Here is a 72089-nt window from a genome sequence, read left to right on the forward strand (position 1 = left end):
TTAGGTTTTATACACAAATGTAACTGAAGAATGCGTTATGATTGGCTCTTTAAGTGTTTTCATAAACCACGTTACCGTACACACACATACACACACACCAGACAAACAATAATAAATAGACAATAATAAATATTAAAATCCCTCTGGGTTAAGAATAAAAAGCCAATAGACAATAGCCACAGTAAAATCACACTGATTTATTTGAGACACATATGACAGCCAGGACAAATGAACATTTAAATTTGCTTGTCCAGCATAGACTGAAGAAGTGTCCATGTGAAAAATTTGCCCAGAAAGACATTCTTGACTTTGCTTATGATGCGATGCTCGGCTGCCTGTTGTCAACCTGGGCAACCACATGTAAGCTGGCATTTGGTTCCACAAACTGAGCTTCACTATAGACCAGGGGTGTCCAAACTACGGCCCGCTACCTATTTCTCATTGGCCCACTTCAAATTCCAAAAACATATTGGAATATGGCCCACACGTGAAAATTGACTGATATACTTCTATATTTTAACACTAGATGGTGCTGTTTTAATCAAGACAGCTTATACACCGGGGGTCTCAAACTGCAGTCCTGGGGGGCCTGGAGCCCTACACATTTTTGAATTACCCCTCATTTAACACACCGGATTCAACTCCTTGTGCTAATTACCACACAGCTCTTGATCTGAATCATTTGTGGTGGAAGGAGGAAAGATCTAAGCTACATGGGGCTCGGGCCCCCCAGGTCCAGAGTTTGAGATGCCTATTGTACACCAAACGAGCGAAGAAAAATTTGGACAATCCCACATTACCTGATTCCACGGTTCCCTGCGCGTTGCGTGACAGAATGGGGAAACAAGAGCAGGGAGCCGTGCAGTCTGTAATGTGGGATTTATTCAGGTTGAACACACTCAGAGACATGAAACGACGCCACACAACGTTAATGACCGGACTGGGGAAAACATACCTAAAGCAGAATTAAACACATTGGACTAATTGTGAGAAATAGCTGGTAATCATGGGGATTAATCATGAGGGGGCGTGGCACACGGGAGGAGCGGACGAGCGGGGCATGATATAAACACATTAAATTATTAAGCATAATTATGATTTTTTGACCAGATTTGATTGATTGAACTTAAATACAAAAGAGATGAGCCCATATACCTGACATCTAGCAAGTTTGCCCAGCCCTCGGAATATTTTTCCGTATGTGGCCCTCACTAAAAAAAGTTAGGACACCCCTGCTATAGACGAAAGGGCCGCTGTTCTCTCTGCTGGTTTTCATTTTCAATTCACAGTGGGGCATATCTGCAAGAACACATGGGAAAATCAGGTATCTGAGCCTGATGAACTGAGAGATACTGGACTAGCAAGGTTTGTGTTGAAGGAGCTTACTTACCTTTGGGTCTCCTTTGTCCAAATATGCGGCGGAACAGCCTGACGAAGAAGTGCTTTACGCGTTTAACTGATCTGAATGTTGGCACCTTGTGGTAGCTGTTCGATGGAATTTCCTCAGGAGTGAAGCCCTAGGGTTGTAGTTTAAGATGTTTCGGTTGAGCAAAGCAATTCCTCAGGACGCATGAATACTATTGAACTCAGCAGACCAGCAGTTTGCATGTACCTTAGTGAAGAACTTATGGTTCAGGATTTGCTCCAATGTGGGCCGATCCTGTGGATTCTTCTGTAGGATCCAAGAAATCAATTTCTTGGCTGATGAGGAGAGGGACTTGGGTAGAGTGTACTCTGTTTGAGTGACACGCAGCTTGATTTCTTCAGCGTCACCATCAAAGGGGTATGCACCAACAAGCATCGCATACCTGTATTGAGAAAGTCAGCAACGGCATTTGAGCTTCATTTGCATATAACAACATTCTGCATTGGTGCATTTCAGATATCATTCTTGACTCTGGCTCTGACTGTGAGGACGATTGAGAAGGTATACATACATGATACACCCCAGCGCCCAGACATCTGACTCTGGCCCGTGTCCCTCCATCTTCCACACTTCAGGAGCCGCATACTCTCTCGTCCCACAAAAGCCTCTACAACACACACAAAAGGAAAACAGTATACATGTGCTTCAGCCTGCCGCATGAGCAATTTGAAAGATTTGCTGGAGAATCTAAGAAAAAGAACCCACTTCTGCCTGCTTTCCAGTGGCTCCAACTTGGTGGCCAGTCCAAAGTCGGCCACTTTTAATCCCAAGGCCTCCGTTAATAATAAGTTCTCTGAAAGACCAATGACTCAAATATTTCACCTAATAACACCAGACATTAAACAGTTGTAGAATACAACAGCAGGCAGCAATCATATAAACCACACTGGAAATGCCATGTAAAATGCCAACACTAACATGTGAAGAATTAAACAAATCACGTGTGCAGGCACACATACCTAATTTGAGGTCCCTGTGGACAATGCCTTTGCCATGGATGTGTTGTAATGCCCCAATGAGCTGTCTCAAGTAAAAGCGCACCTCAGGCTTGCTCAGGATTTCTCATTCTTGAAGGAGGTCTAGCATCGACTGGAATGGGAAAAGAAAGGATGGCGTGAGTCGACATAGAGTCTTAACCTTAACAAACTGTCTGCAAAGGCCAGAAACAGCTGGGCTCACCCCCCTACTGCACAGCTCCATGAAGATGTACATGAATTTATCATCTTCTACATGATGGGAGAAGTTTACAACTTGCTGGTGTTGCAGCGTCTTCAGCATCACCACTTCTAGGAGACTCTGAAATGTCAGACGTGTTACCACAATGAGCATAAGGGAAATGCAATTTAACTATGGAGGGGGCTGACTTCAAGCAGGATTCAGACCACATACCTCTTTTATTCCAGCAGAGTCCTCTATCGGAATTACCTTCACTGCAAATATCTCTCCACTCAAAATGTCCACCATCTTAAAGCATTTTGCAAAACCTCCCTAAAAACACAAGTGCATTAAGAATTTAAGAATTTCTGCCATACAGTATGTAATTGATTGTCCATTTTCCAGAGTCTACTCTACAGTAGAGGTCTGCGCGGGACTGATTTTTCATCCCGCTCCCGCACGCTCCCACAAGTTTCTGTCCCGCTCCGGCAGAAATGTGTAATATTTCGAGCCGCTCCCGCCCGCATTTGTTATGGTTTGTCCAGCTCCCACCTGCTGAATCCCGCAAGCAAGGCTGCTGGAATATAGGGTGTGCCAAAAATACCGGACACATTTTAAATGCTATAATATCTTAGCTTATAAAAATTAAATAAGGTACCAAATTTATTTATCTAACTAGGCTACAGACCTGAATTACAAAATATCTAAACCCAGTCTCAATAGAAACATTTCACAGTCAAAATGAGAGAAATATAGGGAAACATTGAAATTTGTGGCGCGGCTCTGTGTTTATTTCAACTAGAGGTCTGCGCAGGACTGATTTTACATCCCGCTCCGGCACAAGAAACTCTCAAATGTAGACCCGCGCCGCGTCCCACGGGCGTCCCGCCCCGTTGCAGACCTCTACTCCAGTCCCGGATTGGCTAATCGGGAGGACCGGGATAATTCCCGGTGGGCCGGTCCGTTTTTTGGCCGCCAGGGCCGGTGTCCCTATAGCTGCCTGCACTCACAGCAGTCGCACTTTTTTCATTATTTATTTATTTGTTTGTTTGTTTGTTTGTTTATGTATTTATTTATTTAACCATAGCCTCACTCTTTTTATTCATTATTTTACCGCAGCTCCACTCTTTTTATTTATTTTCTCGCAGCCCCATGAGCAGAATACAGCCTGCATTTTTGAAATGGCCTATCCCCCCCAAGGTTAAAGAAATGCAATTTAAAATAATCAATGGTTATTACCCAGCAGCAGAAATGCTTAAAAAAAGATTTGGTTTTGAGGTGGAGCCATGTGGATTTTGTTTACGTGAGGAAGAAAGTATTGAGCATTTGTTTTTTTCCTGTTCAGTAACAACTAAATTCTGGCAGGATCTGGTAAACTGGATGAGTGTAGGAATAGATGGGATGACCCCACTGACCATAACACAGGTTTTATACAATACTGATATTCTGTCTAAGGAGCTTGCCATGCTTTACAATGTGGTAATAATTATGGGCAAATACCACATCCATAAGTGTAAATGGCAAAACAAAAGACCTTCCCTAAGTGGGTTGAAGATTGAACTGAAGTCTTTTCTTTCATCCCTAGAATTACTGAAGGAGTCATGTAATGCTGCAGTATTGATACAGTATGTGAGAATGTAACCCAGTTTCTATCCCTTAAATGATTGTGTTTCATTTGGTGTACCAAGTAAGCCGCATGTATATTAACGTGTTGTCAGAAAGGGAAAGGTTAGATGTCAAAGAATGGCCTTCACATTTCTATATTGTTTTATTTTTATTTATTTATGTATTTATTTTTCCTTTTTCCCTATTCTTCCAATTTTTTTTCTCATGATGTTGTTGCACTAATGTTAACTCCTGATGAGAGTTTGTAAATGTGTGCAAAGACTTAATAAAAAAAAAATAAAAATAAAATAAAAAAAAAAAAGTTTCACTTCTGATGTTAAAAAAAAAAAAAAAAAAAAAAGAATACAGCCTGCAGGTTAATGATGACGTAATTAGCATTCGACTTCCCCAACAGCGGCACTTTGCTCAACAGATCAAAATCAGTTGTTAAGAGATACACGAGAGATGAAAAATGGATAATAAAAAGCGAAAACGTGGCGCTGAAAAGGCCAGAATTAAAAAAAAGAAAGCTCTAGAAACTGACGCGGCCAAATGTACTAAGCTGAGTACATTTCTCGTTAAAACCAGCGGCAGCGAGAGTACAACAACACATGAAGACGATGAAACGGCCGGTAAGTTAACGTTAAGCTAGTTAGGAGCAGTGCAAAACAACGATGTCTGCAAACCACCGTTCATGCTTATGTATCGAACTTTTTCTTGTACTGTAGCTCTTCGGCAGCAGCAGCCTCTAGTCCAGTTAGCTGCTAACAGTGAAGAGCCAGGCAACGTAACGTTACCAAGCACCAGTCATGAGCCCAACACACTAGAATGGGCAGGTAGGATTGTCATTGAGTGAATATAAGAATTCGAATAATTAATATTAATATTAATGAATATTACACCTGCTCAATGAAAAATGCCCTGAGATAATTAATGACATCAGATGATTCACTACATTAATAAATCTGACTTAACTTGATCAGAAAGCTAAAAAGGGGAAATTTGTGGTGAGAAATATTACCATTTTTAAAATTTCATTTAGTGTCAGACGCAGAGCCAGGACCCAGTTGTACCATGAAGAGACTCTCAATGTGGAAAACACAGGCAAGCTGTTGTACCACAGGTTAAAAAAAGTATTGCAGATAATAGTGCAATACTTGTTTTATTCTTTATTTGTGTTTAAGGACTGGATATCTGTGAACAATTTTGCACAGAATATATATTCAGATATTGCAGAAAAGGACATTGTGATGTTTTAAAGAATAGTGTTGGAGATTTACCCTTTAATGTTCTCATATTTATGAAAAATATTTGTGTTGTTATAAAGCAGCTGTTTCCTTGAAAAAGACATGATAGTGTCATTAGAAAGTTTAATACATTTTATTTTAATCTTTATTTTATACATATACACTTAGGCTACTGTATTTGCACTGAATTGGAAATGACGTTATTTTAATATAGTCAGTCGTGAACTAAAGTGGGCCGGTGTAAGGCTTGAAAATCCAGGGCTGAAAAGGAGTCCCACTCCGGCCCTGCTCTACTCTACAAGACAATTTGCAACTTAATTATCTACGGTATCTTTATAGTACATACTTCTCCCAACAGTTCGAGTCTGCGGTAAAATCGCTCATTTCTGTGATCAAAGATGATCTCAGGAACTTCGTGTCTCCGCTGAGGACAAGCCATGTTGCAGTAAGACAGAAACCGACGAAGTAGCATCCAGTAACTAGGCAACGGAACAAGGTACGTTCCATAATTACGTAACGCATCGGATATTTGAACGAAAACATGAAATAACTTTTTTTTCCCCTCCAAGAAATTACAGGTATTACATAAAACGTTTCTGCAAACACACCCATTGGCATTAGTTCGACCAAAAAAAAACGACACGCTTTTACTGTCAGGTACCCAAACCCAAGGGAGGGAAACAAACACCACGCGCAGCGGCTGTAAATGGCGCGCGGAGCGCTGCGCGGAGAGGAAGCTGGCAATTAGCCAATGTAGCTATTGCCATGGTATTTTTTTATAAAGGGGAATCAAAGTTGCATTTAGTTAAGTATATTTATAATTTAATTTAGTAATCGCACGGATGTGGTCAGCAGCACCATGCACACCACTGCTGACCACAGTCTCCTCACAAGCAGCCACAAGGAGGACCGACAGAGCAGGCTGGCAGCTTCACCTGCAAAGCCTGAGGCTCCTGAGAGCGACAAGGTGGATGGATTGATTACAGGGGGACGGCCGAAGAATGGGGCTGCTGTTTCCAAAGAAAGAGCTGGTATATTTTTTCCCTTTTCCTTAATTAAACTTGTCTTCAATGGATGTTTTTCCTGCATCTCTTGAGCCTCGTTAACCGCTACATGTTTGCATGTATGTTCAGATTGGCTGTATATATTTTGTACATACACTGTATATACATTTTCGGTTCTTCATGTCTATCCAGAAGCCAAACCAGCAAAACAATGTTGTTTTACATACTTTCCTAAAAGCCTGAGGATGGACCTCATAGTTAAGTATGAGGAGACCAGAGGAGACTGTCCTAAACCTGGAATTATGTAAGTATTTACTCTTTTCATGCATTGTTTTGAACTATTACTGGTTCTTGGTTTAAAGTTTGTTGGATGCAAACTGTCTATAACAGAACTGACTTGTAGTTCAGAATCAGATGTATATGGAGAAGGATTCTAACAAGTGACAAGCAGACCCATGTCATTTTATTTTTCATTTTCAGAATTTACACCAAAAAGGGCATTAAAGTGTGTGTCGATCCCAGAGCTCGCTGGGTTCAGGAGGCCAAAAAGAATCTGGATCAGCGCTTCTTCCTGTTCACCCCATTTATTCTTCTGTAACATTATTTCCTGTCATCTTCCAAATCATGTACAATTTAACTGAATTTTATAGTTTAATATCTAAAGTTTTATTTAGCCATTAGTTAAATTTGAATTGCACACATGCTGCTTTGCAAGCATATTACTAAATAAAGACTATTGAAAGGTTATGGTTCAGGTTTTTTATTTAAATAATTTCATTTGTAAAACAATGTTTTTTTGGTTGGTTAGCATATGAAAAATACAATTAGAGAAACATACAATCACCCAACCTTGGATCAAGCGAGAGATAATGGATGGATGGATGGTTCAGGTTTTTCATTTAAATCATTTCATCTGTAAAACAATGTTTTTTTGGTTGGTTAGCTAACTTCAGTCACAGTGTCCATGCTAACCCCAGTCAGAGCACCCATGCTAACCTCAGTCAGAGCGTCCATGCTAACCTCAGTCAGAGCGTCCATGCTAACCCTAGTCAGAGCACCCATGCTAACCTCAGTCAGAGTGTCCATGCTAATCCTAGTGAGGAGCATCCATGCTAACCCCCGTCAGAGTGTACATGTTAACTTCAGTCAGAATGTCCATGTTAACCCCAGTCAGTGTGTCCATGCTAACCCCAGTCAGAGTGTCCATGCTAACCCCAGTTAGTGTCCATGCTAACTTCAGTCAGAATGTCCATGTTAACCCCAGTCAGTGTGCCCATGCTAACCCCAGTCAGTGCGCCCATGCTAACCCAGGTCAGAGCGTCCATGCTAACCCCAGTCAGAGCGTCCATGCTAACCCCAGTCAGAGCGTCTACTGTATGCTAACCCCAGTTAGTGTCCATGCTAACTTCAGTCAGAATGTCCATGTTAACCCCAGTCAGTGCGCCCATGCTAACCCCAGTCAGAGCGTCTATGCTAACCCCAGTCAGAGCGTCCATGCTAACCCCAGTCAGAGCGTCCATGCTAACTTCAGTCAGAATGTCCATGTTAACCCCAGTCAGTGCGCCCATGCTAACCCCAGTCAGAGCGTCCATGCTAACCGCAGTCAGTGCGCCCATGCTAACCGCAGTCAGAGCGTCCATGCTAACCGCAGTCAGAGCGTCCATGCTAACCCCAGTCAGAGCGTCCATGCTAACCCCAGTCAGAGTGTCCATGCTAACCCCAGTCAGAGCGTCCATGCTAACTTCAGTCAGAGTGTCCATGCTAACCCCAGTCAGAGCGTCTATGCTAACCCCAGTCAGAGTGTCCATGCTAACCCCAGTCAGAGCATCCATGCTAACCCCAGTCAGAGCGTCTATGCTAAGCCCAGTCACAGCGTCTATGCTAACCCCAGTCAGTGCGCCCATGCTAACCCCAGTCAGAGCGTCCATGCTAACCGCAGTCAGAGCGTCCATGCTAACCCCAGTCAGAGCGTCCATGCTAACCCCAGTCAGAGCGTCCATGCTAACCCCAGTCAGAGTGTCCATGCTAACCCCAGTCAGAGCATCCATGCTAACCCCAGTCAGAGCATCCATGCTAACCCCAGTCAGAGCGTCTATGCTAAGCCCAGTCACAGCGTCTATGCTAACCCCAGTCAGTGTGCCCATGCTAACCCCAGTCAGTGCGCCCATGCTAACCCAGGTCAGAGCGTCCATGCTAACCCCAGTCAGAGCATCCATGCTAACCCCAGTCAGAGCGTCTATGCTAAGCCCAGTCACAGCGTCTATGCTAACCCTAGTCAGAGCACCCATGCTAACCTCAGTCAGAGTGTCCATGCTAATCCTAGTGAGGAGCATCCATCCTAACCCCCATCAGCCAGCTTCAGCTTCCATTCTCATCTGTGTTGGAGGAGTTCAAGGTGGCCAAGTGCAGGGTGGCAATGGTACTCAGAGACTCTAAAGACGAGCGTGTCAGCTGTGCGGGGGTCATAACAAGAACAGGCCACAAGTGGGTAGCAGACACCACAGTTAGGCAAGCTGATAGCTCCATAGAGTTGAGGGATATCATTGGCAATGTCTGCACTGGCCGGCAGACACTAGGAACCTCCCGTTTCATCCAGTGGGGGAAGGCAACTGTGCAGCAGAGGAGAGAGATGGTGCAAGCCGAAGTGCGGCACCAGGTGGAAGAGACACGGAAGGCGAAGGCTGTCGAACTAGCAACCCAAGGACATCTGGACATGTCATCAATGAATATGCTTTCCAAGTTAAAAGTGTGTCATTTAAGTCTGAGGTAATATTTCTACCTAGTTATTGTTCTTTGTTCTGCTTCTATAAACACTGTAAGAGAGATTTGTGTTTATTAATCTCCTGACAAAGTGAGTGAAGATCATGTCTGTGGTCAGAGTTTGTTTCCCGTGCATTAACTGGTGATCGTGTGGCTGCAGTGTGACTCAGTGGGTTACGGTGCTGTGTCTGTGAGCCTAAGGTTGCCTGTTTAAATCCTACGATTTCACAGTTGGGCCCTCGAGCAAAGACCTTAACTCCAATTGCTGCAGGGACTCTGCTTTTTCAAAAAGAAGTTTGTTGCTTTGGATAAAAGTGCCTGCTAATACATATTAGATAAATGTTTATTCCTTTTATCTATCATCCACCCCCACCTCAGACACACAACCCCTCTAAAAGGACGTGGTTAGACTCTGCTGGCCTCAGTTTAGCTGTAGAAGCGGCGCTGATCTTCAGAAACGTCCAGTGGAATCATGAAGTCCCATCAGATCTCTGCCTTCTTCCTCCTGATGACAGTGCTGCTGTCCTCCACTTTGGCTCACAGTAAGTCTGCAGCATCTCACAGCTTTCATCAGGACGTTGTCAGTATCTTGGATTTTAATAAAGATCATGGACCCAATTGTGAAACATGAACACAGTTTCTCTGGGCGTATTTCTCATGTATGTATGTATGTATACATGGCTGTATATACTTTGTATATAGATTGTGTATACATTTTCCGTTCTTCATGTCTGTCCAGGTGGCTGCAGACCATTTAAATCTAGGACTTATAAGATTCTTTAAATTTCTTTGATACAAGCAAGGTTACTGACCCAATTATAAGTTTTTTATAGCGGGGTGTGCGGGTGGTCCGGGGTCCGGGCTCTATCCGTGCCTGCGTGGCCGTGGGGTTCCTGCCTCATGCTCGCCGGTGGGGGGCGCCCGGTGCCTCCTTCCCTGCCTTCCTTGGGTGGGCGCGCAGCCATCCGGTGGCGGGGACCCGGGTACCTGGCCGCTGTGGGGCGGCTGGGTCCGTGACCCGTCGGGGCTCTCCCGGCCGTCTGGGGGCCCCGGGGCGGCGTTGTTGTGGCCTCGCACACTCACTGGGAATCATTCCATGTTAACCTGCACACTCATACATACACTCACAACACACAAACATAGACACATACACATATGCGTACACACACACATACACGTACATATGCACATACACACACTTTCATATCAACACACATACACTTAAAATGCACACACACACAGACATGCGCGCACACACACACACACACACACACACACACAAGAGAGCCTAGGGCTCTCTTCCCCTATTTTATCCCTCTTTCCCCTTGTCTGGGTGTGTGTGTGTGTGTGTGTGTGTGTGAGAGTGTGTGGGAAAGTTGGTGTATGGCTTCCACTCCCTCCTCTCTGATGCAGATACGGGTACGACGATATTTAGACAGTGTTCCTGGTGGTCTGCTTATGCATATATATTTATTTTCTTTCGTTGGTATTAACATATTTAATTCCAGAAGCAGATACTGGCACAAGCACATTCCCATGTCATAATGGTACCACTGGTTTCTTTGTGTGTATACTGTTTGTGTGTGTCCCTGGATCTTATCTTTCAGATACAGCAGCTGGTGTGATGATACGGTGTAAAGCAGCAAGATGCAGAAGCTGTCCTCTTATTACTCTTTCCTTTTTGTTCTACTGTTTGTTATGTATTATTTCTCTTTCCCTGTCTCTCTCTCTCTCTGACCCCCCTCCTTATTTTATTTTTATTTTTATTATGTATTTATTTATTTTTCTACTTCCTCTGTCTCTCACCCCTTTCTCTCCTTTCTCACTTTCTCTCTCTATCTCTTTCCCACTAACCCCCCCTGTCAGCTTCGGCTTTGTGGCGCATTGACATAAAAATGATTAATAAAGAGTATACCTCAAGTAACAAGAGGAGCTTAAATCCGAAGCTCCACTTGTTAAAATAAAAGTGTTGGCACAATAAGGCACCCAGACTAACATCCTGCTTGCTAAACTGCCGGACACGACAAGGGAGAAAAAAAAAAAAGTTTTTTCGCAGTGCATTTTTCATGTATATATTCAGAGTGGCTGTATATACTTTAATTCATTCATTTGTAAAATTATTTTCTGTCATTTTCCAAGTCATATAAAATTTTACAGCATGTTATACTTGAATATATTGAGTTTTAATTCTTTTATCAGTATTTTAATTATAAAACAACATTCTGGTACTTGGTGGGCATCTGAAAAAGACTATTAGAGAATCATGCAATTAGCATAATATAAATGTATCCATTCTCTATGTGTGTGTCACGCCCACATCGGACCCCGACCACACCCAGCCTCACCGGAACAGCCCCGCCTACATACAGATCACCTGAAAACACTTAAGTAATCAAACTTTTAAAGTAAATTCTTGCCAAAAAATATGTTCAGTTCAGCACTTAAAAGACATGAATTTGTTATATTTGAACTACACTCAAATATTATGCTTTGATGTTCTTAGATCTTCATCTACACTCAATCCTTCAATATTTCAGTTCTTATTTGGGGGATTTTCTCCCATTCGTCCTTGCAAAGGGCTTCTGATTCTGCAAGATTCTTGGGTTGTCTTGCATGCTCTGCTTTTTTGAGATGTATCCGCAGATTTTCAGTGATGCTTAGGTCGGGTGACTGAGGGCCGTGGAAAACCTTCACCTTGAGGTATTCCATTGTAGATTTTGAGGTGTGTTTTAGATCATTATCTTATTGTAGGACCCATCCTCTTTTTAACTTCAACTTTTTGCTGCTGGAATTTGCTGCATGATCTTTATTCAAATCCATTCTTCCCTCTACCAATGACATGTTCTCTGTGCCACTGGCTGCAACACAAGCCCAAAGCATGATCGATCCACCCCCATGCTTAATAGTTGGACAGGTGTTCTTTTCCTGGAATTCGGTATGTGGCCAAAAAGTTCTATTTTGCCTTCTTCAGTCCACAGGTCTTGTTTCCAAAATGCATCAGGCTTGTTTAGATGTTCCTTTGCAAACTTCAGATGCAGAATTGTGTGGCCAGGATACAGGAAAGGTTTTCTCCTTCAGACTCTACCATGAAGGTCACATTTGTTCAGGTACCGCTGCACAGTAGAACGGTGAACCACCACTCCAGAGTCTGCTAAATCCTCCTGGAGGTCGTTTGCGGTCAAATGGGGCTTTTTTTTGCCTTCATAGCAATCGAATGAGCAGTTCTTTCAGAAAGTTTTCTTGACCTCCATCATTTTCAATTCATACAGTATGTTTGGAATATGTTTGTAATTCTCATGTGCTTACTTCTACATTGTAATCATACTACTTCTACATTGTAATCATACTAATAATAATAGGTTACACTTTGCACTTGTATAGATTTTGCAGGGAGGCCAGCCTAAAGGGAGTCGATACAGATGTATTTAATTACGCTTTAAAAAACGTGCTACAAAACTGTACACTTCTGGCGGCACTTTAGTCTAATTTGTGAAAATGAAATTGTTTCAGTCTTATTTAAAATGCTATTGGCTGTACTTGGAAGTGTACAATTGTAACATTGTTCTACTGCTGAATATGTATACAGTATATACCAATTCATTTTTCATTGACTTGTCAGCCTTATGTGTGAGATCCCTCCACCTAAGGAACCTTTTGATCTTGGACATACATGCTTCCATTAAAGTACTTCAACAGAGCTCCTTTAAAAGATTCAAAGGAAAAAGTTGAGGTGGTCCACAAAGGACCCCAGTTTCTCACACTTGTCACCAAATGCACATTAAGAGATGTTCGTCTTTCTGTACAACCTTTCAAACACCATAACAAATTTCTTCAGTACTTTCTCAGCAGTGCTAATGTCAACCAGTTTAACCTTTTCCTGAAGCAGAGTATAAATTCCAAAAACAAGAAGGAAGAGGTGGTTCCAGTATTTTGTGGGAAGAACACCATACAACACTGGTAATGCATATAATCAGAGATCCCCAGTCAGATGCTTTCCAGTATTTCCGTTCTTTTACTGAACATGGGACTCCTGTTAACTCTACTGGAGGTTGGACCATACAGTTAGGTTTTATACACATATGTAACTGAAGAATGCGTTATGATTGGCTCTTTAAGTGTTTTAATAAACCACGTTACTGTACACACACACACACACACACACACACCAGACAAACAATAATAAATAAACAATAATAAATATTAAAATCCCTCTGGGTTAAGAATAAAAAGCCAATAGACAATAATCACAGTAAAAAAATCACACTGATTTATTTAAGACACATATGACAGGCAGGACAAATGAACATTTAAATTTTATGATATAAAATAAACATGATATAGCATGATATAAACACATTAAATTATTAAGCATAATTATCATTAATTGACCAGATTTGATTGATTGAACTTAAATACAAAAGAGATTAGCCCATACATACAGTAGCTAATTTTTTTTTACAAACAAACAAAACATATTCTACCCCCACCCCACCCCTCAATACACCCTGAGACAGCACCTCAAAGGAGACCAACAAATGGTCACCGGCACACCCAGCCCCGAAGGGCGCAGCTAAAAACTGAGGAGAAAAGAGATAACATACTTAAATCAATAAAAAAAAAAAGGAATACAGCTTCAGGACGTGACCCGCAGCCAGTCCTCTACCAGCTGCACGTCACGGAGCCAGCTCTGGATCGTAGAAGCAGACGAATTGTTAATCCGGGCCGCAGAGAGTTCCAGCAGAAGCAGATCAAGAAAGGTGGACTTCCAGACAGTGGGAATGGCACGATCAGGAGACTTCCAACGAGAGGCTAATAACAACTTAGCCGCTAACGAGGCAGACATCAGGAGCCTCCGCTGGAAGCGAGATAGAGAGAGAGAAGAGAAGTCCAGGAGAAGAAGGACCACGGGAGACAGAGGGATGGGAGAGGAAAGAACTGAAGAGAGAGATCTGGCCACATAATCCCAAAGAGCAGCCGCTGGAGGACAGTCCCAGAACATATGAAGAAAGGCACCAGGGACCTGAAGGGGACAGAGGTGACATAAGGGGTCAGGCTCTAAGCCCATGAGATGGCGTTTCCGGGGAGTGGGGTATAATCGGTGAACAAACTTAAATTGTGTTTGCTGGTGATTGGGATTTTTAGAGCAGTTTTTAATATTATGAAAAATAACACTCCAAGATAGGACAGGGGTGTGAGAGAGCTCCCTCTGCCAGACAGAAATTATGGGGAGAGGTTTATGAGAGGATCTGCGGAGGAGGGAATAGAGACTGGACACGGGTTTAGAAACGGGGGAAAAGGACAGAGCAAATCTGCACAGCGGGTGAAGCGGAAGAGGCGAGATATTACAGAGATATAGAGAGATATTACAGGCTCTAAGCATGGACCTTAGCTGGAGGTAGAAAAAAAATGAGGAAGAGGGAAGATTAAATGTGACCATAAGAGACTGGAACGATTTGAGACCAGAGCTGTCAAAAATGTCACCCAGGGTGGAGATACCCGACTGAGACCACGGCGAGGAAGAGATGGGGCGGCCTCCAATGTTCAAGACAGGATTGTGGAGCAACGGAACGCTGGGATGCCATTATGGGAAGGGGCCCAACAATTTCTCAACCCTTCTCCAGGTGCGAAGCGCCTGAGAGATAATCGGACCGGCTGAGGCAGAGATGGATTTTAATTCAACAGGGAGGAAAGGAAGCGAGGCTAGACGATGGGGGAGAGCATATTCTGCTTCGATAGGAAGCCAGGCGGGTGGATGTTGGGGAGGACTGATCCAGCTCCAAACCGGCCTCAGGGTAAAAGCAAGGTGGTAAAATTCGAAGTCCGGAAAAGAGACACCCCCATCCAACCGGTCGCGGATTAGGGTAGAGTGTCTGACGGAGGGTCTCTTGCCATCCCAAAGAAATGTGGAAATAGCAGACTTGACAGAGGCCCAGTACCCAGGTGGAGGGGAGAGAGGAAGCATGGAACTAATAAAATTAATTCTCGGGAGCACGTTCATCTTAATAACGGCCAGCCTAGCCCGAAATGAAAGGGGAAGAGAAGACCACGAGGAGATCGAGGCTTTAATGCTCTCGAGAACGTGGCGGAAGCCAGCAGCTGTGAGCTCTGGGACTGACGGATAGATGTCCAGCCCCAGGTATCTGAAAGACCTCGCCTGGGGAATAGAAGGAGGAAGTGAAGAGGTATGGCAGGCAGGATTCAATGGAAGGAGAGAGGATTTTGCCCAGTTAATCTTATAGCCAGACAGGGATTCACATGTTTGAAATAGGTTAAGGACATGAGGAAGATCTACAGGAGCGTTGCCAAGGTAGAAGACCAAATCATCAGCGTATAAAGAAACTGACTGAGGGACACCTTTCACTAGGATGGGGGAAATAAGGTCTGAGTGGCGGAGGGCAGCAGCCAGAGGCTCCAACGACAGATTAAAGAGTAGGGGGGAGAGGGGACAGCCCTGCCTGGACCCCTGAAGAAGCCGAAAAGGAGGAGAGATGTTGGCATTGGTCAAAAGGACAGAAGAGGGGGAGGAGTAAAGAGTCTGGACAAGGTTGTTAAAATAAGGGCCAAAGCCCATTCTATGCAAGACTCTCCACAAAAATGACCAATTCATCCTATCAAAAGCCTTCTCTGCGTCTAGGAGGGAATAGAGACTGGACACGGGTTTAGAAACGGCGGAAAAGGACAGAGCAAATCTGCACAGCGGGTGAAGCGGAAGAGGTGAGGAAAAAGAGATATTACAGGCCCTAAGCATGGACCTCTGCTGGAGGTAGAAAAAAATGAGGAAGAGGGAAGATTAAATGTGACCATAAGAGACTGGAATGATTTGAGACCAGAGCTGTCAAAAATGTCACCCAGGGTGGAGATACCCGACTGAGACCACGGCGAGGAAGAGATGGGGCGGCCTCCAATGTTCAAGACAGGATTGTGGAGCAACGGAACGCTGGGATGCCATTTTGGGAAGGGGCCCAACAATTTCTCAACCCTTCTCCAGGTGCGAAGCGCATGAGAGATAATCGGGCCGACGGAGGCAGAGATGGATTTTAATTTAACAGGGAGGAAAGGAAGCGAGGCTAGACGATGGGGGAGAGCATATTCTGCTTCGATAGGAAGCCAGGCGGGTGGATGCTGGGGAGGACTGATCCAGCTCCAAACCGGCCTCAGGGTAAAAGCAAGGTGGTAAAATTCGAAGTCCGGGAGAGAGACACCCCCATCCAACCGGTCGCGGATTAGGGTAGAGTGTCTGACGGAGGGTCTCTTGCCATCCCAAAGAAATGTGGAAATAGCAGACTTGACAGAGGCCCAGTACCCAGGTGGAGGGGAGAGAGGAAGCATGGAACTAATAAAATTAATTCTCGGGAGCACGTTCATCTTAATAATGGCCAGCCTAGCCCGAAATGAAAGGGGAAGAGAAGACCACGAGGAGATCGAGGCTTTAATGCCCTCGAGAACGCGGCGGAAGCCAGCAGCTGTGAGCTCTGGGACCGACGGATAGATGTCCAGCCCCAGGTATCTGAAAGACCTCGCCTGGGGAATAGAAGGAGGAAGTGAAGAGGTGTGGCAGGCAGGATTCAATGGAAGGAGAGAGGATTTTACCCAGTTAATCCTATAGCCAGACAGGGATTCATATGTTTGAAATAGGTTAAGGACATGAGGAAGATCCACGCGAGCGCTGCCAAGGTAGAGGAGCAAATCATCAGCGTATAAAGAAACTGACTGAGGGACACCTTTCACTAGGATGGGGGAAATAAGGTCTGAGTGGCGGAGGGCAGCAGCCAGAGGCTCCAACGACAGATTAAAGAGCAGGGGGGAGAGGGGACAGCCCTGCCTGGCCCCCTGAAGAAGCCGAAAAGGAGGAGAGATGTTGGCATTGGTCAAAAGGACAGAAGAGGGGGAGGAGTAAAGAGTCTGGACAAGGTTGTTAAAATAAGGGCCAAAGCCCATTCTATGCAAGACTCTCCACAAAAATGACCAATTCATCCTATCAAAAGCCTTCTCTGCGTCTAGGAGGGAATAGAGACTGGACACGGGTTTAGAAACGGCGGAAAAGGACAGAGCAAATCTGCACAGCGGGTGAAGCGGAAGAGGTGAGGAAAAAGAGATATTACAGGCCCTAAGCATGGACCTCTGCTGGAGGTAGAAAAAAATGAGGAAGAGGGAAGATTAAATGTGACCATAAGAGACTGGAATGATTTGAGACCAGAGCTGTCAAAAATGTCACCCAGGGTGGAGATACCCGACTGAGACCACGGCGAGGAAGAGATGGGGCGGCCTCCAATGTTCAAGACATGTATATCAAAAGCCTTCCTTGCGTCTAGAGAGAGAAGGGCAGCAGGGAAGGGAAAGGAAGGAGCAGCGTGAAGTACATGCAGCAGGCGACGGATGTTGTCAGCCGCATGACGGGATTTAATAAAGCCAGTTTGGTCCGGGTGAATCAATTTGGAAATCACCGCCTGCAGTCGACGGGCAAGCACCTTGGCAAACAGTTTGATGTCTGAATTCATCAGGGACAATGGGTGATAGCTGGAGCAATCTGAGGGGTCCTTACCCTGTTTGAGCAACAAAGTCATCAAGGACTGATTAAGAGAAGGATGGAGATGGGAGGCAGAAATAGCAGAATTCAGCATGTGGAAGAGCGGGGTAGAGAGCTGCTTCCAGAAGGCAGAAAGAAGTTCAGGAGGGAGGCCATCGGGCCCTGGAGACTTCCCAGGGCTCATGGAGTCCAGAGCCTCTTTAAGTTCTGTCATCGAAAGGGGAGCCTCGAGCATAGAGGCTTCTGGGCCTGAGAGACAAGAAAGAGGTACAGAATCAAGAAACAAATCAGGGTCAGAGGGTGGAGAGACAGTGGGAGGGGAGAATAAATGAGTAAAATTGAAAAAAGCTACTGTTAATTTCCTGTGGGTCAGTGGTGAGAGCTCCATCCTTGGTTCTAACAGAAGAGATTGTGGAGAAAGAGTCACATTGCCGGAGCCGAGAGCCAACAACTTACTGGGCCTAGCACCCAAGACATAATATCGAGACCTAGTGCGATGAACCAAAAACTCGGCACGGCGTGACAGAAGAACATTTAGCTCTGCCCTTGTGTTTAAGATGAGGGTCTCATGATCCGGATCAATCACTGCAGGACGAACACTCTCTAAGTGAGTTAGGCGCCTTTCGAGATCACAGATCTTCTGGCGACATTCACGAGCCAGGCCACTGGCAAAAGCAACCGTGGTGTCACAGAGAAAGCCCTTCATCGCCATCCAGCAGTAGACTGGGTCATCAGTTGAGCCTGAATTAATTGAAATAAATTCTTCAAGTCTAGGGATCAAATAGGCTATATATTTGGAGTTTCGAAGCAAAGAAGTATTGAGCTTCCATCGTGGGGCCCGAGGAGAAAGAGAAGGTACAGCTAAGTGGAGGAGAGCACACTTGTGGTCAGATAAAGAAGAAGAGATCAGAGAAGCCGTAGAAACAGCGGGGGCAACAGATCGAGAAACAAAGATGTAGTCTATGCGAGATTGGGAGTTGAAGCGGGGTGAGAAGAAGGAAAATTCTTTAGCGGAGGGTTAATTAGGCGGAATGAGTCGACCAAATTCAGGACCTCCACGAATTTACACAGGGAACGTGTAGAGGGGGGCAGCAAGGCTACCCACGAGAGGGGGAGATTTATCAAGGACAGGATCGTGGACAGCGTTAGCATCAGTTCCAATAACAAAGTCCAAGTCTTGAAATTTAAGAAGGTGGTCAGAAAGATCCTGAAAGAATGAGGTGCGTGGGGGAGTGGGAGCGTATGCAGCAACAAAGCAGACCTTCCTGCCCCCCAGGTCGGAGAGGGCATAACAGTACCTGCCATCAGCATCACCCCCGGAATTGAGAATATGAATCTGAAGGGTCCGCCTCACCAGTATGGCCACCCCACATCTACGCGAGGAAGCTGATGAAGTGGAGACAACCCTGTAGAACCTGGAGGCCGCCCGCAGTGCATCTCGCTGGAGTAAATGGGTCTCAATTAAAAAGGCAAGGTCAGCGTGCTGCCTTTTCAGAAATTCAGTCACACTGGACAGTTGTTGTTCGGGGGTATTCAGGGCCCTAACGTTCCATGAAGCTATATTTATATTGACCATTATCAAAACAGAACATAGATTACGGTGTAAACAAGGAAAAAATAAAAAATAAAAATAAATAAAAGTCTCAATATGCCAGGCATGCACCAGAGGCTGAATGCCCTGGTCGGTCAACCGTAACTTTAGGAAGTGTGTCTCAGGGAAAACCCCCTTCCCACCCCCCCAAACAAACACAAAAATTCCCCAAACCCATGCTCCAGACCGGCAACGCAGCAGCAACATTAAACACAATAGAAAGGTAAATGGTTCTGCTGCCAGGTCCAGAACATCTACCCTCCCGCCCCCTCCGACCGATGTCGGAAACTGCGCGCACGTGGCGTCCGAAGCCAAGCCGCAAAACACACTAACTGCGCGCACACATCCCCACCGCCTTCTGAGTAACAGCAACGGAAGTAAAATAAAACTGACCCCGTGCCACTGCTAGCTGCCCCGTGTACAGAGCAGGAAAAAACGGCAAATGGGAGTAACCGTCAGCGAACCGGGCAACAGCAGTACAGCAGACGTCCAATTAATATAGTAGTAGAAGCAAAAAACAAAAAAAAAAAAAAAAAAAACATCACATAACAGTACATTAATAATAAAATAAAATAACTGGCTTATAGGGGCGAGAAGAGGTTTCGGACCGGCCGTACAGCCTGTGGGCACGGTCAATGGCTGGCTGGAAATTGGGAAGATGGGGGAAAATAGCCGGCCAGAGCTTATTAAGGAAAGACCGCATATCGCCCCCTTCGCGCCCTAGCTTAATCCAAACCACTTTAAGATTGAGGCGACGGCTGCGGTCCTCAATCTCCGTGATTTTGTTATCCAGGGAAAGCAGAGCCTTATTAAAATCAGCCAGCTCCCTGGAGTGCCAATCGGTCACAGCCTTCACTGAGGCGACTTCTTTTTGTATGGATTTAAAGTCTGCCCTCAGCGAGTTCAGGTCAGCGCGGAGCTCCGAATGGTGTTGCTGAAGCGTGCCTTTTAGCGAGTTCACCTGTTCGGAAACGAAGTTCTTCATTTCCGCGAGAAAGGGAGCCAGGAGAGAGGAAAGGGCCTCCTCAGTAACGCCGCCATCAGAGCGGGGTACTTTCTTCTCCGGGCTGGAAAGGCCTGGGCGAGGTCTACGCTGATTAGCAGCCATCAGGAGGAATAACAGGGCAAGCGCCGAAATCGTGCGAAATTGCGAACGGGAGAGTGACAAGGGGACAGACTAAAGGGCAAAAAGGCGGATGGGACGCGCGGACGAGCAGAGCTAGGCAGCCATTAGCGACGAGCGTCCCCATACATAGCTTATATCTAGTAAGTTGGCCCAGCCCTCGGAATATTTTTCTGTATGTGGCCCTCACTAAAAAAAGTTAGGACAGCCCTGCTGTAGACGAAAGGGCCGCTGGTTTTCATTTTGAATTCACAGTGGGGCATATCTGCAAGAAAACATGGGAAAATCAGGTATCTGAGCCTGATGAACTGAGAGATACTAGACTAGCAAGGTTTGTGTTGAAGGAGCTTACTTACCTTTGGGTCTCCTTTGTCCAAATATGCGGCGGAACAGCCTGACGAAGAAGTGCTTTACGCGTTTTACTGCTGTGAATCTTGGCACCTTGTGGTAGCTGTTTGATGGAATTTCCTCCGGAGTGAAGCCCTAGGGTTGTAGTTTAAGATGTTTCGGTTGAGCAAAGCAATTCCTCAGGATGCATGAATACTATTGAACTCAGCAGACCAGCAGTTTGCATGTACCTTAGTGAAGAACTTATGATTCAGGATTTGCTCCAATGTGGGCCGATCCTGTGGATTCTTTTGTAGGATCCAAGAAATCAATTTCTTGGCTGATGAGGAGAGGGACTTTGGTAGAGTGTACTCTACTTTAGTGACACGCTGCTTGATTTCTTCAGCGTCGCCATCAAAGGGGTATGCACCAACAAGCATAGTATACCTGTATCGAGAAAGTCAGCAACGGCATTTGAGCTTCATTTGCATATAACAACATTCTGCATTGGTGCATTTCAGATATCATTCTTGACTCTGGCTCTGACTGTGAGGACGATTGAGAAGGTATACATACATGATACACCCCAGCGCCCAGACATCTGACTCTGGCCCGTGTCCCTCCATCTTCCACACTTCAGGAGCCGCATACTCTCTCGTCCCACAAAAGCGTCTACAACACACACAAAAGGAAAACAGTATACATGTGTTTCAGCCTGCCGCATGAGCAATTTGAAAGATTTGCTGGAGAATCTAAGAAAAAGAACCCACTTCTGCCTGCTTTCCAGTGGCTCCAGCTTGGTGGCCAGTCCAAAGTCGGCCACTTTTAATCCCAAGGCCTCCGTTAATAATAAGTTCTCTGAAAGACCAATGACTCAAATATTTCACCTAATAACACCAGACATTAAACAGTTGCAGAATACAACAGCAGGCAGCAATCATATAAACCACACAGGAAATGCCATGTAAAATGCCAACACTAACATGTGAAGAATTAAACAAATCACGTGTGCAGGCACACATACCTAATTTGAGGTCCCTGTGGACAATGCCTTTGCCATGGATGTGTCGTAAGGCCCCAATGAGCTGCCTCATGTAAAACCTCACCTCAGGCTTGCTCAGGATTTCTCGTTCCTGAAGGAGGTCTAGCATCGACTGGAATGGGAAAAGAAAGGATGGCGTGAGTCGACATAGAGTCTTAACCTTAACAAACTGTCTGCAAAGGCCAGAAACAGCTGGGCTCACCCCCCTACTGCACAGCTCCATGAAGATATACAAGAATTTGTCATCTTCTACATGATGGGAGAAGTTAACAACATGCTGGTGTTGCAGCAGCTTCAGCAGCACCACTTCTCGGAGACTCTGAAATGTCAGACGTGTTACCACAATGAGCATAAGGGAAATGCAGTTTAACTGTGGAGGGGGCTGACTTCAAGCAGGATTCAGACCACATACCTCTTTTATTCCATCAGAGTGCTTTATCGGAATCACCTTCACTGCAAATATCTCTCCAGTGAAAATGTCCATCATCTTGAAACATTGGGCAAAACCTCCCTAAAAACACAAGTGCATTAAGAATTTAAGAATTTCTGCCATACGTAATTGATTACCCATTTTCCGTAATCTATGAAAAATAATTTTTCATCCCGCAGAAATGTGTAATATTTCGACCCGCTCCTGCCCGCATCTGTTATGGTTTGTCCAGCTCCCACCTGCTGAATCCCGCAAGCAAGGCTGCTGAAGTATAGGGTGTGCCAAAAATACCGGACACATTTTAAACGCTATAATATCTTGGCTTATAAAAATTAAATAAGGTACCAAATTTTTTTTTTATCTAACTAGGCTACAGACCTGAATTAAAAAATATCTAAACAGTCTCAATAGAAACATTTCACAGTCAAAATGAGAGAAATATAGGGAAACATTGAAATTTGTGGCGCGGCTCTGTGTTTATTTCAACTAGAGGTCTGCGCAGGACTGATATTTCATCCCGCTCTGGCACAAGAAACTCTCAAATGTAGACCCGCGCCGCGTCCTGCGAGTACCGCGGGCGTCCCGCCCCGTTGCAGACCTCTACTCTACAAGACAAATTGAAGCTGAATTATTTACGGTATCTTTATAGTACATACTTCTCCCAACAGTTCGAGTCTGCGGTAAAATCGCACATTTCTGGTATCAAAGATGATCTCAGGAACTTCGTGTCTCCGCTGAGGACAAGCCATGTTGCAGTAAGACAGAAACCGACGAAGTGGCGTCCAGGAACTAGGCAACGGAACAAGGTACGTTCCATAATTACGTAACGCATCGGAAATTCGAACGAAAACATGAAAAAACTTTTTTTCCCTTCATAAAATGACAGGTATTAAATAAAACGTTTCTGCAAACACACCCATTGGCATTAGTTCGACCAAAAAAAAATCAGTTTCAATAACTCACAATATACACCTCTAGTTTTCATGAGAATATTAAATCAGCCATCCGACACGCTTTTACTGTCAGGTACCCAAACCCAAAGGAGGGAAAAACACCACGCGCGGCGGCTGTAAATGGCGCGCGGAGAGGAAGCCGGGAATTAGCCAATGTAGCTATTGCCATGGTATTATTTTATAAAGGGGAATCTAAGTTGCATTTAGTTAAGTATATTTATAATTTAATTTAGTAATCGCACTCTTATTGTGTTGGCGTAATATACTTAGTATACGATTAATAACAAAAAAGGAAAGGTGAAAAATATATACATATATACACGATTCTTATGATAAGCAAGTCGCAAGCACGGACACATTTTAAACGCTATAATATCTTGGCTTATAAAAATTAAATAAGGTACCAATTTTTTTTTTTATCTAACTAGGCTACAGACCTGAATTACAAAATATCTAAACCCAGTCTCAATAGAAACATTTCACAGTCAAAATGAGAGAAATATAGGGAAACATTGAAATTTGTGGCGCGGCTCTGCGTTTATTTCAACTAGAGGTCTGCGCAGGACTGATTTTTCATCCCGCTCTGGCACAAAAAACTCTCAAATGTAGACCCGCGCCGCGTCCCGCGAGTCCCGCGGGCGTCCCACCCCGTTGCAGACCTCTACTCTACAAGACAAATTGTAACTTAATTATCTACGGTATCTTTATAGTACATACTTCTCCCAACAGTTCGAGTCTGCGGTAAAATCGCTCATTTCTGTGATCAAAGATGATCTCAGGAACTTCGTGTCTCCGCTGAGGACAAGCCATGTTGCAGTAAGACAGAAACCGACGAAGTGGCGTCCAGTAACTAGGCAACGGAACAAGGTACGTTACATAATTACGTAACGCATCGGAAATTCGAACGAAAACATGAAATAACTTTTTTTCCCCTCCAAGAAATCACAGGTATTACATAAAACGTTTCTGCAAACACACCCACTGGCATTAGTTAGACCAAAAAAAAATCAGTTTCAATAACTCACAATATACACCTCTAGTTTTCATGAGAATATTAAATCAGCCATCCGACACGCTTTTACTGTCAGGTACCCAAACCCAAGGGAAGGGAACAAACACCACGCGCAGCGGCTGCAAATGGCGCGCGGAGCGCTGCGCGGAGAGGAAGCCGGCAATTAGCCAATGTAGCTATTGCCACGATATTATTTTATAAAGGGGAATCTAAGTTGCATTTAGTTAAGTATATTTATAATTTAATTTAGTAATCGCACTCTTATTGTGCTGGCGTAATATATTTAATATACGATTAATAACAAAAAAAGAAAGGTGAATAAAATATATATATATGCGATTCCTATGATAAGCAAATCGCAAACACGGACATCGTTGATCTCTGGAAATGAAAGTTAGTTACAATAACGTAGACCGACAATTTCCCTTTGTGGCATGCAGCGAATGATGTATTTAATGTTTCTTTGCAGCTTGTTTTACTAAAATGTAATTCCGCAAGCTGTGCATTCTATTGATTTGTGTGTGGAGTTTGCATGTTGTCCCTGTGTCATCATGGGGCTTCTTCCAGGTTTCCCAGTTTCCCCCCACAGTCCAAAAACATGTGAAGTTATTCAGAGTTACCAAACAGCCCATAGTAGTGAGTGACTGTGTGTGCTTGGTGATAGGTTGGAGCCCCATCCTGGATTGCTCCTTCCAGGGCAGGGTGTGCCAGTGCTTTTCCTGGGTGCTGCCTCACAAAAAAGATCTTGACCTGGTTTCATTTTGAGACAAATTGGCCCAAAATTGAAACAGCAGCACTAGGTGGCAACAAAGGAAGGATTGGACGGCTATAGACGACAATTGACCTTGTGAACTCTGAACCTCTAAAAGTATTCAATGGATCTTTTCCAAACTCCCCATGAACATTGTGGGGCCCAAGATGATTTTCACCTCTCTGTGAAAGTTATCATGTGGGATCTCACCATACAATTTATCTGTAACAATCTGTCAGAAGGTTGGAAAAAATTATCATGGGAAATTTAAATCTGTTTAAATCCTACGACTTCACAGTTGGGCCCTCAAGCAAAGACCTTAACTCCAATTGCTGCAGGGACTTTGCTTTTTCAAAAAGAAGTTTGTTGCTTTGGATAAAAGTGCCTGCTAATACATATTAGATAAATGTTTATTCCTTTTATCTATCATCCACCCCCACCTCAGACACACAACCCCTCTAAAAGGACGTGGTTAGACTCTGCAGACCTCAGTTTAGCTGTAGAAGCGGCACTGATCTTCAGAAACGTCCAGTGGAATCATGAAGCCCCATCAGATCTCTGCCTTCTTCCTCCTGGTGACAGTGCTGCTGTCCTCCACTTTGGCTCACAGTAAGTCTGCAGCATCTCACAGCTTTCATCAGGACGTTGTCAGTATCTTGGATTTTAATAAAGATCATGGACCCAATTGTGAAACATGAACACAGTTTCTCTGGGCGTATTTCTCATGTATGTATGTATGTATACATGGCTGTATATACTTTGTATATAGATTGTGTATACATTTTCCGTTCTTCATGTCTGTCCAGATGGCTGCAGACCATTTAAGTCTAGGACTTATAGGATTCTTTAAATTTCTTTGATACAAGCAAGGTTACTGACCCAATTATAAGTTTTTTCGCTGTGCATTTTTCATGTATATATTCAGAGTGGCTGTATATATTTTGTATGCAGGCTGTACATATATACATTTTATGTTCTTTATGTCAATCCAGATGGCAATCTGTCGGTGTATTGCTGTTTTATGTACTTTCCTGGAATACTGTGGATGGACCAGATAGTTGAATATGTAGAGACCCGTAAGAACTGCATTAAACCTGGAATTATGTAAATATTAACTTTACTCATGTATTGTTTTGAACTATTACTGTTTTGAGATTTAATATTTGTTGTGTGCAAAAAATCTATAACAGAACTAATTTTTAGTTCACGGTAAGATGCATATGGAGACAGATTCTAACAAGTGAGAATCAGAACCATGTCATTTTTTTCCCCTTCAGTTTTCAGACTTTACACCACAAAGGGTAAAGAAGCGTGTGTTGATCCCAGAGATGACTGGGTTCAGCAGGTCAAGCAGAAGCTGGATCAGCAGTAACGCCTCCTGTCCGCCTGACAAAACATGATGAATGAATTTTATTACACTTGAGCTTCCATCCATCCATTTTCCAAACCGCTTATCCTTCTGGGCCGCCGGGTCGACTTTAATTCATTTGTAAAATTATTTTCTGTCATTTTCCAAGTCATATAAAATTTTACAGCATGTTATACTTGAATATATTGAGTTTTAATTCTTTTATCAGTATTTTAATTATAAAACAACATTCTGGTACTTGGTGGGCATCTGAAAAAGACTATTAGAGAATCATGCAATTAGCATAATATAAATGTATCCATTCTCTATGTATGTGTCACGCCCACATCGGACCCCGACCACACCCAGCCTCACCAGAACAGCCCCGCCTACATACAGATCATCTGAAAACACTTAAGTAATCAAACTTTTAAAGTAAATTCTTGCCAAAATATATGTTCAGTTCAGCACTTAAAAGATATGAATTTGTTATATTTGAACTACACTCAAATATTATGCTTTGATGTTCTTAGATCTTCATCTACACTCAATCCTTCAATATTTCAGTTCTTATTTGGGGGATTTTCTCCCATTCGTCCTTGCAAAGGGCTTCTGATTCTGCAAGATTCTTGGGTTGTCTTGCATGCTCTGCTTTTTTGAGATGTATCCGCAGATTTTCAGTGATGCTTAGGTCGGGTGACTGAGGGCCGTGGAAAACCTTCACCTTGAGGTATTCCATTGTAGATTTTGAGGTGTGTTTTAGATCATTATCTTATTGTAGGACCCATCCTCTTTTTAACTTCAACTTTTTGCTGCTGGAATTTGCTGCATGATATTTATTCAAATCCATTCTTCCCTCTACCAATGACATGTTCTCTGTGCCACTGGCTGCAACACAAGCCCAAAGCATGATCGATCCACCCCCATGCTTAATAGTTGGACAGGTGTTCTTTTCCTGGAATTCGGTATGTGGCCAAAAGGTTCTATTTTGACTTCTTCAGTCCACAGGTCTTGTTTCCAAAATGCATCAGGCTTGTTTAGATGTTCCTTTGCAAACTTCAGATGCAGAATTGTGTGGCTAGGATACAGGAAAGGTTTTCTCCTGCAGACTCTACCATGAAGGTCACATTTGTTCAGGTGTCGCTGCACAGTAGAGCGGTGAACCACCACTCCAGAGTCTGCTAAATCCTCCTGGAGGTCTTTTGCGGTCAAATGGGGCTTTTTTTTTTGCCTTCATAGCAATTGAATGAGCAGTTCTTTCAGAAAGTTTTCTTGACCTCCATCATTCCTGTTAACTGCCATTTCTTAATAACATCATGAACTGAGGAGACATCTATCTGGAAACGCTTTGCTATCTTCCTGTAGCCTTCTCCTGCTTGGTGAGCATTAATTATTTTAATTTTACAAGTTAAACTTAAACGTTATCTAAGGGCTGATCTTGGACTGGCCAAACTTTTGCTTCAGACCCTTTACATTTTTTGTTATTTTGTACCTGTGAACGATGGAAATAAAATTTAATCTTGCTTAAAATATGAAAGAAATGTATCATTAACTTTATTATTATACTTTTGGTGATCAGTTCATCTTCTGCTGACTTAACAGACATTTTAAGCCCAAACTTTTGCATGCCACTGTATGCTTTTGAAACAAATAACCTCAGAATTTCCTCATTTAAAATTTTTGGAAAACAAGAACAGGATGAGCTAAGAACATCAGAGAGCGCTGAGCTAGAAACCAGGGGCACCAGTGAAGCTGAGGTTGACCAAGAGGTTGGAGATGAGCTGTTGCACAGCGAGATGTTTGATCAGAAGGAAACAGGAGTCCCACCTCCTAACTAGGCAGACACTCTCGGGTGAGGAGAGCCTTCGCCAGGCAGAGTTGGAGTGGCAGGTCCTCCAGGCCCGGAAGCAGGAGGTGGCAGGACCAGCGTTGGCCTGGCATCTGGGCAAGGAATCTGCAAAGGCCCAGATGGAGCAGATCCAGGCAGCCGAGCGGCACAAGGAGAAGGAGCTGGCGCGTGTGCGCCTGGAGAACATCAAGCTGAAGGCGGGCATCGCCAAGGGTGAGAGAGCACTGTCTGCCAAGAAGGGGCTGGCGGAGGGGCTGCACATCCTCGACTTCGAGCAGCTGAAGCTGGAGAACCAGACGTACAGCGGTGAGGTCGAGCGAGTCGCAGAGATTCTGTTGCTGCGCGACAAGATCGCAGGTGCTGTGCACGTGCTGATGCACGTCACAGAGAAGCTGCGATGGGTGCAGATGGCACTTGCAGCTGACCTGGCAGAGATGGAGGTGGCGGTGGCACGGTCACGTGACTCTCTGACATGCGGCAAGTGGGCTCGGGACAGGGTGCGGGCAGACAACCTGCGGCTGCGCCAACGCAGTGAGCTGCTGGGGAACAGCGTGCTGCTGCGAGACATGGAGGAAAGGGTGGGCGATGTCATGGCGCTGGAGGTCAGGCTGGGGGCGCTGAAGAGCAGCAACTGCAGAGCCGAGAGGAAGGTGGAGCCGGTCTGGGACACACCGTAGTGGGATGAACAGGCAGGCAGACAGATAGACACACACACACACACACACACACATGTAAACTGTCACACATGCAGGCTTTCAGATCTATTAGTGATGGACTAATATTTAGCATCATTACGGATGTCATTAGAGATTTTGGGCCCCTAACCCAGACCAATTGCATTTTAGGGCCCCTGTAATCATCCTAACTGCAACCCCCCCCCCCCACCCCCCTTTTTGGTGTCCCTGAACATCACCATGCTTAAATATGAAAAAGGCGATTTGTAATTTAATGCAGTTTATTTTAAAAATCAGTTTTTGTAACAGATTGAGTGGTAGCTGAATCCTCAGCAAAGATGGATTCCTTTGCAGTACATTGCAGTTTAACACAGCAAACAGCATGTTCAACAGTGAGATTTCCCCCAGATGTGTAAGACAGTTACAAGATGATTATAGAAGAATAAAAGACAAACTTGTTTCTCTCACTCTGCATGGTTCTCCCTCGATTCCTTTGTGTGAAAGTTTCAGGTAAAACAGTAAGAGAAATATACAATGTATGAATGAATAATGTAAATGTATGCATGGAAAACAGACACATAAATCAGTGTCCATGCTAACCCCATTCAGAGGGTCCATGCTAACCCCATTCAGAGGGTCCATTCTAACCCCATTCAGAGGGTCCATTCTAACCCCAGTCCACTGTCAAACGAGCCTACAATGGCCATGCAAATGGATAATAATAAATACTTTATTGATCCCTGTGGGGAAATTGTCTTTATGTCCCCCTCAACTTGCACTTTGTAAATTATGTTGTCCACAAAGGGCAGCCACCCATAGCAGTACCTCGGGAGCTGGGGTTTAAGGGCCTTGAGGTTAAGGGTTTGAACCAGCAACCTTGTGATGCAAGACACACAGGCTTAGCCCACTGAGCCACACACAGCTCCAGTTATGCTTTGAGGAATGACTTCTACTCACTTGTAACACAACATAATGACAGTATGATGAGCTGCTTAGCAGCCGGTGGTTTGATCACAGGCTCAGTCTGCTGTTTATCACACCTGAATCAGGCACCTGAGACAGGAACCAGGGCAGCCATGTGGGACTCAGCATGGAAAGATTAAGCACTCAGAGCCACTTCGGTTACAGGGCTTTATTTAATAAAACAGTATTTACACATCTACTGGCATATTTCCCTTTGGAAATAGTATAATTACACACAGACCCAAGGGGAATGCAGAGCAGACAGAAGTACGACACAAAAACAGACACTCAGACAATACCAGTGTTATAGGTTGGCACCTCATCCTGGGTTATTCCCTGCCTTCTTTCCTTGTGCTTTTTTAACTGTATATATGAGGGAGTTAATTAGTAAAGTGATGGATGGGTTAAACCCTGCTGAAAATAGCAGGAATGAACAACAGATGAAGGCAGAAGAAGGTCCAGAAGAGACACAAACTGCAGAGAAGTTTGATGATAAATCACCAGGCAGCAGTGGCAGTGATGACAGAATAGAAAGTGCACTTGGCTACTGTAAGGAACCTTCCTTACAACAGGCAGCTGACCAGTGACTGTCCTGTCCTGACTGTCCCCCTGAACACTCTGCGGACCGGGTTGAGTAACTGTAGCTCCATCTGCTGTTTCTGACACCAATGATTCTATGAGGATCCGCAGAGAGTCTGTTACTCCTTGTATTAATCCATTCATACTCGTCATTTTATTGTTATATTTTACACACAGGCTCCCCAGTGTGTTGTATCTGAACTATCGGGGACAGTATTATTCAGGGGAAAGTGGCTTAGCCTACAACAGGAGGGAATCAATGAGATCTATCAGAGTTATTTCTATTTTTAACCCATTAATATGCAAGTTAAATTTAAATACACGGTGTCTGCAAAATCAAAGCCGGCGCTCCACCTTCTAGTCATTGGAAGGTACTGCTCCCCCCACAGCTGTGCGCCTATTACATGTGTCTCGTGACTCAGCAAAAGAGGAAAGGCATTTTGTGGTATCTTTCGTGATTAAGCAAAAGACGAAATGCATTTCATGATTCCACAGAATCAGTTTCATCCATGAAATGTAGGCATGTAACAATGAATCGCGAATTGGTTAAAAATCGAGGTAAATGTATGATTTAAACCGGCTGATATGGAAACTGAATCGCTTCTTTAGGAGTACTTCACGGTAGTTTACTTAACTGGTGTAATATTACATTTGATTTCATGACGTCAGTTCGACATCAGCTGTCACTGCGTATTCATGTTGACGTCGTACGTTAGTTTGTGGTTTTGACCGAACGCGAGATGGCGAGTGAATTCGAAACTGAGGACATCCCCCCCATCTTAAACCGGCGGTGTGGCAGCATTTTAGCTTTCCGGTAATCACAAACGAAAACGGTGAGAAAAGCACAGACAAGATAAAACTTGTGCAAGCATTGTAAAAGATTGATAAAATACACAAAACAGCACAGCGAACATGCTTCAGCATGTCTACCAGTGTTCTGTCGATTTATGCTGCCTTGTCGAAAAATGCTACCGTAGTGCTAATCGATAGCCCTAACCCTAACTCTTACCCTAACCCCTAAAACCTAACCCTAATCCCAAGACGGTGGAACTGCATATGCGCGGAAAGGTTCGATAGCACGTCTCGATAGGTAGGATTTTATGACAGAACACCGGCACCACAGTGAGCTCAATTCACCACTGCAAGAGCGAAGGTTATTAAAAGGGCAAACTACGCTAAAAAGCTGCACATGCAAGCCTTAGTTTACTTGGTAACGCTTTATATTAAGTACATCTTCATAATGCATTCATTATGCATTCAGGGCACCTTCATAATGCATTCATAGGACATTCAGGGCACCTTCATAATGCATTCATAGAACATTAAGGGCACCTTCATAATGCATTCATAAAACATTCATAAGCAGCATGCAAGTACACTTCAACATCCTAACATCTCTTAACAGCTATAATATACATTAATAACAAACATTATATAATAATAACAAACATTATAATTGTATAATCATGTAATGTTTGTTATTAATGTACAGGGTGGGCCATTTATATGGATACACCTTAATAAAATGGGAATGGTTGGTGATATTAACTTCCTGTTTGTGGCACATTAGTATATGTGAGGGGGAAAACTTTTCAAGATGGGTGGTGATCATGGTGGCCATTTTGAAGTCGGCCATTTTGGATCCAACTTTTGTTTTTTCAATAGGAAGAGGATCAAGCTTATTGGGAATGTCACAAGAAAAACAATGGTGTGCTTGGTTTTAACGTGACTTTATTCTTTCATGAGTTATTTACAAGTTTCTGACCACTTATAAAATGTGTTCAATGTGCTGCCCATTGTGTTGGATTGTCAATGCAACCCTCTTCTCCCACTCTTCACACACTGATAGCAACACCGCAGGAGAAATGCTAGCACAGGCTTCCAGTATCCGTAGTTTCAGGTGCTGCACATCTCGTATCTTCACAGCATAGACAATTGCCTTCGGATGGCCCCAAAGATGGCCCTTTCTGTGGCCTGCGTGTTTTTGCCATGGTCTGACTGCCCCCCCCTTTCTGTGGCCTGCGTGTTTTTGCCATGGTCTGCCTGCCCCCCCCTTTCTGTGGCCTGCGTGTTTTTGCCATGGTCTGCCTGCCCCCCCCTTTCTGTGGCCTGCGTGTTTTTGCCATGGTCTGCCTGCCCCCCCCTTTCTGTGGCCTGCGTGTTTTTGCCATGGTCTGCCTGCCCCCCCCTTTCTGTGGCCTGCGTGTTTTTGCCATGGTCTGCCTGTCCCCCCCTTTCTGTGGCCTGTGTGTTTTTGCCATGGTCTGCCTGTCCCCCCCTTTCTGTGGCCTGTGTGTTTTTGCCATGGTCTGCCTGCCCCCCCCCCCCGATCTGTGGCCTGCGTGTTTTTGCCATGGTCTGCCTGTCCCCCCCGTTCCGTGACCTGCATGTTTTCCCCCTGATTGCCAAACCCCAAACACCCCCTGCCCAATATGTGGGCTGCATGTTTTTGTCTCGGTTTGACTCTGCCTGCCCCCCCGATCAGTCGCCTGCGTGTTTTTGCTCCGTCTGACTTCCTCCCCCTCGCAGGTAAAAGCCACCACCTGCAGCAATGGTGGTACCTGCTACAAGCATGAAAACGCTTCCTGCTGCACCTGCCACCTGCAGGGTTAAAGGTCATGTCCACCAGGGGGCCAGATATTTCGTCATAGTAATTTGTAATTCGGCTGCATGACACTTGAAAATATCAATTTCTGCAATAAGAATTGCAGTATTTATAATGAAAAAAGTTGAAAATAAAGCAATTTCCCACAAACATGTCTGTTCATGAGTGATTTAACAAGCAAGGATGAAAATGGTGAGGAATGACCTGAAGAGCCATGCAGAGCTCATGCAAAAGTAGCGGCGGTGTACTTTACACTAATGTTAAACCTGTAGTAGATAATCCCGAAAAGGAGCGTCATTAAAGTTGCACGGCTTGCTAAGTTTTGTTTCTTATAACAATATAAATGTTCTAGCGAAACGTAAACCCCACGCTCTAGGTGAATTTTGTAACCAAGATTTATAAATACCGGAACTGTTTTGAAAAATAACATTGCTTATGAAAGCAGGCAAGTCAGAATTTCAAGTTAGAATTTCATTGTACTTCATACACATAATGCCGCTTTCTTACAATCTTAACCTGCCATTAAATTTTGAAGACGCTGTACACAGAGGGACACAATAGTGCTCTCAATTTTCTCTTGCCTCTGAAAATATACAGCTCTACCGGCCATTCATTCTTAAACAATCAGATGTTAATACTTTAATACTAACTGCCATATATATACAGATAATCCCGTGACAAAAGGTGACCGTAATGCCACCCCAGTTTTTGGTGGGATTGCATCTCGTGTACATGCATCTATGACGTGTGGAATGAACACAGAAAACATATGGCAGCCATGATGCATAGGCGTATGTGTTGTGAGAGCAAGGTATAAATCAGCCCTTATGCTCCCTTCCAGACCCTACTGCAGGATTCCAGCCAATCAGCTGCAGTGGCATGTAGTGAGATTGAGGGGTTGGGGGTCACAAGACAAGAGCTGCAGAGGTGACATTACTTCTTGTCCAGAAGATGGTTCCCTGGTAGATGCAGAGTAGATGCAGAGGGCCCTCCCATCTGCTGTATGTGTCCAGGTTTTGGGGCTCCTGAGAGACATCACTGTCCCCTTTTAGCCTGAATCTGCACTTTATTAACATCTGAAAGCCCCGTGTGTGTCTGACTCTAGTCTGGAGTTGTATCACTGAAGCGCTTGAAGCGGCGAATTCCAAAAACAGCAAAGCAGAAATCCAGGCTACGCTGATGATGTCAGCATAGCCCACACTAGCAGAGCTGTAATGGACTGACTGCCGTCAGTGTATTCCGGCATCCTGACCCACAGCTCCGATGTCCTGCCACCTGCTTGTGTTTCCTGTGTACGGGGAAGGGTGTAGTAACATCTTGTTTTCCATTTCCCCCCACAAACACAAACCCTCATCCCTGGTACTGTAAGTAAAGCTCTCATCAGTGGCGTTTCTGGCCACCCTCCCCATAGTAGCCTTTCCTTTTGGTGGGATGGTGACCACAAGCTGCCTGATATTTCTGAATATTTCTCTCTTTGATATTTCAAAGTAAACTTTAATCACTTGGGGGGGGGGGGGGGGGGGGGGTAGTGCCTGAGTTAATAGGAGTCTGTCAGGCTTTAATGGGGTCTGTTTATGAGTGGGGGTATTTTTGAAAAAGTCTGGATGTTGGGGCGGGTATGAGCATGTGAAAGGTCATTAATCATTATCCATATCTAAGTGTACTAGCAGGATTGAGTCTGTGGAGGGCACTATGAAGAAAGGTCTTTGTTTTGTCCCACAGTTACAACAGCGGCATCCGTGTGGACGGGGTGAACTGGTTCCACTGTAAATGCACCCTGGGATTTGCTAACCCAGACTGTCATATCAGTGAGTACTACACTTTTGACCTTTGACCCCTGCACCCCTGCAGTGGCTGGCCTTAGGAACCTGCAGATGACGTGGATGAGTTACTACCTGTTTAAGCGATAAGCATAGTCAGATCCAGCAGTCTTTGTCCTCGACAGACATGCATGGTCATGTGAGGCTTGCAGATGGGCCATATGACGACTGTGGCTTGGCTGTCAAATTCACCCATGAGAATGGAGCACGGCTTTCACTGCACCTATAATAGTAGTCTGAGCCTCTCAGCCTCAGGATAGCCCCATTCCGTCCTTACGATTCAACGGGTTGGATGTGGTCTCACGCTGAGGGTCCTCACAGTCGGGATAGCCCCATCTGCTGTCCAAATGGCACAACAGCAGCCTCATGCTGGCCATTATCGAGGTCAAAGTTGAGACGCAGGTGTTCCCCAAATTACCAGGTGAATTGGATCTGTGGGAGGCACAGCGTCAGCTAGTTGTGACTTCATGCACAATTCAGCCTTCTCCTTTGGCAGAATCATGGTCTGTAGCTGCCTTTGTTAAATAAGTGATCCAATATTTTGATATGTATGTAGTTGACCAGGGGTCACCAACTCCGTTCCTGGAGAGCTACTATCCAGTAGGTTTTCTATCCTACCTGGCTTCTGATGAGCCACACTAGTTCTCAGGTAAATACCAGGAGCAGGTGTGGCTCATCAGAAGCCAAGTGGGACAGAAAACCTACTGGATAGTAGCTCTCCAGGACCAGAGTTGATGACCCCTGTAGTAGACTGACACACTGGGAGAACAAATGTGTGATCATTGTGTATGTCTGTGTAGGTCCAGTAGTATTGTTTACCTTTGTAAACAAGTCGAGCAGTTCTGTCTGTAGCCATCTGCCGTAGAGAATTCCGTTTCAAAATACTCTTACTCGTCTGCCTATATGAGTGCGAGCCTGCTTCCCTGTAGACTGTAACTGGAATTCTTGTGAGCCACTTCAGCCAATGGGCTGTGCAGCACGGGCTATAGTGTGTTCTGATTGGCTATCCTCCTGGGAAGACTACCTGGTACCGGCCCTGTGCACATTCTTTTACATGCTGTCGTTCTCCTGCCTGGTGATCTGCGTCTGGTGGAGGAACAAATGGATAAAAGAGTGGGATTGGCAGCAGCCAGCAGGGCTAGACAAGAACATCAGCAACCAGTGGGAGGCGCTGTGGCCCATAGTGCAGCAGCAGGCCAAGCTCAACAAGGAGGTGCCGCAGGACTGCAAGAAGCTCATGTTCTCCCCTTATAGGATATGCAACAGGGAGGAGGAAGAGGAAAAGGGCGATGGACCAGTCACTGTAGAGGTGAACAAGTACTCCGAGTTAGGGATGTCCCGATACAACGTTTTAACTTCCGATACGATACCGATATTGCAGCCTTCAGTACTAACCGATACCGATACAAATTCGATACAATAATCAGCACAAATCATGAATACAGTACTTTTACCCATTTCGTTGTGTGGAATGTATGAACGGCTAGATCAAACTGAGAACAAAGGTCAGCAACAGTAAATATGGAAAAAAACGACCAATTTATTAACTATTGGTTGCATAAATGTGAACCTTTTACATAAGAATATATAAAAAAGAATTAAAGAATAAATATTAAGACCCTAAAAAATATCTTAATTAAATAAACAAAAATATATTTTTTAAAGTGCAAATCATGTGCAAAATGCTGCTTCAAATGCGCGATGAGGTTGGACGTATTAAACTTTCCCGGTTCTGTTCCACCACAGGAAACTTGTGCATGACAAGTGTTGCACTGAGCCACACTGTCTTTTTCGGACTTTAATGAAAAATACTGCCACACGGCCGACATCGGTCTTTTTCTTTGCTACTTGGCTAGCAAGCAGTGTTGTGATCACGTGGGCTTTGCACGCTGGGTCTGGACGCTGCTGGATAGAATAGCTGTAACGGAGTTTAGAGCGGAACGGACTGCTTATATCGGAGATTATTAACGCAGTCCGATATAATCCGATAGAGTTTTTTTGGGCTGATATCGGACCTATTTCCGATATCAATATCGGATCGGGACATCCCTACTCCGAGTAGCACGCGTACTCTTTGACTGCACCCCTGTGTGCACCATGCGCAGCTTTGCCCGTAAGCAGGCCTCCGGGACACTCAGCCCCAAAGACAACCACAGGAAGAACATCAACCGCATCAGCGAGAACCTCAAAGAATAGAGTGACTCTGCCCGGCCAAAAAAAAAGTTGCCATTTGAATTTTTCATTGGACCTCCTTTAGCTGTGATTATGGTGCACATTTATTATGGCATTGTTTCCATAAGCTTATGCAACATCTCACCGTTTTATTTTCATCCGGATTTGCATTCATTTCTCACCGATAGCCTGTATACGCCATCGGGGGAGGTGTGGTGGTGCGGGTCCAGGGTTTGAGCCTCTTCCTCAGCTCCACTTGTGTGGAGGTCCTGTGTTCTTCCTGCGTCATCATGGTGTTTCTTCTGGTCTCCGCCCCAGTCAAAACACATACCAAAGTGAACTAAAGCCAAAATATCCAAGTACAGTATGGGTGCCCATGCCCATGGCCTCTGGGATAGGCTCCGTCGTTCCCCCCCCCCCACACACACACAATAGGACCTTTTGTGAGATACCAAAACTTTTTGTAATGAAAAGTAAAAAGGGAAACCTTGTTCTGGGGGGCAAATAAGTTTCTAGATGGGCTGGATCTGGCCATTTGCTGACCTTTAATAGAGGGCATGCTGGTTTAGAAGATGGATGGAAAGGCATACAGCTACAGTTTAACCTTTTCCTAAAGCAGAGTATAAATTCCAAAAACAAGAAGGAAGAGGTGGTTCCAGTATTTTGTGGAAAGAACACCATACAACACTGGTAATGCATATAATCAGAGATCCCCAGTCAGATGCTTTCCAGTATTTCCGTTCTTTTACTGAACATCGGACTCCTGTTAACTCTACTGGAGGTTGGACCATACAGTTAGGTTTTATACACATATGTAACTGAAGAATGCGTTATGATTGGCTCGTGAAGTGTTTTCATAAACCACGTTACCGTACACACACACACACACACACACACACCAGACAAACAATAATAAATAGACAATAATAAATATTAAAATCCCTCTGGGTTAAGAATAAAAAGCCAATAGACAATAATCACAGTAAAAAAATCACACTGATTTATTTAAGACACATATGACAGCCAGGACAAATGAACATTTTAATTTTATGATATAAAATAAACATGATATAGCATGATATAAACACATTAAATTATTAAGCATAATTATAATTTATTAACCAGATTTGATTGATTGAACAAAAGATACAAAAGAGATGAGCCCATACATAGCTGATCTAGCAAGTTGGCCCAGCCCTCGGAATATTTTTCCCTATGTGGCCCTCACTAAAAAAAGTTAGTACACCCCTGCTGTAGATGAAAGGGCCGCTGTTCTCTCTGCTGGTTTTCATTTGGGGCATATCTGCAAGAAAACATGGGAAAACCAGGTATCTGAGCCTGATGAACTGAGAGATACTGGACTAGCAAGGTTTGTGTTGAAGGAGCTTACTTACCTTTGGGTCTCCTTTGTCCAAATATGCGCCGGAACAGCCTGACGACGAAGTGCTTTACGCGTTTCACTGCTCTGAATCTTGGCACCTTGTGGTAGCTGTTTGATGGAATTTCCTCCGGAGTGAAGCCCTAGGGTTGTAGTTTAAGATGTTTCGGTTGAGCAAAGCAATTCCTCAGGATGCATGAATACTATTGAACTCAGCAGACCAGCAGTTTGCATGTACCTTAGTGAAGAACTTATGGTTCAGGATTTGCTCCAATGTGGGCCGATCCTGTGGATTCTTTTGCAGGATCCAAGAAATCAGTTTCTTGGCTGATGAGGAGAGGGACTTTGGTAGAGTGTACTCTACTTTAGTGACACGCTGCTTGATTTCTTCAGCGTCGCCATCAAAGGGGTATGCACCAACAAGCATCGTATACCTGTATCGAGAAAGTCAGCAACGGCATTCGAGCTTCATTTGCATCTAACAACATTCTGCATTGGTGCATTTCAGATATCATTCTTGACTCTGGCTCTGACTGTGAGGACGATTGAGAAGGTATACATACATGATACACCCCAGCGCCCAGACATCTGACTCTGGCCCGTGTCCCTCCATCTTCCACACTTCAGGAGCCGCATATTCTCTCGTCCCACAAAAGCGTCTACAACACACACAAAAGGAAAACAGTATACATGTGCTTCAGCCTGTTGCATGAGCAATTTGAAAGATTTGCTGGAGAATCTAAGAAAAAGAACCCACTTCTGCCTGCTTTCCAGTGGCTCCAGCTTGGTGGCCAGTCCAAAGTCGGCCACTTTTAATCCCAAGGCCTCCGTTAATAATAAGTTCTCTGAAAGACCAATGACTCAAATATTTCACCTAATAACACCAGACATTAAACAGTTGCAGAATACAACAGCAGGCAGCAATCATATAAACCACACAGGAAATGCCATGTAAAATGCCAACACTAACATGTGAAGAATTAAACAAATCACGTGTGCAGGCACACATACCTAATTTGAGGTCCCTGTGGACAATGCCTTTGCCATGGATGTGTCGTAAGGCCCCAATGAGCTGTCTCAAGTAATATCGCACTTCTGGCTTGCTCAGGATTTCTCGTTCCTGAAGGAGGTCTAGCATTGACTAGAATGGGAAAAGAAAGGATGGCGTGAGTCGACATAGAGTCTTAACCTTAACAAACTGTCTGCAAAGGCCAGAAACAGCTGGGCTCACCCCCCTACTGCACAGCTCCATGAAGATATACAAGAATTTGTCATCTTCTACATGATGGGAGAAGTTAACAACATGCTGGTGTTGCAGCAGCTTCAGCAGCACCACTTCTCGGAGACTCTGAAATGTCAGACGTGTTACCACAATGAGCATAAGGGAAATGCAATTTAACTATGGAGGGGGCTGACTTCAAGCAGGATTCAGACCACATACCTCTTTTATTCCATCAGAGTGCTTTATCGGAATCACCTTCACTGCAAAAATCTCTCCAGTGAAAATGTCCATCATCTTGAAGCATTGGGCAAAACCTCCCTAAAAACACAGGTACAGTAGAGGTCAGCGCGGGACTGATTTTTCATCCTGATCCCGCAGAAATGTGTAATATTTCGACCCGCTCCCGCCCGCATCTGTTATGGTTTGTCCAGCTCCCACCTGCTGAATCCCGCAAGCAAGGCTGGTGCCAAAAATACCAGACACATTTTAAATGCTATAATATCTTGGCTTATAAAAATTAAATAAGGTATCAAATTTATTTATCTAACGAGGCTACAGACCTGAATTAAAAAATATTTAAACAGTCTCAATAGAAACATTTCACAGTCAAAATGAGAGAAATATAGGGAAACATTGAAATTTGTGGCGCGGCTCTGCGTTTATTTCAACTAGAGGTCTGCGCAGGACTGATTTTTCATCCCGCTCTGGCACAAGAAACTGTCAAATGTAGACCCGCGCCGCGTCCCGCGAGTTCCGCGGGCGTCCCACCCCGTTGCAGACCTCTACTCTACAAGACAAATTGTAACTTAATTATCTACGGTATCTTTATAGTACATACTTCTCCCAACAGTTCGAGTCTGCGGTAAAATCGCTCATTTCTGTGATCAAAGATGATCTCAGGAACTTCGTGTCTCCGCTGAGGACAAGCCATGTTGCAGTAAGACAGAAACCGACGAAGTGGCGTCCAGTAACTAGGCAACGGAACAAGGTACGTTCCATACTTACGTAACGCATCGGAAATTCGAACGAAAACATGAAAAAACTTTTTTTCCCTTCATAAAATCACAGGTATTAAATAAAACGTTTCCGCAAACACACCCATTGGCATTAGTTCGACCAAAAAAAAATCAGTTTCAATAACTCACAATATACACCTCTAGTTTTCATGAGAAAATTAAATCAGCCATCCGACACGCTTTTACTGTCAGGTACTCAAACCCAAGGGAGGGAAAAACACCATGCGCAGCGGCTGCAAATGGCGCGCGGAGAGGAAGCCGGGAATTAGCCAATGTAGCTATTGCCATGGTATTATTTTATAAAGGGGAATCTAAGTTGCATTTAGTTAAGTATATTTATAATTTAATTTAGTAATCGCACTCTTATTGTGCTGGCGTAATATACTTAGTATACGATTAATAACAAAAAAGGAAAGGTGAAAAATATATACATATATACACGATTCTTATGATAAGCAAGTCGCAAGCACGGACACATTTTAAACGCTATAATATCTTGGCTTATAAAAATTAAATAAGGTACCAATTTTTTTTTTATCTAACTAGGCTACAGACCTGGATTAAAAAATATCTAAACAGTCTCAATAGAAACATTTCACAGTCAAAATGAGAGAAATATAGGGAAACACTGAAATTTGTGGCGCGGCTCTGCGTTTATTTCAACTAGAGGTCTGCGCAGGACTGATTTTTCATCGCGCTCTGGCACAAGAAACTCTCAAATGTAGACCCGCGCCGCGTCCCGCGAGTCCCGCGGGCGTCCCACCCCGTTGCAGACCTCTACTCTACAAGACAAATTGTAACTTAATTATCTACGGTATCTTTATAGTACATACTTCTCCCAACAGTTCGAGTCTGCGGTAAAATCGCTCATTTCTGTGATCAAAGATGATCTCAGGAACTTCGTGTCTCCGCTGAGGACAAGCCATGTTGCAGTAAGACAGAAACCGACGAAGTGGCGTCCAGTAACTAGGCAACGGAACAAGGTACGTTACATAATTACGTAACGCATCGGAAATTCGAACGAAAACATGAAATAACTTTTTTTCCCCTCCAAGAAATCACAGGTATTACATAAAACGTTTCTGCAAACACACCCACTGGCATTAGTTAGACCAAAAAAAAAATCAGTTTCAATAACTCACAATATACACCTCTAGTTTTCATGAGAATATTAAATCAGCCATCCGACACGCTTTTACTGTCAGGTACCCAAACCCAAGGGAAGGAAAGAAACACCACGCGCAGCGGCTGCAAATGGCGCGCGGAGCGCTGCGCGGAGAGGAAGCCGGCAATTAGCCAATGTAGCTATTGCCACGATATTATTTTATAAAGGGGAATCTAAGTTGCATTTAGTTAAGTATATTTATAATTTAATTTAGTAATCGCACTCTTATTGTGCTGGCGTAATATATTTAATATACGATTAATAAAAAAAGAAAGGTGATTAAATATATATATATATATGCGATTCCTATGATAAGCAAGTCGCAAACACGGACATCGTTGAACTCTGGAAATTACAGTTAGTTACAATAACGTAGACCGACAATTTCCCTTTGTGGCATGCAGCGAAGGATGTATTTAATGTTTCTTTGCAGCTTGTTTTACTAAAATGTAATTCCGCAAGCTGTGCATTCTATTGATTTGTGTGTGGAGTTTGCATGTTGTCCCTGTGTCATCATGGGGCTTCTTCCAGGTTTCACAGTCCAAAAACATGTGAAGTTATTCAGAGTTACCAAACAGCCCATAGTGAGTGAGTGACTGTGTGTCCTTGGTGATAGGTTGGAGCCCCATCCTGCATTGCTCCTTCCAGGGCAGGGTGTGCCAGTGCTTTTCCTGGGTGCTGCCTCACAGAAAAGATCTTGACCTGGTTTCATTTTGAGACAAATTGGCCCAAAATTGAAACAGCAGCACTAGGTGGCAACAAAGAATGGATGGGGCGGCTATAGACGACAATTGACCTTATGAATTGTCGTCTTGTTTTCTGGTTGGTATAAGAATTAATAAAGCATTACAGCATGTCCCCGACCGCGTCCTGCTCGCCTGCAAGGGCCCTTGCTGTATCCTGCTAACCACAAGGTGCCCCAGCTGCATCCGACCTGCCTCCAGGTGCCCCAGCCATGCCCTGCTTGCCTGGTGTCCCCTTGGCATTCATCGCATCTGCGGAGCTGAGAGCTCCTGCCTGGTCTCCTGCCATCCCATCGCTAACTAACAGGAAGACTATTCCATACTCTAACTACATACTGTGTAAAGAAGTGTTTTCTCAAATCTATTTTAAAATGTTCTCCCGCTAATTTCCACTTATGGCCACGAGCTCTAATATTTAAATTAATATTGAAATAGCCATTTGGCTGAACAGCATGCAGACCCGTTAGAATCTAGACCTGGATCATGTCCCCCCTTAGTCTCTTTTCTCCAGGTTAAACAAATTCAGCTCAGCTAACCTCTCCTCATAAGACATTCCTCTAAGACCAGGAATCATTCTTGTAGCCCTTCGTTACACCCTTTCCAAGGCAGCAGTGTCCTTTTTAAGGTATGGTGACCAAATCTGCACACGATATTCTAGGTGGGATCTTACCAAGGAATTGTATAATCGTAGCATCACTTCCCTTGACTTAAACTCCACAGACCTAGAGATGTAACCCAACATCCGATTGGCCTTTTTTATTGCTACCCCACACTGGTGAGAGTGGGACATGGAACCATCAACATACACACCGAGATCTTTCTCGTAATCAACAAAATCACAAAGCGGAGGGACACGTAACATTTTTCTGCTTGTCACACACACCCCATAAAGAGAATCACTTGAACAAAAAAGATGAGCATTGCTTAGCTAACATGTTTTTAACCACAGCGATAAAACATGATGTCTGATGATGAGGAGTTAAGGTGGCTACATAAATCTTTACACGATAGTATATATTTTATACAATTTTATGTACATTATACTATATACAACTATTATTTATTTCATGAATAAAATATGGAATATGGCCTTTTCCCCCTTCAGAACGCTTTCATTTGAGAACAAGGTTATACAAGTGGATTTCCCTGTTTACAGAACAATTCACTATACTATATTCACTATATCTTCCATTTCTTATAGCCCAGAGCATATGTGAAATTTGAGCACTATTTTTCATATGCAAAAATAATTTGAGTAGCCACTTGTGTGTTTATATCAGGACTTACCAGGAGAGGGGGCCATTGCTTTTCTTACATATACCATATGTAGGCCTACATCCATTCATCTTCCAACACCTTAGTTAGAAGGGTAGTTACCACATACTCAGCCAGGTGGCTCTATGTGGTTTGGAAAACAGTCAATAGCAAACATGCAATGCAGCCAATGTTAATATCTGCTGTTCTGTACAGGAAATGCTCAGAATGCATGTGACATCAGTCCCAGAAAATTCAGCCCCACCTTCTCATCTGTGGTCAGTCTATTTTAGGTGCATTAAGTGGTAAATACTTTTTTCATCCACCCCATCCTCTCCACCTCGACACACAACCCCTCTAAAAGGACGTGGTTAGACTCTGCTGGCCTCAGTTTAGCTGCAGAAGCGACGCTGATCTTCGTCCAGTGGAATCATGAAGCCCCATCAGATCTCTGCCTTCTTCCTCTTGATGACAGTGCTGCTGGCTCATAGTAATCTACAGCATCTCACAGCTTTTATCAGGACTTAGTTGGCATCTAAAATTTTAATGATTCATTAAGATTATGAACCCAATTGTGACATGAGTCCAGGTCTGACTAGTTTTTCACTGCATTTCTAATGTACGTATTCAGAGTGGCTGTATATATTTTGTATATAGACTGTATATACATTTTCTGTTCTTCATGTCTGTCCAGATGAGTGCTGTCTTACATACTTTCCGGGATGGCCCTGATACCTGGATATGAAGAGGCCATTGTGAAATGCCCTATACCTGGAATTATGTAAATATTTACTCTTTTCATATATTGTTTTGACCTATTACTGTTTTGAGACTTAAAGTCTTGTGTGCATAATGTCTATAATATGTTTTTTACTTCAGGGATCGATACAAATGATTTTAACAAGTGAGAAGCAGATCCATGTGTTTTTTTCAACTTTTGGACTGTACACCAATATCTGCAGTGAAATTTGTGTCAATCCCAGCAGTTACTGCGTTTAGCAGGTCAAGAAGAAGCTGGATCAGCAGTAACGCCTCCTCTCTGCCTGGCAAAATGAAAAAAGAATGAATTTTATTGCATTTCACCTTCTGCTGTAATTCTCATATAACATTATTTTGTGTCATCATCCAAATCATTTAAGGTTCTGCTACATTTTATACTTCATTATCTTCAGCTTATATGTTTTTAAAACAGTAGTCAAATTTCAGTTGCACTTATATTGCTTTGCATGCATGTAACTGATTAAAGAGTATTGAAAGTTAATGGTGGCTGACTCGGGTTTTTCATTTAAACCGTTTAATTTACAAAACAACAATTCTTTGGTTGGTGGGCATATGAAAAAGACAGTTACAGCTAACAAATGTTGAATGAATGATACAAATACAGTCATGGCCGAAATTAACGGCATCCCTGGACTTTTTCCAGGAAATGCACCATTTCTCCCAGAAAATTGTTGCAATTAGAAATGTTTTGGTATATCAATCAATCAATTTATTTATAAAGCACATTTAAAACAACTTCCGTTGACCAAAGTGCGGTACAAGTATAGGAAACAAGTCAGTAGGTACTATACAGTGTTTATAGTTAATATACAGCGAGTATTAATACAATAAAATACCACTCAGGTACCCAAATCAATGACACAAATCAATAAGATAAGATAAAAATAATACAGTGGTACCTCAAAACTGGAATTTAATCCGGTCAGAACTCTAGATCGAATCCTAAGAAGTTCGAGTTGTGATCGAATTTTCCCCCATAAGAAATAATGGAAAACCAATTAATTGGTTCCCGGCCCCAAAAAATTACACCTAAATATGTTTTTTTTTTTTAAGCATTTAAACACAAAATGAACCGGATAAAACAAGAAGAGCATATACTGTACTAAACACATTTATCAAAACAGTAGTTTGTAAAGTAAGAAAATAAATGCATCCAAACAATGTGTAAAGTTAAAAAAATAGAATGTGTCCTGCCCCAATCGTCCGCACCTTCCGTGTGCCACGCCCCCTCGTTAACCCCGTGTGGAATCCCCCTCTGATCAGCTGTTTCTGGTTGTTGTCATTAGTCCTCTGTATTTAGTCCGCGTTTCAGTTTGTTTCTTCAGTCCGGTCATTGTATTACCTGTAATTAAACCCTGTATTCCCCGATACCCTGACGTCTGCGCCTTTGTCTCCGTTCCGTCCCGCTCAACACGACAATATTATTATAATTAAATGTATTAAAGGTTTATTTTTAATATTAAAATAATTAATAAGAAATCATTATTTTTAAATGTATTTTATTATATAATAATAATTACTGTTACTGTCTATCATTGTCTAAATGATACAGGTTACAGTCGGGCATATGACTGAAGAATATTTTTGAAATCTTTCATATGTTCTTTTCTCTGTGTTATGTAGCGTGCTGAAACAGAAGATGTTCAACAGGATCTCGTCCACCACACAATAAAAATCTTTGTCTTTAAGAGAGCTGAGCAGGAGGACATCAGCACTGTCTTGGAGGATTCCTAGGAATGAGTGGCCAAGGAAATGTGGCTATGGCTTGTGCAATTTTTCTTGGCCTTATCTATGCACTAAATCTTACTTACCCTAAATCTCTCAGATATGCATTTGAGGCTTTTCAGAAGCTTGGAGTTGGATGCTTGTAAGTTTTCACCCAAAATGATGTCCCTTTAGAATAAATGGTAACAATTTATAATACTGTTCCGTAGTTAACAGGTAAATATGCAGGAAGTAAGCAGCAACAAAGGAGTAGTGCTTCATTAACACCTAAATTGGTACTATTAACTACTAAGGAGTTATGCTTAATTACTCAATAGGTAATAGTGAACTAATTATTATAGTAGTTCGCTATTACTTCATTAGGAACTATTGAGTATTGCTGGTCTCATTGGGAATTATGTACTAACTATGGATTATTTCTAATAACTACTACTTCATTACTCATCAAATGAACAGTGCTTTTTTTTGGACTAACATGAACTTACAGGCTACTGTTCTCAATGGTTTTTGCCATTTTTTTCCTTTTGGAATAACAGGCTTGTTTCTTCCTACTTGTTTGTATGACATACAACTTATTCTACAAAATGTTACTGCCTAAAATATGTATACAGTACCTACATTTTAATTATTTACCTCACTTCAGTCTGTGTGCCAGTGTTCTTTGGTAAGATGGGACACTCGTGCAGTGTGAAAGGCTGCGAATATCAACTTTAGAAGACAAAAAATGCATATTCAGTAATTTTACTTAAACAAAAAACATCTTAGTTGCCTTTATGAAAATGCCGAGAGCAAACACGCATGAAGGGAGATATCGCGTTGAAAGTGATCGTCCGTCTCACCGCTGCGACCCAGGCCACGCGACGCCTCTTTGTTACAGTACCTCCATTATCTGCTGTCCCTATCCTCCTTTCCAAGTGGGAAACCGAAAAAATCTAATGTTCTGGTCCACCTTTCTGCTATTTCTATGCTCGCTCATGCGTTGTATACAACCAAAATGGCTATTTGGCCCACAATACACTGCGGCTATAGTGAGTGTGACGTCAGCGGACAAAGACCGATTGAGTGGACCTGCTGGCTGGACCAAAAACACAAGGATGGACCACTTGGACGCTTGTTCCATGCAGAAAGCAATACCCTGTGTAAATAGTTTTAATGGGATGGATGTGTAATCAATGTAAAGTCATTTGATTTTAAAAATTAAGTTGTGATGTTAATATAACATGTGCTTCAAATTAAATGTTTAAAATGAACTTATGCTGTTGTGTCATGAAGTGTTACATGAATGTTTAAGTGAAACAAATAAGCTATGTTAACATTCAATGTTCTAATTAACGCCTTAAAAAGAACTCAGTAAATGTTTGTGAAATAGAAGCTTACTCAGTAACACCACATTAATTACTAATGAGTTACAGTGTGTTTCACTTTATAATACTGTTCTTGTTCTTTAGTAACTCCTACGGAAGAAGTCAGTAACGCCACATTCATTACTAATGAGTTACAACTAGTTTATGTAGGTCATTAGTAAGACTATTCCTTTTTTACCATGCATACATTAATTTCTTAATGTTTAGAAAAGATCAACAATATGTGGTGGAGCACATCATGTGGCAAAACACGAGTCTCTGATTGACCATCACTTCAGTTGGACTTCAAAGCACAGTTTGAAGAACACTGGCACACGGACTGAAGTGAGGTAAATAATTAAAATGTAGGTACTGTATACATATTTTAGGCAGTAATATTTTGTAGAATAAGTTGTATGTCATACAAACAAGTAGGAAGAAACAAGCCTGTTATTCCAAAAGGAAAAAAATGGCAAAAACCATTGAGAACAGTAGCCTGTAAGTTCCTGTGTCCAAAAAAAGCACTGTTCATTTAATGAGTAATGAAGTAGTAGTTATTAGAAATAATCCATAGTTAGTACATAATTCCCAATGAGACCAGCAATACTCAATAGTTCCTAATGAAGTATTAGCGAACTACTATAATAATTAGTTCACTATTAGCTATTGAGTAATTAAGCATAACTCCTTAGTAGTTAATAGTACCAATTTAGGTGTTAATGAAGCACTACTCCTTTGTTGCTGCTTACTTCCTGCATATTTACCTGTTATCTACGGAACTATTATAAAGTGTTACCGAATAAATTGCTTGCTTAAGTAACCACAGGGATACTCAACTTACTAGAGGTCCGCACCATCACTGAAATCAGGTTGCTTCTCTTGGGACAGAAACCTTCAGACACTGTGGTCTTTGTGCTATCAGGTTGAATACCCCAAGTGTATGAGTTAAGTTCTGTGAAATACTAACAGTAAAGAGTAAAAGTTATATCCTAAAATGCAGTTTTGTGCTGGTTCTTTAGACCACAGTTTGAGTTTTGTCATAATTTGTGCAGTTCAGGTGCAGGCCATCAGTATAGTATGGATAAATGTGGGGCAGTAATATGGCCATTTAAGTTTTTTATTTTGTAATGGTTTTACATTTTGAAAATGTGTATATTTGTTTGGTAGATTTTTATAAAGCAGATTCAGAAACAACATTTTATTTTTGTACATTGTAATAATGCATGCAATTTATTTAATGAATATAAAACCTGCTAAAATGCAACTACTACATTGTGTTAAAAAATAAACCATATGTTCCTACCAATATTGTTGTGATATTGTCTAAATTTTATTAAAGTTATTTATTGAAATGAGAGATTAAGATTTTAATATTTAAAATACCATTTTAAATACCACGTGCAATGCAATAATTAAATGTCATGACCTGCTCGTACGATCCTTCCGTGTGCCACGCCCCCCTCGTTACCTCATGTGAATTCCTGATTGTATTCAGCTGTCCCGTGATATTTCTTAGCGATCCTGTGAGTCCACGTCTGAGTGGTCTGCCATTAACGTGTATACCGTGTCGTGTGCTAGCGGCTTGTGTTTTTCCCCACTAAATCCCGCATTTTGGACTCCCGCTTCCCGACCTTCATTCTCCGGTTCCTGCATGCACAACCAGACGTCACATTAAAAACGTATGCAAAATTAAAATACTGAAATTACTTGGTATAGTTACCTTAAAATAGTAAGTAGAATGAACAGATTTTTATAGATGGTGCTGTTTTTGGACATAATTTATGGGCCTGAAGTTGGAGAGAACAGAGTGATCCAAGTGGCTCCTTTTGATCAGTGGTTGTACTACAGCTTGTTTGAAGGCAGCTGAAACACAGCTGGACATCAGAGATGAATTAATTAAGCCAGCAATATGTGGCCCGATGGAATTCAATACATCCTTGCAAAGGTGTGGTGGAATGGTGTCAAGGGGACAAAAATATGGCTGCAGATGCTTAATTATTTCATTTAAGGTGGAGAGAGAAACTGGTTCAAACTGATGAAAAACAGCTTGGCATGTTGGAGAGGTGGAGGGGTCTAAGGCAGGGATAGATGGAAAACATCTGATATTTGCAATTTCATCTTTGAAAAGGTTAAGAAATTGTTCATAGTGCAGGTGAAGGTTAAACGACAGCAGAATCAGAAGGATTAATCAGACTGTCCAGGGTATTAAAAAGAACATGAGGTTTTTGACTATTGTTTGACACAACCTCTGAGAAATGTTGTGATTTTGTTGCTTTAACTGCTCTCATGCTCCTGAAGGCTGTTTTTGAAGATGTTCAGTGAGACTTGAAGATTGTCCTCCTTCTGCTTTCTCTCAGCACTCCTGCATACGCATCTGAGAGCGCGTGTGGTCTCATTCGAACCACGGTTCAGTCGCTGGTTTGGAGCGTTTAATCCTCGTAGGAGCTACTGAGTCCAGAATATCAGAACATGCGGAGTTGAACAGATCATACAGTTCATTCGTGTTGAGATCACCACAGTTTGCACTGGTACAGAGCACAGAGTCATTAAAGGCAATGGAGAATCGAGCAGCAGTTGAAGGGTTAATGGTGCACACAGGTAGAGCTGGAGCGCGGGGTTTAACGTGGGAGGATGGCAGCATGAATGTAAACAAAACAGCAAAATGGTCCGATATACATGTGTTGTATATATCGACGTCTGACAGATCTAAACGATATGACAGAACAAGGTCTAATGTGTGCCCCTTTACATGTGTCAGGACATTCACTGATTGAGTTAGGTTAAATGAATCAACAAGACTGAGAAACCCATTGACTGATGGTTTAGATTCACAACAGACATTGATGTTAAACTCACCGACAATAAGAAGTCTGTCATTTGGCGCACAAAGACACACAACAGAAAGGCTTTTTAACTGGCTTCAAGTGTGTTTGCTATATTGCCAGCACCTGTTTCTTGCCACAGGTCAGTTCAAACGAGCATCATATACTTGAAATAAAACGATTTACCCGCAATTTTGAAAAGGTGGCCATCATGTCTGAATCCAAAGAGTCATACAGTCGGAACTCATTGGTTAATTCAATAGGCTCTCCAAATATACTGTGTCATTAAGCATTTTCAATTCATGTTCAGTTTTTCAACAGAAGTAAGATGCCTGTTGTCTCATGTACATTTAAGGTTCAGATGAATTGAAGAGTAACTTTAAGACCTTACATGCTATGATGCCTCCAATAAACATTGTTGTTTCAACTCTACATTGAAATATAATAATCTGAAAGTATTTATTATCTTTACTTGGCCTTGCCTTTGGAGATGTGTGTAAAATATGCATTGGATATGTAATTCGATTCTTAGTGTTAGTGTAGCAACAATGCTAACCTGTGCACCACCATGCAGAGTTACCATGCACAAATTTATGAATCATATAAATCAGTCTTAATATCTTCTATAATCTCTAAATTCGATAAATGTATACAGTGACTTATGTACTATTAAAATTTAGTCAAATTTACCAGGTTTTTTTTTTTTATCAATAACCATTTACAGTTTTATTGTATCTGTCTGTAACAGCGTGACAGGTAGCCCATACCAAGGTTTAAAATATTGGGGGGGGGGGGGGGGGCAGCAAAAGGTACCACCTGAGATGGAAAATATTGTCTTTTACTATTGTCTTTTTTTTCTAAAATAAAAAGAAAGTATCAGAAAACAAAAAAATGAAAGGGAACTTGTTCCATAGAATCACCCACTGAAGCTGATGTAACTGTAGAATGTTAGTAAACATGGAGGGAAATTCCCACACATGCATACATCAGTTATGTGTATTTTTCTATGACCGGCACACAAACTTAAGCCCAATTTTCAATGTAACCTTTTTCTCCCACTGCGCTACTCGTTCATCCCAACGGTGTTTAATGGGTTTGAGGTCAGTGTTCTGTTCAGGCCACTCAAGTACTTCCACACGAAACTCACACAACCATGTCTTTATGGATCTTGTTTTGTACACAGGGGCAGAGTCAAGCTGGAACAGAAAAGGGCCTGTCAAAAACTGTTCCGACAAATTTGGAAGCATAGAATTGCCCAAAATGTCTTGGTATGCTGGAGCAGTAAGAGTTCCTTTTACTGGAACTGAGGTCCAGTCCAACCCATGATAAACAACCCCACACCATATTCCTCCTCCACCCAATTTTACACTTGGCACAATGCAGTCAGGCAGGTAATATTCTCCTGGCATCTGCCAAACCCAGACTCGTCCATCAGACTGCCAGACGGAGAAGACACAGATGTTTGTGTCTACTGTACATATATTTTGTTAAATATAAAAGTTTGGGCATGATAATGTTGTATTTTCCATTCTGGTCACATTTAAAACATGAAATGATAGTTTATAATAGAATCTTCAGAAGTATCATATTCCACTGAGTTCCAGTGATTAATGCTGGTAAGCACGTACATCTAAGCTGAGCACATGCTCTCAGCCACACAGTTCAACAATAGCTGTAGCACTGATATATGTGTGTAGGGCTCTGATAATGTGCTATTTCGTGATTTGTGTCGTTATCGGGATGTGAGATTTACAGAGTGCGGCTTTATTGGGGCGCAAGGTAATCTCATAGTCAAACAGTTCAGATCCGAGCCAGAGAGCCAAGACGGAGGGCAAAGTCATAGTCAAGGGGCAGACGAAGGTCGGGCGATGATCGGAGACGATTGGAGGAGCAGGACGGGTATCGGTAGTCAGTGGACAGGCGATAATCAGGCGATAGTAAGCATGGGGGCAGGACGGATCTCGTGGTCTAAGGACAGAAATTGGGTCAAAATATCGGCAAGCAGGTAGACAGATACAGGAACACTGGAACGTGCAGAAATAGCCAAGTAAATTAGAAGAACTAAGAACCACCTGCGTGAAGAGCATTAGACCGGACGGGCTTATGCAATCAGCCGGTTTAAGCAGACCGGGATTCCCCTGAAGGCGCGTGCAAAGTAACTGAGATCACCCGTGTGACGTGTGACAATTATCAGCACAGAGCATGTCAGGAGATGTATAAATAGCCATTTGTTGTCGTATGTGCCCTTGTCTATGTGATATGTGAATCCTGTCCAATCCTCGCGTGTCTTTATACAGTGGATATAAAAAGTGTACACACCCCTTAAAATTCAGTGTTTTTGTGATGTAAAAAATGACATCATGATAAATCATTTCAAAACTTTCCCACCTTTAATGTAACAATTCAACTGAAAAACAAACAAATCTGTTTTGGGGAAAAATATATGAAAAAAAAAAGATACAATAAGCTGGTTGCATAACTGTGCACATCCTTAAACTGATACTTTTTTGAAGCACCTTTTGATTTAAATACAGTCTTATTGGGCAGGAGTCTATCAGCATGACACATCTTCACTTGCCAACATTTGCCCTCTCTTCCTTGCAAAAGTGCTCCAAATCTGTCAGATTGTGAGGGCACCTCTTGTGCACAGCCCTCTTCAGGTCACCCCACCGATTTTCTATTGGATTTAAGTTGCTAGTGGGACAACAACCACCTGTAAACACAAAGGAAGGCGTTCAGGCCCAGGAGTGGATGGCTGGACCTTAGGTCACACTGTAGCATACACTGAAATATGTTTCTCATTTATATACAACTCATTTATAATTGGGTTCTCTTCATCTACTTTGCGGACTTGTGTGAAAATCTGATGATGTTTCAGGTCACATTTATGCAGAAATGTAGACAATTCTATGGGGTTCACAAACTTTCAAGCACCATATTATTTAGGTGCAGCAGCGTCCTCCAAGCCAAAGTCACTGGATCATCTCAGTTTGTGTTGGGGGCTCCAAGATGATCAAAAATATCACTGGCAGTAGGATTTGTTTTTTTATTGGTGACGGACAGGCACCCCTCCAGGGTGTACCCCAGTCACGTGATGGAAATACAGTTAAATCTTTTTTTTTTACTGGTGATGGACAGGACCACATTCCCTATGCCACCCTGTGACCCTGACTGGGATAAGCGTGTAGAGGTTTATATAATCAGTTTTTCTTTGGTACATGGAGGAATCTGATAAGTCACTGAAAGGCAGATTAGGGTATGACTGGATGGGTTGAACCAGAATGAAGTGCAGATTTACTAAGGCTCAGTTTGGCTTCAACACAGACTACGGTAGAATCTGCCAAGTATAGCTTAGTTAGAAGGTTAGTTACCCCTGATTCAGTCAGGTAGCTTCATGTGGTTTGAAAAACAGCCAATAGGAAACATGCAATGCGGCCAATGTTAATATCTGCTGTTCTGTATAGGAAACACCCAGAATGCATGTGATGCATAGTCTCCCTTACTATAGTCTCCCTTACTTTGACTAATTGCATTTATTTCCACCACCTTCTCCTGGGTGGTGCTGCCTGGAGCCCTCAATCTATCAAGATGTCCAGCACACCCTGCAACATGTGACGTCGCCACTACAAATGACGTCCGTGCATCCAGCTCGCCGTTCTGCCTGTGTCATCTTCCTTGTATGACCCGCTCCCTGCCTTCTGGCTGCCTGGCAATTGGAGGCAGTGGTGGCACCGGCTTGTCATCTCCCCCCTGCTCCCCATTTGTGTTTCAGACTTACAGTAGAGCTTAGATCGGGCCCAAAAAATTAAACCCGATCCTACCCGAGCCCGTGCACCTTGTGTCCGAGCCCGACCCGGTCCGACACATTAACTGTAATTATGAGCCCGAGCCCGATTTAAACCCGACTATTTTTTAATACGTGAGCCGTTGTAACAGACGTTCTCAACTACAATTCTAAGTTGTTTGAACTACAGAAATTAGTTTAGATTTATCTTAATGAAAAATGCAACAAGGACGAAGCATGTAAACTGCATTGTTTGTTTATTCAGAATGGATCGCAAATAGATCCGAATGAAAAAAAAACGTGAACAATGATAAACACAGAAAATGAACAAGTAATTAACTTTGGATGGCATATTTAATAAATATGATAAGTTTTAGAATATTTTTAAACAAAATAAATATTTTAAAGCCTATTATAAAACGTAGTGCAAAACAGCTTCATGACCCTAAAAACTAGATTTTTAGCAATGATCTAAAACATGCAAAACGAACAAGAAAGAACTTGACCTAGTCTATAGGCATATAGCAAAATCAATATAAATCGAATAATTTGAAAACACAACAAATAGGCCTATTTTGATATTTTTGATATGCTTGATTTTGTGTTTCCGTATCTGTATTTAGTTCTCACGTCTGCCATGATGGTGATAATAACGAAGCCACTGTCTTTCGAATAAACCGTCGGCTCAGTTAAATGCAAAGGACTCTTGTGCTCGTGTCTTACGGGAGGGAGCTACATTTATAATTATGGCATAGCTCTCCACCCAATTAGGCTAATTAAGTAATGATTTAAAAAAAAAAAAACCACACACAAATGCTTGATCATGGCCCCGCCCAGCCCGGCCCGGCCCGGCCCGAAGATAGTGGCAGGAAATATCGGCCCGACCCGGCCCACGGGTCGGGTCGGGTCAAGTCTGGGCTCGGCCTCGGGCAGAGAATCTAAACTCTAACTTACAGTAACTGTATTTGACTCTCCCTGCCGGCCCCTGGAGGATGGGCTCCCCCTTTGAGTCTGGTCCCTCCCAAGGTTTCTTCCTTCTAGGGAGTTTTTCCTTCACTGTCGCCTATGGCTTACTCACTGGGGGCTTTGGGTGGGGATGCTGTAAAGCGCTTTCAGTCTATTTTTGGTGCTTTAAATGCTAAATGTTTCTTCTTTAATCTTCCATCCACCCCTTCTAGTCACCTGCAGTCACACAACCCCTATAAAAGGTCGTGGTTCAACTCTGCTGGCCTCAGTTTGGCTGCAGAAGCGACGCTGATCTTGACAAACGTCCAGTGGAATCATGAAGCCACATCAGATCTCTGCCTTCTTCCTCCTGATGACAGTGCTGCTGTCCTCCACTCTGGCTCACAGTAAGTCTGCAGCATCTCACAGCTTTTATCAGGACTTAAGATTCATTACATTTCTTTTATATAAGAACCAGGTTACAGACCAAATTGTGAGTTTTTTTGGTGTGCATTATTTTTTATGTATATATTCAGAGCGGCTGTATATATTTTGTATGTAGCCTGTTATACATTTTCTGTTCTTCATATCTCTCCAGCTGGCAGTGGACTAGGTGTGTGCTGTTTTATATACTTTCCTGAAAGACTGAGGATGGACCTGATAGCTGGATATGAAGAGACCAGAGAGGACTGCAGTAAACCTGGAATTATGTAAAATATTTACTCTATTCATGTATTGTTTTGAACTATTACTGCTTTGGAATTTAATGTTTGTTGTGTGCAAAATGTCTATAACAGAACTGACTTGCATTTCGGGATCAGATGTATATGGAGAAGGATTTTAACAAGTGACAAACAGACTCATGTCATTTTATTTTTCATTTTCAGACTTTACACCAAAAAGGGCAAAGAAGTGTGTGTCGATCCCAAAGCTCACTGGGTTCAGGAGGTGAAGAAAAGGCTGGATCAGAACTTCTTTCAGTAATGCCTCCTTCCTGCATGGCAAAATATGAAGAACAATTTTATGAAATTACATTTCAGCCACTTTTTTATTCTCCTATAATATTTTTTCCTGTCATCTTTTGCTGCATAATATATGTCAGTATCTTTAATTTGTCATTTTTTAAAACAGTAGTCTAATTCTCCTGTAACTTTATTTCCTATCTTCCAAATAGTATACATTTTAACTGCATATTATTGTTTAATATCTAAAGTTTTATTTAGCCAGTAGTTAAATTTGAGTTGCACATATACTGTATTGCAAGCATGTTACTAAATAAAGACTATTGAAAGGTTATGGTTCAGGTTTTTCATTTAAATCGTTTAATTTGCAAAAAATAACATTCTTGGTTGGGGAGCATATGGAAAATGCAGTAAGAGAAATATACAATGTAAGAATGAATAATGTAAATGTATGCATGGAAAACAGACACATAAACCAGTGTCCATGCTAACCCCATTCAGAGGGTCCATGCTAACCCCATTCAGAGGGTCCATGCTAACCCCATTCAGAGGGTCCATTCTAACCCCATTCAGAGGGTCCATTCTAACCCCATTCAGAGCTCCATGCTAACCTCAGTCAGAGGGTCCATGCTAACCCCAGTCAGAGCGTCCATGCTAACCTCAGTCAGCGCGTCCATGCTAACCATAGTCAGAGTGTACATGTTACCTTCAGTGAGAGTGTCCATGTTAACTTCAGTCAGAGTGTCCATGCTAACTTCAGTCAGAGCGTCCATGCTAACCCCAATCAGAGCGTCTATGCTAACCCCAGTCAGTGCGCCCATGCTAACTTCAGTCAGAGCTTCCATGCTAACCCCAGTCAGAGTGTCTATGCTAACCCCAGTCAGAGCGTCTATGCTAACCCCAGTCAGAGCATCTATGCTAAACCCAGTCAGAGCGTCCATGCTAACCCTAGTTAGAGTGTACATGTTAACTTCAGTCAGAGTGTCCCTGCTAACTTCAGTCAGAGTGTCCATGCTAACCGCAGTCAGAGCGTCCATGCTAAACTCAGTCAGAGTGTCCATGTTGACCCCAGTCAGAGTGTCCATGCTGATCCTAGTGAGGAGCATCCATGCTAACCCGAGTCAGAGCGTCCATACTAACCCCAATCAGAGCTTCTATGCTAACCCCAGTCAGTGCGCCCATGCTAACCCCAGTCAGAGTGTCCATGCTAACCGCAGTCAGAGTGCCCATGCTAAACTCAGTCAGAGTGTCCATGCTGACCCCAGTCAGAGTGTCCATGCTGATCCTAGTGAGGAGCATCCATGCTAACCCCAGTCAGAGCGTCCATACTAACCCCAATCAGAGCTTCTATGCTAACCCCAGTCAGTGCGCCCATGCTAACCCCAGTCAGAGCGTCCATGCTAACCTCAGTCAGAGCGTTCATGCTAACCCTAGTCAGAGCTCCCATGCTAAACTCAGTCATAGCGTCCATGCTAACCCCAGGCAGAGCGTCCATGCTAACCCCAGTCAGAGCGTCCATGCTAACCCCAGTCAGAGCGTCTATGCTATCCCCAGTCAGAGCGTTCATGCTAACCCTAGTCAGAGTGTCCATGCTAACCCCAGTCAGAGTGTACATGTTACCTTCAGTGAGAGTGTCCATGCTAACTTCAGTGAGAGTGTCCATGCTAACCCCAGTCAGAGTGTCCATGCTAAACTCAGTCAGAGCGTCCATGCTAACCCCAGTCAGAGCGTCCATGCTAACCCCAGTCAGAGCGTCCATGCTAACCCCAGTCAGAGCGTCTATGCTAAACTCAGTCAGAGCGTCCATGCTAACCCCAGTCAGAGCGTCCATGCTAACCCCAGTCAGAGCGTCCATGCTAACCCCAGTCAGAGCATCTATGCTAACCCCAGTCAGAGCGTCCATGCTAAACTCAGTCAGAGCGTCCATGCTAACCCCAGTCAGAGCGTCCATGCTAACCCCAGTCAGAGCGTCCATGCTAACCCCAGTCAGAGCATCTATGCTAACCCCAGTCAGAGCGTCCATGCTAAACTCAGTCAGAGCGTCCATGCTAACCCCAGTCAGAGCGTCCATGCTAACCCCAGTCAGAGCGTCCATGCTAACCCCAGTCAGAGCGTCTATGCTAACCCCAGTCAGAGCATCTATGCTAACCCCAGTCAGAGCGTTCATGCTAACCCTAGTCAGAGTGTACATGTTCCCTTCAGTGAGAGTGTCCATGCTAACTTCAGTCAGAGCGTCCATGCTAACCCCAGTCAGAGCGTCCATGCTAACCACTGTCAGAGCATCCATGCTAAACTCAGTCTGAGTGTCCATGCTGACCCCAGTCAGAGTGTCCATGCTAATCCTAGTGAGGAGCATCCATGCTAACCCCCGTCAGCCAGCTTCAGCTTCCATTCTCATCTGTGGTGGAGGGGTTCAAGGTGGCCAAGTGCAGGGTGGCAATGGTACTCAGAGACTCTAAAGACGAGCGTGTCAGCAATGCGGGGGTCATAACAAAAACAGGCCGCAAGTGGGTAGCAGACACCGCAGTTAGGCAAGCTGAAAGCTCCATAGAGTTGAGGGATATCATTGGCAATGTCTGCACTGGCCGGCAGACACTAGGAACCTCTCGTTTCATCCAGTGGGGGAAGGCAACTGTGCAGCAGAGGAGAGAGATGGTGCAAGCCGAAGTGCGGCACCAGGTAGAAGAGACACGGAAGGCGAAGGCTGTCGAACTAGCAACCCAAGGAACTTGGACCAGATGGGACCTCCCAAAAAGGAGGGTCACGTGGACCAAAATCTGGAGGCTGGAACCGTTCCGTGTGAGTTTCCTCCTGAGGTCTGTATATGACACACTCCTGTCACCTGCAAACCTGGTAAGGTAGGGCCTGAGGGAGGACCCACTCTGCAAATTGTGTGGGAAGAATGGCACACTCTCCCACATTATAGCAGGGTGTCAAACAGCTCTGGCCCAGGGGAGATACAGGTGGGGGCATGATCAGGTGCTCAGCGCTCAGCTCCTGGAGCAGGCCAGGAGAAGGCCGCAACCACTCAAGCCACAAACATCAGTGCTGCAGTTCATCAAGGCAGGGGAGCAGCCATCTTCTGCAAGGAGAACCAGGACCAACATCCTCCAGGGGGCACAAGGATGGGAGATTATAGTTGACCTGGGTAGGAAGCTCATTTTCCCTCCCATCGTCCAGACCACCTTGAGACCTGACATTGTCATCTGGTCAGAGCAGGCAAAGAAGATCATCCGGGTAGAACTGACTGTCCCATGGGAAGAAGGCTGTGATGAGGCCCATGAGAGAAAGTATCTGAAATACCAGGACCTCATCATGGAGTGCAGAGAGAAAGGATGGCAAACGTGGCTGTTTCCAGTAGAGGTGGGGTGTAGAGGGTTTCCGGCACAGTCTGTATGGTCGGTGCTCACTACACTCGGCGTATCAGGCAAGGACCGTAAGGCAGCTGTGCGCAGGATTGGAGAGGCAGCAGAAAGAGCCTCTTGTTGGTTGTGGTTTAAAAGGGAGGAGGGGGGCTGGAGGCCTGGAGCTGATGGGCAGTGACCTGGCCACCACTGCCGACCCACCAACTGGAGGGTGTAGCGGATAAGGGTCGAAACACCCTGAGAAGGTTGGGCACCGTCTGACGACATCGGCTCCAGGCCAAGGCCACAGGCGTTCTAAAGAGCGACTGTATGTGTGGCATCATGTGATGTATTAAGCAAGTATAGGTGATGATCTGAGACATTTCACAGCAAAACTGAAGCAGTATCGCTTGATGATGCAGGGTTCCCCCTGGAGTTTGATTTCAATTCTTCACTTTTCTTTGTATTTTTGCTTCTACTAATCAAATTCTTCACTTTTTTTCAGCATCCGTTTTTTTAGTCACTCTCTCGCCGCTTCTTAATAAATTAATCATTAAACTCACTGAATATACGTGTCTTCTGACAATCACACTGTGATTGGTCAACTAACGGCATGGGCGAGTCACGAGTCTACTTGATAAGGTTGGGAGAATCGTGAATACTGTAAAAAAATTTGCGTGCTGGCGTGCTGAAAACATGATGTATAGTACGCATTTCGGAAATAATGTTCTAATTACTATATATATAAGGTAAGCTAATACTTTCCCGGTGTTTCATAGTACCTTTGAGAGGGACATTCTAAAACGCTTAATGTGAAAACGCTTAATGTGGTTTAATGTACCAAAATAGCAACCAATAATCACCAAATTTCGAACACACACATCTGGTCGTCATAAAGACTTTCACCTGACAAAAAATCAAAACCGAAATACAAGGAATATGGATTTTATTTTAGGCTACGTTAAGCGTTTTCCCCTCCATTGACGCCCATTATAAGGAAAAGGCTTAATGTAACTTAAAGTACCAAGACAGCCACCAAAAATCACCAAATTTCTCACACATATATCTGGTCATAAACACTTTCACCTGACAAAAAATCTAAACCGAAATACAAGGAATATGGACTTTATTTTACATTAAGCCTTTTCCTTATAATGGGCGTCAATGGAGGGGAAAACACTTAACGTAGTATAAAGTCCTTATTCTTAGCATTTCGGTTTAGATTTCTTGTCAGGTGAAAGTGTTTATGACCAGATATATGTGTGAGAAATATAGTAATTTTTGGTGGCTGTCTTGGTACTTTTCCTTATAATGGGCGTCAATGGAGGGGAAAACGCTTAACGTAAAATAAAGTCCATATTCCTTGTATTTCGGTTTAGATTTTTTGTCAGGTGAAAGTCTTTATGACCAGATGTGTGTGTGCGAAATTTGGTGATTATTGGTCGCTATTTTGGTACATTAAACCACATTAAGCGTTTTCACATTAAGCGTTTTAGAATGTCCCCACACCGATCGATAACATTTGCTACTTTTAGAACGGCCCATGCTCATTTGACATGGATGATCGACGATCGTGTGTCCGGGGCGCCGGGACAGTTTTGATTAGGCGCTACGGGTGCTACGGTTTAAAATTGGGAAAAAATGAAATTCGACTTTTCAAAAATTCAAAATTCGTCATTTGAAAATTGAATTCGCCAGAGTGACGATTTGATGCCGTTTTTCTTCGCCACCATGGGTTCCGTTTTCGTCAATGACGAGAGTGACGAGCGGCAGCGGGAACCCTGATGATCGCACCTGAAAGGACCACAGACACAGATCTGCTGAACCTGATTACATTGAGAAAAGTCACACAATGTTGGGCTTTAGGTGTTGCAGGTATTTTATACCTCCCTTCGTAATTAGATTGATAATCAGGTACTTTGAGGCAGCATTCAATGATTTTTCTAATCTGAGATAAGAGTTAAAACACATTAATTGTAGCTCAAACATCTGGACATGTCATCAATGAATATGCTTTCCAAGTTAAAAGTGTGTCATTTAAGTCTGAGGTAATATTTCTACCTAGTTATTGTTCTTTGTTCTGCTTCTATAAACACTGTAAGAGAGATTTGTGTTTATTAATCTCCTGACAAAGTGAGTGAAGATCATGTCTGTGGTCAGAGTTTGTTTCACGTGCATTAACTGGTGATTGTGTGGCTGCAGTGTGACTCAGTGGGTTACGGTGCTGTGTCTGTGAGCCTAAGGTTGCCTGTTTAAATCCTACGACTTCACAGTTGGGCCCTCGAGCAAAGACCCTAACTCCAATTGCTGCAGGGACTCTGCTTTTTCAAAAAGAAGTTTGTTGCTTTGGATAAAAGTGCCTGCTAATACATATTAGATAAATGTTTATTCCTTTTATCTATCATCCACCCCCACCTCAGACACACAGCCCCTCTAAAAGGACGTGGTTAGACTCTGCTGGCCTCAGTTTAGCTGTAGAAGCGGCACTGATCTTCAGAAACGTCCAGTGGAATCATGAAGCCCCATCAGATCTCTGCCTTCTTCCTCCTGATGACAGTGCTGCTGTCCTCCACTCTGGCTCACAGTAAGTCTGCAGCATCTCACAGCTTTCATCAGGACGTTGTCAGCATCTTGGATTTTAATAAAGATCATAGACCCAATTGTGAAACATGAACACAGTTTCTCTGGGCGTATTTCTCATGTATGTATGTATGTATACATGGCTGTATATATTTTGTATATAGATTGTGTATACATTTTCCGTCCTTCATGTCTGTCCAGATGGCTGCAGACCATTTAAATCTAGGACTTATAAGATTCTTTAAATTTCTTTGATACAAGCAAGGTTACTGACCCAATTATAAGTTTTTTATAGCGGGGTGTGCGGGTGGTCCGGGGTCCGGGCTCTGTCCGTGCCTGCGTGGCCGGCCTCCCGGGGGCTGTGGGGTTCCTGCCTCGTGCTCGCCGGTGGGGGGCGCCCGGTGCCTCCTTCCCTGCCTTCCTTGGGTGGGCACGCAGCCGTCCGGTGGCGGGGGCCCAGGTACCTGGCCGCTGTGGGGCGGCTGGGTCCGTGACCCGTCGGGGCTCTCCCGGCCGTCTGGGGGCCCCGGGGCGGTGTTGTTGTGGCCTCGCACACTCACTGGGAATCATTCCATGTTAACCTGCACACTCATACATACACTCACAACACACAAACATAGACACATACACATATACGTACACACACACATACACGTACATATGCACACGCACACACATACACACACTTTCATATCAACACACATACACTTAGAATGCACACACACACAGACATGCGCGCACACACACACACACACACACACACACAAGAGAGCCTAGGGCTCTCTTCCCCTATTTTATCCCTCTTTCCCCTTGTCTGGGTGTGTGTGTGTGTGTGTGTGAGAGTGTGTGTGAAAGTTGGTGTGTGGCTTCCACTCCCTCCTCTCTGATGCAGATACGGGTACGACGATATTTAGACAATGTTCCTGGTGGTCTGCTTATGCATATATATTTATTTTCTTTCGTTGGTATTAACGTATTTAATTCCAGAAGCAGATACTGGCACAAGCACATTCCCATGTCATAATGGTACCACTGGTTTCTTTGTGTGTATACTGTTTGTGTGTGTCCCTGGATCTTATCTTTCAGATACAGCAGCTGGTGTGATGATACGGTGTAAAGCAGCAAGATGCAGAAGCTGTCCTCTTATTACTCTTTCCTTTTTGTTCTACTGTTTGTTATGTATTATTTCTCTTTCCCTGTCTCTCTCTCTCTCTGACCCCCCTCCTTATTTTATTTTTATTTTTATTATGTATTTATTTATTTTTCTACTTCCTCTGTCTCTCACCCCTTTCTCTCCTTTCTCACTTTCTCTCTCTATCTCTTTCCCACTAACCCCCCCTGTCAGCTCCGGCTTTGTGGCGCATTGACATAAAAATGATTAATAAAGAGTATACCTCAAGTAACAAGAGGAGCTTAAATCCGAAGCTCCACTTGTTAAAATAAAAGTGTTGGCACAATAAGGCACCCAGACTAACATCTTGCTTGCTAAACTGCCGGACACGACAAGTGAGAAAAAAAAAAAAGTTTTTTGGCAGTGCATTTTTCATGTATATATTCAGAGTGGCTGTATATACTTTAATTCATTCATTTGTAAAATTATTTTCTGTCATTTTCCAAGTCATATAAAATGTTATAGCGTATTATACTTGAATATATTGAGTTTTAATTCTTTTATCAGTATATTAATTATAAAACAACATTCTGGTACTTGGTGGGCATCTGAAAAAGACTATTAGAGAAACATGCAATTAGCATAATATAAATGTATCCATTCTCTATGTGTGTGTCACGCCCACATCGGACCCCGACCACACCCAGCCTCACCAGAACAGCCCCGCCTACATACACATCACCTGAAAACACTTAAGTAATCAAACTTTTAAAGTAAATTCTTGCCAAAAAATATGTTCAATTCAGCACTTAAAAGACATGAATTTGTTATATTTGAACTACACTCAAATATTATGCTCTGATGTTCTTAGCTTTTCATCTACACTCAATCCTTCAATATTTCAGCTCTTATTTGGGGGATTTTCTCCCATTCGTCCTTGCAAAGGGCTTCTGATTCTGCAAGATTCTTGGGTTGTCTTGCATGCTCTGCTTTTTTGAGATGTATCCACAGATTTTCAGTGATGCTTAGGTCGGGTGACTGAGGGCCGTGGAAAACCTTCACCTTGAGGTATTCCATTGTAGATTTTGAGGTGTGTTTTAGATCATTATCTTATTGTAGGACCCATCCTCTTTTTAACTTCAACTTTTTGCTGCTGGAATTTGCTGCATGATATTTATTCAAATCCATTCTTCCCTCTACCAATGACATGTTCTCTGTGCCACTGGCTGCAACACAAGCCCAAAGCATGATCGATCCACCCCCATGCTTAATAGTTGGACAGGTGTTCTTTTCCTGGAATTTGGTATGTGGCCAAAAGGTTCTATTTTGACTTCTTCAGTCCACAGGTCTTGTTTCCAAAATGCATCAGGCTTGTTTAGATGTTCCTTTGCAAACTTCAGATGCAGAATTGTGTGGCTAGGATACAGGAAAGGTTTTCTCCTTCAGACTCTACCATGAAGGTCACATTTGTTCAGGTACCGCTGCACAGTAGAACGGTGAACCACCACTCCAGAGTCTGCTAAATCCTCCTGGAGGTCTTTTGCGGTCAAATGGGGCTTTTTATTTGCCTTCAAAGCAATTGAATGAGCAGTTCTTTCAGAAAGTTTTCTTGACCTCCATCATTTTCAATTCATACAGTATGTTTGGAATATGTTTGTAATTCTCATGTGCTTACTTCTACATTGTAATCATACTACTTCTACATTGTAATCATACTAATAATAATAGGTTACACTTTGCACTTGTATAGATTTTGCAGGGAGGCCAGCCTAAAGGGAGTCGATACAGATGTATTTAATTACGCTTTAAAAAACGTGCTACAAAACTGTACACTTCTGGCGGCACTTTAGTCTAATTTGTGAAAATGAAATTGTTTCAGTCTTATTTAAAATGCTATTGGCTGTACTTGGAAGTGTACAATTGTAACATTGTTCTACTGCTGAATATGTATACAGTATATACCAATTCATTTTTCATTGACTTGTCAGCCTTATGTGTGAGATCCCTCCACCTAAGGAACCTTTTGATCTTGGACATACATGCTTCCATTAAAGTACTTCAAGCTCCTTTAAAAGATTCAAAGGAAAAAGTTGAGGTGGTCCACAAAGGACCCCAGTTTCTCACACTTGTCACCAAATGCACATTAAGAGATGTTCGTCTTTCTGTACAACCTTTCAAACACCATAACAAATTTCTTCAGTTCTTTTTCAGCAGTACTAATGTCAACCAGTTTAACCTTTTCCTGAAGCAGAGTATAAATTCCAAAAACAAGAAGGAAGAGGTGGTTCCAGTATTTTGTGGGAAGAACACCATACAACACTGGTAATGCATTTAATCAGAGATCCCCAGTCAGATGCTTTCCAGTATTTCCGTTCTTTTACTGAACATGGGACTCCTGTTAACTCTACTGGAGGTTGGACCACACAGTTAGGTTTTATACACATATGTAACTGAAGAATGCATTATGATTGGCTCTTTAAGTGTTTTCATAAACCACGTTACTGTACACACACACACACCAGACAAACAATAATAGACAATAATAAATATTAAAATCCCTCTGGGTTAAGAATAAAAAGCCAATAGACAATAATCACAGTAAAAAAATCACACTGATTTATTTAAGACACATATGACAGGCAGGACAAATGAACATTTAAATTTTATGATATAAAATAAACATGATATAGCATGATATAAACACATTAAATTATTAAGCATAATTATCATTTATTGACCAGATTTGATTGATTGAACTTAAATACAAAAGAGATTAGCCCATACATAGCTAATTTTATTTTACAAACAAACAAAACATATTCGACCCCCACCCCACCCCTCAATACACCCTGAGACAGCACCTCAAAGGAGACCAACAAATGGTCACCGGCACACCCAGCCCCGAAGGGCGCAGCTAAAAACTGAGGAGAAAAGAGATAACATACTTAAATCAATAAAAAAAAAAGGAATACAGCTTCAGGACGTGACCCGCAGCCAGTCCTCTACCAGCTGCACGTCACGGAGCCAGCTCTGGATCGTAGAAGCAGACGAATTGTTAATCCGGGCCGCAGAGATTTCCAGCAGAAGCAGATCAAGAAAGGTGGACTTCCAGACAGTGGGAATGGCACGATCAGGAGACTTCCAACGAGAGGCTAATAACAACTTAGCCGCTAACGAGGCAGACATCAGGAGCCTCCGCTGGAAGCGAGATAGAGAGAGAGAAGAGAAGTCCAGGAGAAGAAGGACCACGGGAGACAGAGGGATGGGAGAGGAAAGAACGGAAGAGAGAGATCTGGCCACATAATCCCAAAGAGCAGCCGCTGGAGGACAGTCCCAGAACATATGAAGAAAGGCACCAGGGACCTGAAGGGGACAGAGGTGACATAAGGGGTCAGGCTCTAAGCCCATGAGATGGCGTTTCCGGGGAGTGGGGTATAATCGGTGAACAAACTTAAATTGTGTTTACTGGTGATTGGGATTTTTAGAGCAGTTTTTAATATTATGAAAAATAACACTCCAAGATAGGACAGGGGTGTGAGAGAGCTCCCTCTGCCAGACAGAAATTATGGGGAGAGGTTTATGAGAGGATCTGCGGAGGAGGGAATAGAGACTGGACACGGGTTTAGAAACGGGGGAAAAGGACAGAGCAAATCTGCACAGCGGGTGAAGCGGAAGAGGCGAGATATTACAGAGATATAGAGAGATATTACAGGCTCTAAGCATGGACCTTAGCTGGAGGTAGAAAAAAAATGAGGAAGAGGGAAGATTAAATGTGACCATAAGAGACTGGAACGATTTGAGACCAGAGCTGTCAAAAATGTCACCCAGGGTGGAGATACCCGACTGAGACCACGGCGAGGAAGAGATGGGGCGGCCTCCAATGTTCAAGACAGGATTGTGGAGCAACGGAACGCTGGGATGCCATTATGGGAAGGGGCCCAACAATTTCTCAACCCTTCTCCAGGTGCGAAGCGCCTGAGAGATAATCGGACCGGCTGAGGCAGAGATGGATTTTAATTCAACAGGGAGGAAAGGAAGCGAGGCTAGACGATGGGGGAGAGCATATTCTGCTTCGATAGGAAGCCAGGCGGGTGGATGTTGGGGAGGACTGATCCAGCTCCAAACCGGCCTCAGGGTAAAAGCAAGGTGGTAAAATTCGAAGTCCGGGAGAGAGACACCCCCATCCAACCGGTCGCGGATTAGGGTAGAGTGTCTGACGGAGGGTCTCTTGCCATCCCAAAGAAATGTGGAAATAGCAGACTTGACAGAGGCCCAGTACCCAGGTGGAGGGGAGAGAGGAAGCATGGAACTAATAAAATTAATTCTCGGGAGCACGTTCATCTTAATAACGGCCAGCCTAGCCCGAAATGAAAGGGGAAGAGAAGACCACGAGGAGATCGAGGCTTTAATGCTCTCGAGAACGCGGCGGAAGCCAGCAGCTGTGAGCTCTGGGACTGACGGATAGATGTCCAGCCCCAGGTATCTGAAAGACCTCGCCTGGGGAATAGAAGGAGGAAGTGAAGAGGTGTGGCAGGCAGGATTCAATGGAAGGAGAGAGGATTTTGCCCAGTTAATCTTATAGCCAGACAGGGATTCACATGTTTGAAATAGGTTAAGGACATGAGGAAGATCCACGCGAGCGCTGCCAAGGTAGAAGAGCAAATCATCAGCGTATAAAGAAACTGACTGAGGGACACCTTTCACTAGGATGGGGGAAATAAGGTCTGAGTGGCGGAGGGCAGCAGCCAGAGGCTCCAACGACAGATTAAAGAGTAGGGGGGAGAGGGGACAGCCCTGCCTGGCCCCCTGAAGAAGCCGAAAAGGAGGAGAGATGTTGACATTGGTCAAAAGGACAGAAGAGGGGGAGGAGTAAAGAGTCTGGACAAGGTTGTTAAAATAAGGGCCAAAGCCCATTCTATGCAAGACTCTCCACAAAAATGACCAATTCATCCTATCAAAAGCCTTCTCTGCGTCTAGGAGGGAATAGAGACTGGACACGGGTTTAGAAACGGCGGAAAAGGACAGAGCAAATCTGCACAGCGGGTGAAGCGGAAGAGGCGAGGAAAAAGAGATATTACAGGCCCTAAGCATGGACCTCTGCTGGAGGTAGAAAAAAATGAGGAAGAGGGAAGATTAAATGTGACCATAAGAGACTGGAATGATTTGAGACCAGAGCTGTCAAAAATGTCACCCAGGGTGGAGATACCCGACTGAGACCACGGCGAGGAAGAGATGGGGCAGCCTCCAATGTTCAAGACAGGATTGTGGAGCAACGGAACGCTGGGATGCCATTTTGGGAAGGGGCCCAACAATTTCTCAACCCTTCTCCAGGTGCGAAGCGCATGAGAGATAATCGGACCGACGGAGGCAGAGATGGATTTTAATTTAACAGGGAGGAAAGGAAGCGAGGCTAGACGATGGGGGAGAGCATATTCTGCTTCGATAGGAAGCCAGGCGGGTGGATGTTGGGGAGGACTGATCCAGCTCCAAACCGGCCTCAGGGTAAAAGCAAGGTGGTAAAATTCGAAGTCCGGGAGAGAGACACCCCCATCCAACCGGTCGCGGATTAGGGTAGAGTGTCTGACGGAGGGTCTCTTGCCATCCCAAAGAAATGTGGAAATAGCAGACTTGACAGAGGCCCAGTACCCAGGTGGAGGGGAGAGAGGAAGCATGGAACTAATAAAATTAATTCTCGGGAGCACGTTCATCTTAATAACGGCCAGCCTAGCCCGAAATGAAAGGGGAAGAGAAGACCACGAGGAGATCGAGGCTTTAATGCCCTCGAGAACGCGGCGGAAGCCAGCAGCTGTGAGCTCTGGGACCGACGGATAGATGTCCAGCCCCAGGTATCTGAAAGACCTCGCCTGGGGAATAGAAGGAGGAAGTGAAGAGGTGTGGCAGGCAGGATTCAATGGAAGGAGAGAGGATTTTACCCAGTTAATCTTATAGCCAGACAGGGATTCATATGTTTGAAATAGGTTAAGGACATGAGGAAGATCTACAGGAGCGTTGCCAAGGTAGAAGAGCAAATCATCAGCGTATAAAGAAACTGACTGAGGGACACCTTTCACTAGGATGGGGGAAATAAGGTCTGAGTGGCGGAGGGCAGCAGCCAGAGGCTCCAACGACAGATTAAAGAGCAGGGGGGAGAGGGGACAGCCCTGCCTGGCCCCCTGAAGAAGCCGAAAAGGAGGAGAGATGTTGGCATTGGTCAAAAGGACAGAAGAGGGGGAGGAGTAAAGAGTCTGGACAAGGTTGTTAAAATAAGGGCCAAAGCCCATTCTATGCAAGACTCTCCACAAAAATGACCAATTCATCCTATCAAAAGCATTCTCTGCTTCTAGGAGGGAATAGAGACTGGACACGGGTTTAGAAACGGGGGAAAAGGACAGAGCAAATCTGCACAGCGGGTGAAGCGGAAGAGGCGAGGAAAAAGAGATATTACAGGCCCTAAGCATGGACCTCTGCTGGAGGTAGAAAAAAATGAGGAAGAGGGAAGATTAAATGTGACCATAAGAGACTGGAATGATTTGAGACCAGAGCTGTCAAAAATGTCACCCAGGGTGGAGATACCCGACTGAGACCACGGCGAGGAAGAGATGGGGCGGCCTCCAATGTTCAAGACATGTATATCAAAAGCCTTCTCTGCGTCTAGAGAGAGAAGGGCAGCAGGGAAGGGAAAGGAAGGAGCAGCGTGAAGTACATGCAGCAGGCGACGGATGTTGTCGGCCGCATGACGGGATTTAATAAAGCCAGTTTGGTCCGGGTGAATCAATTTGGAAATCACCGCCTGCAGTCGACGGGCAAGCACCTTGGCAAACAGTTTGATGTCTGAATTCATCAGGGACAATGGGCGATAGCTGGAGCAATCTGAGGGGTCCTTACCCTGTTTGAGCAACAAAGTCATCAAGGACTGATTAAGAGAAGGATGGAGATGGAAGGCAGAAATAGCAGAATTCAGCATGTGGAAGAGCGGGGTAGAGAGCTGCTTCCAGAAGGCAGAAAGAAGTTCAGGAGGGAGGCCATCGGGCCCTGGAGACTTCCCAGGGCTCATGGAGTCCAGAGCCTCTTTAAGTTCTGTCATCGAAAGGGGAGCCTCGAGCATAGAGGCTTCTGGGCCTGAGAGACAAGAAAGAGGTACAGAATCAAGAAACAAATCAGGGTCAGAGGGTGGAGAGACAGTGGGAGGGGAGAATAAATGAGTAAAATTGAAAAAAGCTACTGTTAATTTCCTGTGGGTCAGTGGTGAGAGCTCCATCCTTGGTTCTAACAGAAGAGATTGTGGAGAAAGAGTCACATTGCCGGAGCCGAGAGCCAACAACTTACTGGGCCTAGCACCCAAGACATAATATCGAGACCTAGTACGATGAACCAAAAACTCGGCACGGCGTGACAGAAGAACATTTAGCTCTGCCCTTGTGTTTAAGATGAGGGTCTCATGATCCGGATCAATCACTGCAGGATGAACACTCTCTAAGTGAGTTAGGCGCCTTTCGAGATCACAGATCTTCTGGCGACATTCACGAGCCAGGCCACTGGCAAAAGCAACCGTGGTGTCACAGAGAAAGCCCTTTATCGCCATCCAGCAGTAGACTGGGTCATCAGTTGAGCTTGAATTAATTGAAATAAATTCTTCAAGTCTAGGGATCAAATAGGCTATATATTTGGAGTTTCGAAGCAAAGAAGTATTGAGCTTCCATCGTGGGGCCCGAGGAGAAAGAGAAGGTACAGCTAAGTGGAGGAGAGCACACTTGTGGTCAGATAAAGAAGAAGAGATCAGAGAAGCCGTAGAAACAGCGGGGGCAACAGATCGAGAAACAAAGATGTAGTCTATGCGAGATTGGGAGTTGAAGCGGGGTGAGAAGAAGGAAAATTCTCTAGCGGAGGGGTTAATTAGGCGGAATGAGTCAACCAAATTCAGGACCTCCACGAATTTACACAGGGAACGTGTAGAGGGGGGCAGCAAGGCTACCCACGAGAGAGGGAGATTTATCAAGGACAGGATCGTGGACAGCGTTAGCATCAGTTCCAATAACAAAGTCCAAGTCTTGAAATTTAAGAAGGTGGTCAGAAAGATCCTGAAAGAATGAGGTGCGTGGGGGAGTGGGAGCGTATGCAGCAACAAAGCAGACCTTCCTGCCCCCCAGGTCGGAGAGGGCATAACAGTACCTGCCATCAGCATCACCCCCGGAATTGAGAATATGAATCTGAAGGGTCCGCCTCACCAGTATGGCCACCCCACATCTACGCGAGGAAGCTGATGAAGTGGAGACAACCCTGTAGAACCTGGAGGCCGCCCGCAGTGCATCTCGCTGGAGTAAATGGGTCTCAATTAAAAAGGCAAGGTCAGCGTGCTGCCTTTTCAGAAATTAAGTCACATTGGACAGTTGTTGTTCGGGGGTATTCAGGGCCCTAACGTTCCATGAAGCTATATTTATATTGACCAAACAGAACAGACAGTAAGGTGTAAACAAGGAAAAAATAAAAAAATTAAAAATAAAAATAAATAAAAGTCTCAATATGCCAGGCATGCACCAGAGGCTGAATGCCCTGGTCGGTCAACCGTAACTTTAGGAAGTGTGTCTCAGGGAAAACCCCCTTCCCACCCCCCCAAACAAACACAAAAATTCCCCAAACCCATGCTCCAGACCGGCAACGCAGCAGCAACATTAAACACAATAGAAAGGTAAATGGTTCTGCTGCCAGGTCCAGAACATCTACCCTCCCGCCCCCTCCGACCGATGTCGGAAACTGCGCGCACGTGGCGCCCGAAGCCAAGCCGCAAAACACACTAACTGCGCGCACACATCCCCACCGCCTTCTGAGTAACAGCAACGGAAGTAAAATAAAACTGACCTCATGCCACTGCTTGCTGCCCCGTGTACAGAGCAGGAAAAAACGGCAAATGGGAGAAACCGTCAGCGAACCGGGCAACAGCAGTACAGCAGACGT

General features: G+C 43.7%; 2 protein-coding genes and 3 long non-coding RNA genes across 5 annotated transcripts; 3 read left to right on the forward strand and 2 right to left on the reverse strand.

Moving 5' to 3' along the window:
• The first annotated feature begins 6442 nt into the window (after nt 1-6442).
• On the forward strand, nt 6443-6994 carry LOC140586292 (uncharacterized). Its single transcript, XR_011988155.1, has 3 exons — nt 6443-6464; nt 6630-6741; nt 6918-6994. It is a non-coding gene; the product is annotated as an uncharacterized lncRNA (long non-coding RNA).
• Nucleotides 6995-16636: 9642 nt separating this feature from the next.
• On the reverse strand, nt 16637-22986 carry LOC140586297 (serine/threonine-protein kinase PLK3-like). The gene is made up of 9 exons (XM_072708109.1): nt 22894-22986; nt 22220-22318; nt 22010-22126; nt 21790-21919; nt 21536-21623; nt 21342-21437; nt 21017-21212; nt 20795-20921; nt 16637-20703 (listed from the first exon to the last, which is right to left on the reverse strand). Exons 1-9 carry the CDS (start codon nt 22984-22986, stop codon nt 20579-20581), a joined length of 1071 nt encoding a protein of 356 aa, XP_072564210.1. The 3' UTR covers nt 16637-20578.
• A 15071-nt stretch (nt 22987-38057) lies between these two features.
• LOC140586313 (serine/threonine-protein kinase PLK3-like) lies at nt 38058-40499 on the reverse strand. The gene is made up of 9 exons (XM_072708118.1): nt 40402-40499; nt 39783-39881; nt 39573-39689; nt 39353-39482; nt 39099-39186; nt 38905-39000; nt 38580-38775; nt 38358-38484; nt 38058-38266 (listed from the first exon to the last, which is right to left on the reverse strand). The coding sequence occupies exons 1-9, from the start codon at nt 40492-40494 to the stop codon at nt 38142-38144; spliced, it is 1071 nt and encodes a 356-aa protein (XP_072564219.1). The 5' UTR covers nt 40495-40499; the 3' UTR covers nt 38058-38141.
• A 3757-nt stretch (nt 40500-44256) lies between these two features.
• Nucleotides 44257-45002, forward strand: LOC140586295 (uncharacterized). The gene is made up of 2 exons (XR_011988158.1): nt 44257-44522; nt 44621-45002. It is a non-coding gene; the product is annotated as an uncharacterized lncRNA (long non-coding RNA).
• A 10438-nt stretch (nt 45003-55440) lies between these two features.
• On the forward strand, nt 55441-56436 carry LOC140586316 (uncharacterized). Its single transcript, XR_011988170.1, has 3 exons — nt 55441-55547; nt 55739-55850; nt 56028-56436. It is a non-coding gene; the product is annotated as an uncharacterized lncRNA (long non-coding RNA).
• Nucleotides 56437-72089: the final 15653 nt, after the last annotated feature.

The sequence above is a fragment of the Paramormyrops kingsleyae genome, unplaced genomic scaffold, assembly GCF_048594095.1.
Source record: "Paramormyrops kingsleyae isolate MSU_618 unplaced genomic scaffold, PKINGS_0.4 ups38, whole genome shotgun sequence".
Lineage (NCBI taxonomy): Eukaryota > Metazoa > Chordata > Actinopteri > Osteoglossiformes > Mormyridae > Paramormyrops > Paramormyrops kingsleyae.

Excerpts from the sequence above, each read along its gene's own strand:
- LOC140586297 (XM_072708109.1), bottom strand. The coding sequence starts at position 22,986 with ATGGCTTGTCCTCAGCGGAGACACGAAGTTCCTGAGATCATCTTTGAT. Across the intron at positions 22,127-22,219 it reads ACTCTGATGGAATAAAAGAG|AGTCTCCGAGAAGTGGTGCT; the intron begins GTATGTGGTCTG and ends CTGACATTTCAG. Across the intron at positions 21,920-22,009 it reads TGGAGCTGTGCAGTAGGGGG|TCGATGCTAGACCTCCTTCA; the intron begins GTGAGCCCAGCT and ends TTCCCATTCCAG.
- LOC140586313 (XM_072708118.1), bottom strand. The coding sequence starts at position 40,494 with ATGGCTTGTCCTCAGCGGAGACACGAAGTTCCTGAGATCATCTTTGAT. Across the intron at positions 39,690-39,782 it reads ACTCTGATGGAATAAAAGAG|AGTCTCCGAGAAGTGGTGCT; the intron begins GTATGTGGTCTG and ends CTGACATTTCAG. Across the intron at positions 38,776-38,904 it reads TGGGCGCTGGGGTGTATCAT|GTATACGATGCTTGTTGGTG; the intron begins GTATGTATACCT and ends TTCTCGATACAG.